This window comes from Acomys russatus, chromosome 9, assembly GCF_903995435.1.
Source record: "Acomys russatus chromosome 9, mAcoRus1.1, whole genome shotgun sequence".
Lineage (NCBI taxonomy): Eukaryota > Metazoa > Chordata > Mammalia > Rodentia > Muridae > Acomys > Acomys russatus.
This window is the reverse complement of record NC_067145.1, coordinates 13935782-14007870: the sequence shown is the minus strand read 5'-3', so window position 1 is coordinate 14007870 and position 72089 is coordinate 13935782. Positions and strand designations below refer to the sequence as shown.

Here is a 72089-nt window from a genome sequence, read left to right as displayed (position 1 = left end):
AGAAGAGAGAGAGAGAGAGAGAGAGAGAGAGAGAGAGAGAGAGAGAGAGAGAGAGAGAGAGAACAGAAACATATTCTCACATCAAGACTGAAGGTGGCAACACAAGAGGTGGAAGAGACCCACAAGCAGGCAGAGTCAGAGACAGCTCCTGCTTCCACTGTTATGAATCCCACAAGAACACTAAGCTACTCCTTTTGAGAGATTTAAATATCCTTCCACATAAAAAATTCTCAGTGAGATATGGCCTATGTTATTTAGATTGATTAAGTCATCACATAATTTATATGTATTTTATGTTGTACATAATAAGCATATGTTATTTTTGATTTTAAATAAATTACTGTTCAAAGTGGAAAAATATGAACACATATTTGTTGAATGCCAACTCATTATTTGGATTCATCGATAAGGAGGCATTCTTATTTCCTCATCCATAATTTCGTAATATTGCCATGAAAGTGATCAGTTAAGCATTTAACTTTTGTAAAGCATATTGATTCAGAACTGCATAGGAATTTCATACTTCTCTTTGTGGATGTCAGTAAGTGATTGTGTGTGTGTGTTTGTGTGTGTGTGTGTATGTGTGTGTGTGTGTTTGTATGTGTGTAAAAATCATCTGAGATTTCTGTCAAGTTAGATTCCTCTTTCCATTTTCTTGAAGTAATTTCTAACCACAAAATGACATCAGGCCTTTGATTAGTTAAAGAGGACCTCATAGTACTATTCTCCATTTTTTTTTTAATTCTAATTCCCTTTATAAATTGATCATGTTTGGACAGATACTGTTAAATATAAAGAAAGCCATTTCAAGCTTGACGCAGAGCCAGCAGCCATATTAATGTCTAGACCAGGCTCACTTTTTGGGCTTGGCTAAGATCATGCTAAAATCTGAAAGGTGAAGGGTTTAGGAGTTGAGCAGAATTGGAGAGTCTTGTGGATAGGGGAAATACTATATCCAAAAGCTTGCATTTGCAAAGAGCCTGAATGCCAGGTAAGATTTTATTTTGAAGTAAACCAAGAAAAGTGAGATAAACACATCAAATAATGACAAATATGACATTTTTCTCATATGTGAAACCAAGACAAATATAAAAGTAAAAATGGGGCATAACTGAGAATTGAATGGGGAAGTGGCAAGAAGAATGCAAGCGGATGACAGTGGAGGTGTTTCTCATCTTTGCTCTCCTGCTAATGTCATCATGAATTCTATCACACTTGACAAGTACCAATAAAAATAAAAATCAGTCACAAAATATCATGAAATGCTTTCAACTTTAGTAATATATAAACCTGAGTACAATAGGGTGCTACTGTATATAAGCTCATTCTTGCCATAAGCTGGCCTGTTAAGGCTCTCCAGACACTAGTGATACCCAGCTATTCTTAGTGACTTGATGAGTATGCATAAGTGAATATGTTTGTGACTTTATCACTATTTTTCCACTTAAATCAAAATAGTACCAACTACTATAAGTCACTGAGATCGATGTAATAGACTTGTAGAATCAATGAACTTTTGGGGATGGTGTGACCATAATATTACTTTTGGATTTAACTTTTCTTTGGCCAGTATAAAACACTGTGGTCTGTATTTTGGTTTCTTACTCACTTTTGTAAGAATCTCTTTTGAAAACATTTGCTGGGTGTGGGTAGTTCACAGAACTTGCAGGCCATCTGCTGTGACCATCACTGAGAAGATCGCCTTTGATTAAAAAAAAAAAAATCCTGAGAACTTTGATCTGTCCCAAATGTCCAAAAAGCCTGTCAAAATAAGAGCTGCTCTGCTTACTTGTTTGTCTTACCAGAATAGTTCAGGAAGAGGGGCATCATCAAAACGCATTTAATTTGATGATAACAACCACTTGAAAAGCTAATATTTTTTTTGTTTTATTTTCAGAAATCATCATTTAATGTACAGTTTAACATTTCTCTTCAAATCTTCTAAATGCATAATAATGTTGGGATGTGTTATTGGAGAGCCTGAAGCTGTCTAACAGAAATATTTTAGGATTTCTTTGCTGCTTTGAGAAGATCTCTGTCTTTATCAAAACACACCTGATTTGGGTGAAGATCTTGTGTTCTTAGCTTTCAGAACCCTCCTCACCCCACCCCACCCCATCAAAACACAAAACATAACAAAACAAAACAAAAAACCCTTCAACTTGCCTTTGGTTCATTAAGTTTTGGCTATAGGTCATATTGAGAGCTGTTAATCCAGCAATTATATTGTTTGATTTCTCTGTAAAAATTGTATTTTGTTTTTTCGTAACAGAATTTTTCTGTGTAGCCTTGGCTGTCCAGGACTCGCTTTGTAGACAAGGTTGGCCTCATAAAAATTGTTTAGGGCATTGTTAGTATATACTCATTCACTTTAACATATGATGTTAATAATGATGGTATATGTTATTTATGCCATGTAGAATTTTTTTCAAAAATTTATTTACATACTTAAATTGAGAAACAGCAGTGGTCTCAGAATAAGCATTTCCTGTTTAAAATGTCCATACATATCCATATATTATGTTCTAAAATTGGTATTTGTTCCTTGAGATATTATTGCATTACATTTTGACCAATTCACCTCCCCCAACTCCTCATTCTTTCCAGATTCACACCCCTTTCTTACCCACCCAACTTTGTGCCTCTTTAACAAAAAATATCAATCCTGATTTGTGCCACCAGTACATTCCTGGGTGTGTGGTCGTCCACTAGAGTGTGGTCTACCTCTCAATGCCACAGCCTTAAAGAACTGATTCTTCTCTCTTAGCAGCTCTCCATTACCAATCGATCCTTGGATACAAGTGAGGATTGATGCCCATCTCCCTTCTACATGTGTTCTTATGAAGGACTATACACATTGTCACACAGTACCATGAGTGAGCATCTTAGGCTGTCATGTAGTATCCTAAAAGCACTGTTTTCTTTTAGTCATTCACAACTTCTGTCACCTGCTTTGACTCTTGGTTTTCAGTTATCCCACTTTATTTTCTTACTCCACTGCATTCTATTGCATCTCCTTGAAAAATCTTTACTGTGACAACTTTCTAATTTCTTTATCTATATAGATGTTACACATGAAACACATGTTTCTAAATATTCAAGGCTAATATCTACAAATTAAAGAAAGTAATTGAGTTCTTCATTCAGGATGATTTCTGCTCTATTATGTACCTGTAAGCTTTATAATATTTTTTTATTTTTTAAATTAATTTATTCAGATTACATCTCAATTGTTATCCCATCACTTGTATGTTCCCACTCTTCCCTCCCTCGCACTTTCACCCTATTCCCCTCCCCTAGGTCTATGACTGAGGGGAAATCTCCTTCCCCCCTTTATGGTCATAGGCTATCAAATTTCATCTTGGTAGCCTGCTTATTGTTTCTTTGAGTGCCACCAAGAGTCCCCAGCAAGGAAAGGTCATCAAATATGGGGCACCAGAGCTCATGTCAGAGCTACTCCCTGTTCTCCACCCAACTGTGGAGAATGTCCTGTCTATTGGCTAGATTCAAGTAGGAGTTCAATGTTTACTTCCTGTAATGTCCTTGGTTAGTGCTATAATTTGAACAGATACCCCTGAGCCCTGATCCACCCATTGTGATGTTCTTCTTGTAGGTTTCTAAGATCCTCTGGATCTTTCTATTTACCCATCTCCTATATTTCTCTTACCAAGAGTCCTAGTGTGATGTTCTCACATCTGTCCCAATCTCCTGGTAAGTGAAGACTTTGATGGGACATGCCTTTTGGTCTAGTGCCCAATTATAAGTGAATATATATCATGTGATTCTTTCTGCTTCTGGGTTAACTCACTAAGTATGATCATTGCTAGTGCTATCCATTTGTTCACAAATTTAAGAAATTTCCTTGTTTTTTATAGCTGAGTTGTATTCTATAGTATAAATGTACTATAGCTGGGTCTTGAGGAAGCCCTATTCCCAGTTTTCTGAGAAAATGCCAGATAGATTTCCAAAGTGGTTTCACAAGTTTGCATTCTTACCAGCAGTGAAGGAGTGTTGCTCTTTCTCCACATCCTTGACAGCATGTTGTGTCACTTGAATTTTTGATCTTAGCCATTCTGATGGGTGTAAGATGGAATCTCAGAGTTGTTTTGATTTGCATTTAACTAATGACTAAAGACGTTGAACATTTCTTTTTTTTTTTTTTTTTTTTTTTTTCACACTTTTGGCTCCGTGTTATTTATATACCTTTTTTTTTATTAATTTATTCTTGTTACATCTCAATGTTTATCCCATCCCTTGTATCCTCCCATTCCTCCCCCCCCATTTTCCCATTATTCCCCTCCCCTATGACTGTTCCTGAGGGGGATTACATCCCCCTATATATTCTCATAGGGTATCAAGTCTCTTCTTGGCTACTTGCTGTCCTTCCTCTGAGTGCCACCAGGTCTCCCCCTCCAGGGGACATGGTCAAATGTGAGGCACCAGAGTATGTGAGAAAGTCGTATCACACTCTCCACTCAACTGTGGAGAATATTCTGACCATTGGCTAGATCTGGGAAGGGGTTTAAAGTTTACCTCCTGTATTGTCCTTGGCTGGTGCCTTAGTTTGAGCGGGACCCCTGGGCCCAAATCTGCCTATCATATTGTTCTACTTGTAGATTTCTAGGACCCTCTGTATCCTTTTATTTTGCTGTTCTCCCATGCGTCTCTCATTTAGAGTCCCAATAGGTTGATCAGTGGAATCGAATCGAAGACCCAGATATGAATCCACACACATATGGTCACTTGATTTTTGACAAAGAAGCCAAATCCATTCAATGGAAAAAGGATAGCATCTTCAACAAATGGTGCTGGTCTAACTGGAGGTCTATGTGTAAAAAAAATGAAACTGGACCCATATTTGTCACCTTGCACAAAACTCAAATCCAAGTGGATTAAAGACCTCAACATAAAACCAGAGACACTAAGCCACTTAGAAGAAAAAGTGGGAAAGAGCCTGGAACATATTGGCACAGGAGACAACTTCCTGAACAGAACACCAACGGCCCAGGCCTTAATGTCAACCATTAATAAATGGGACCTCATGAGGCTGAGAAGCTTCTGTAAGGCAGGAGACACTGTCAAGAGAACAAAGCAACAGCCTACAGACTGGGAAAAAATCTTCACCAACCCTACATCTGAAAAGGTCTAATATCCAAAATATATAAAGAACTCAAGAAATTAAACACCACCAAACCGAATAACCCAATTGAGAAATGGGGCTTGGAACTAAACAGAATTCTCAACAGAGGAGTATCAAATGGCTGAGAAACACTTAAAGAAATGCTCAACCTCCTTAGTCATCAGGGAAATGCAAATCAAAACAACTCTGAGATTCCATCTTACACCCATCAGAATGGCTAAGATCAAAAACTCAAGTGACACCACATGCTGGTGAGGAAGTGGGGAGAGAGGAACACTCCTTCATTGCTGGTGGGAATGCAAACTAGTACAGCCACTTTGGAAATCTATCTGGTGCTATCTCAGAAAAATGGGAATAGGGCTTCCTCAAGATCCAGCTATTCCACTCCTTGGAATATACCCAGAAGATGCTCCAGCACACAACAAGAAAATTTGCTCAACCATGTTCATAGCAGCCTTATTCATAATAGCCGGAACATTTCTTTAAGTGTTTCTCAGCCATTCGATGTTCCTCTGTTGAGAATTCTGTTTAGTTCTGAGCCCCATTTCTCAATTGTGTTATTTGGTTTGGTGGTGTTTAATTTCTCATGTTCTTTATGTATTTTGGATATTAGACCTTTGTCAGATGTAGAGTTGGTGAAGATCTTTTCCCAGTCTGTAAGCTGTTGCTTCTGTTCTCTTGACACTATCTCCTGCCTTACAGAAGCTTTTCAGTCTCGTGACGTGCCATTTGTTAATTGCTGGCCTGGCCTGTTGGTGTTCTCTTCAGGAAGTTGTCTAATATTATTTTTTCTAACAGTTAAAAATATTCTATTATGTAAATGTACCACATTTTTAACCCATTAAGCAGTTGACGAACATCCATGTTGTCTGTTTTTGTATTGGTTTGCTCTTTCTGTTTTTTATATGTATTTTGAATGTTATCTTTGAATATTACATCTATATTTATTATTTTATTGATAGCTAAAATTAGCATTTTATTTATTTTACTATAGACCTCATTGTAGAGTTTTATGAAAATAAGTTACTATATGTTGAATATATTGTTATATCTTAATATGGTTTTTGTTATACTTTATTTTTTAAACATTTAAAACTCTGTATTGATCCTTCATGAGTTTCACATCATGCATCCAACTCCCATCCCACTCAGCTCCTTATCCGTTCATATCTTTCCTCTGTTGCAACCTCCCCTTCAAATGAAAACAACAAAAGCGATACAAAACAAACAAAATCTTCCCATGGAAGTTGTAGTGTGTCACAGTGTGTCACACAGTAGACCCTTTGGTTCAAATAGTTTTACTAACAAATGTTCATTGCAAGGAGGTATTTGTCTGGCTAGAGGCTCTGGCTTCTGCTCCACCATCAGTACTAGATTCTCATCTGGACTCCTCTCTGATATCCTGTTGGTGCCCTGTGTCATCGACACGCTATAGATTTGTGCCTGTAGCACAGGCTCCTTCACACACTCTTGCAGTTGTTAGTTAGGCTAGGTATAGGGCTGGCCCAACTCAGAGCCCTCTATTTGGGCCTGGTTGGAAACTGAGTTCATCAGTTCTACAGCACTCCTTTAGAACAGGGACGAGCTATCCTGCTTTGCCCAGGTGAGTAGTGTGGTCAGATCTCTTGCTCTGAAGCCCATGGGACCAAAGCCATCAGGTCAGTACCCTAATATGTAATTATGTAATGTGCTTTTTTTTCTTAAAAAGACATTAGTTTATTTCTGTTATACTGCTTGTTAAGGATCATTTGAAATTCTTTTTATTTTCATAATAAGGAAATTTTTTAATATAGCTATTAGTTTCTTAAAAATTTGTGGAAATTTAAAAAATTTTTTTTATTAATTTATTTTTGTTACATGCAATGCTTATCCCATCCCTTCTATCCTCCCATTCTCCCCCACCCCCTTTTTCCCATTATTCCCCTCCCCTATGACTGTTCCTGGAGGGGATTACCTCCCCCTGTATATGCTCATAGGGTATCAAGTCTCTTCTTGGTAACCTGCTGTCCTTCCTCTGAGTGCCACTAGGTCTCCCCCTCCAGGGGACATGGTCAAATGTGAGGCACCAGAGTATGTGAGAAAGTCATATCCCACTCTCCACTCAACTGTGGAGAATGTTCTGATCATTGGCTAGATCTGGGTAGGGGCTTAAAGTTTACCGTCTGTATTGTCCTTGGCTGGTGCCTTAGTTTTAGCGGGAAATTTTAAGCCGTTATTTCAACTGTACATTTTTATTTCTCTGATTAAGATATTACTTATTAACAGTGCTAAATATGAGACATTGTGCCTTGTTCTCACATATTTTATTTTTGTGTTATTCTATTCATTTGACCATTTCTTGTAAATATTTCTTAAAGATCTCTTAACTTGTTTTATCATGATTTATTTGCTCTGATTCTAACTTGGAATAGGTTTTTGTTTCCACAGTTTTATATTCCATTATGAAATCTTAGGGTTTTTAAAATCTCTGCTGGTTCAGTTACTCATGTAAGATTGCTTTTCCCTTCAGTCATCAGGTAATTTTATTTTCACAAAATTGAACATATTTGTAATAGTGTTTAAAGCTTTTTGCTTCTAATTCCATCATTTCAACCATCTTCTGATCAGTTTTTCTTATCACACTAATAAAGTATTTTAGTTGTGTTTGTGAATATATTTACAAATTTTCCCTGTCGTGTGTGTGTGTGTGTGTGTGTGTGTGTGTGTGTGTGCGCGCGCGTGTGTGTGTGCGTTCATGTGTTCATTTTTCCTTTTTTTTTAAATTCAGGCTGGCTTATTTGTAATGCACGATTTATATTGTAGCTACATTTCCTATTATTTTTGCCAAGCCACATTAAAAATGCATTCGGTAATTGCCTACTGTTTTTAAGAGAACATTATTTGCCCAGGCATACCACTAAAAGCTATTATGGAGATTGTCTATTTCTTCAACTCATGTCTTATTATTCCTCCACTCCCATCCCTTCATGTTTCATGTAAAGGACACACTTGGGGATTGACCATGAGCCTGATGCTTCATCCTGTTCCTGTATTAAATTGTTATGTATCTTTTATCCATCTAGTTTATTTGGCTATTTTAAATACTTATTCACCTACATGTCTTCTATTGAAGTGTTTTAAGGGATGTGAGAACATGAAGAGTAAAATTTCAGCCGGGTCCTATATAGTTATTAACTGTTGAATCATAATTAACACGTATCAAATGATTAAATAATGTTTTTTTAATTTTGCTGGATGAATTTTGAATGTAAATTCAATTATTAAATGGGAATGATTAACAGAATTCTGAATGAGGTATATCGAGACAGGGTTTTTCTGTGTAGCCATGGCTGCCGTAGAACTTGCTGTAGGCCAGGCTGGCTCAAACTCACAGAAATCTACCTGCCTTTGCCTCTCAAGTGATAGAATTAAAGGTGTGTGCCACCACTGCCTGACAATTCAAATAATTTTTATGTTACAGTTGTTTAATAGTTCACAGTCATAATTTTTGAATTCATAAGTGATAAAAATGAATTCATGAAGCTGGATAGAGAGTTTAGTGCTGCCGCTGACTGCTTTTATAGATGGCCGGGGTTAAATCCCTAGCCCCCACATGGTGGCTTAGAACTGTCTGTAATTACAGTTCATGAGGTCTGAAACTGTCTTCTGATCTTTTCCAGCATCAAATACACACAATGAACAGAATTACATGCAGAAAAAAAATTATTAACCTTTGTGCATGAAATGAGTGAAACTAATAAATTTACATAACACTCAATTGAAAAAACAAAAATCTACTTACATATGAAATACCTTTAGTTTTTGTACTTTATATCTTTTCACTACAGAGAATAAGAAGAAAGAATTGTTGCTTATGATCAATTCTGCTTGAAACACAGAAATAATAATAAAATATTAGTGAATGATGATCTTTGTTTACAGATGAACATATTACGTTATAAGAAAATAGTCAACAATTATTTTCATTGATCTCCATGTAAATAAAAATAAATTACGTTCTTTAAAGATTTATTTATTTATTATGTATACAGCATTCTGCCTGCAGGCCAGAAGAAATGGTTGTAAGACACCATGTGGTTGCTGGGAATTGAACTCATGACCTTTAGGAACAGCAGTCAGTGCTCTTAACCTCTGAGCCATCTCTCCAGCCCCATACATTACGTTCTTACAATCACATTTCTCCAATTTGAGTTGCTTGACAAATATACACAAAATACAAATACAAAAAAAAGATAAACTGTAGTACATGTATTTCACATTATAGTAAAATGCTATAAGATAGTCAATAAAATTCTTACTACAGTGAGGCAAATTAATAGATCTATCATGACACAGTTGCTTCATTGTGACAAGGGTAGCTAAAGTCTAATTTAACAATATCTATAATACAGTGCAGTTTAATTAACTTCCATCATCTTGTTTTACCTTAGATCTTTTAACTTATTCACCACATATATACACTATACTCTAGCCTATGACCTATATCTGAAATACAGATGATTTGGAGTGGTGATTTACAAGAGCTCTTTTCAGTAGGGATTCAGAGACATTTTGTTCAATTTTAAATCCAGGAAATATAGATTCCAATGAAACCAATAAAGTGACCTTCAATCAACACTATATTTGTTTTCCTGGCTGATGCTGTCAGAAATATTGTGAGCAATAAAGAAAGAATAATCACACAGCTAGATAAGAAAGAGTGAGATCTTAAAATAAATAACCATATGCTCTAGTTTCTGAGAAAGAAAGTCAACATTTCAGATAGAATAAGAAAAATCTTTAAGGAAGTAGGGCATGACAGAAAAAAAGGCAAGAGGAAGTATGGAAAGAGGAAGATTTAAAAACTTTTATTGAAAATAGTGTCAAATTAAATTAAAAGTTATTATTATATAATATCCCAGACTCTATTTTTACCTTTTATTCAATGGAATGAACAGTGCCATTTTGACTTTCTTGGGATGGATTTTAGTTATCAAATAAGGTATATGTTATTTGTCATAACAGATGAGCACAAAGCCTGCTACATTGTTGATTGATTTACACATAACTGCATAATTGAAGAATTAATATTAAGATGGAAGAAGTGTTTATTGATTACCTTGTAAATGTCATCAGCTACAGTTAATATTTCTTGGTTCTTAGATAGAAACTATTTTTTTCGGATACAAAGAGTATGATTTAAAAATTATTAATTTGTGGAAGATATAGAATCAGCTGATGTTCTACCTAAGGATTATTTTCAATCCTGAATTTGATCATGGTAAATCTATAAATTTAGTTTTTTGGCAGTATTCATCAGGGACTGAACTTTATAATTCCTTCATGTTAAAGTACAAGGGTGATGGGCTATCAATGGGAAAGAACAATGCACTGAATGTGTCAGCTGTGAATGAAAGCACCTGAACTGAAATACAGGATATGTAGTCCTCAAGGAATCCTCTTACTGAGGAAATCATTGTCTCAATTTATTTTTACATGTTTATTTTAGGCAGTACATACAGAAATCTGATAAAATATTTTATTCAAGGAATAATTGAAAAGAGACCTCAGAGGAAGGGATCTAGTCTCTTTTTAGGCCATGATATGGGGTTTGTGTACCTGATGAGGGAATATTAGAAGAAACAGCAATGGGAGACCATATAACTAAGAACAATATTGCCTGAACAATACATGGTTCTGTGTGAAACTATGGCTAAGTACAAAAACTGAAAGTGTTTAAATTTTTAGTAGATTTTTATAAAACAACTTTAAGTCTGGGCCTTTGTACTTTTGTGTCTCAGAAGCTGTAATTCTCTCTATTAAATAGTCTCAGGATTAGGCTCTTTAGCATTTTTTCTCATGGTCCCACAGAGCCTGTGGTATGCTTTTTGCATGCCACAGAAATTGGTCCTTAGACATTGGGAGACTTGATCATCTTGCAAGATGATCAATAGTCAACAGAGCTTTCAACACAAGATACAGCATTCTTGCCTTGGCATTCCATAGAAAGACACCACAGATAAAGGGTGAATGCAAAAGTGAAAGAAGTTAATTGACCACACAGGAAGAGAGAGGTTGGGGTAAATATCCAGGAAACAGTACAACTTTTAGAGAATCAGTTGCCATAGCTCCCATCATGAGGAGTTTTAGAGCGGGTTGCTTTTTACCCAAACTTTTCTTTGTGGTTTAATAAAAATGGTTACAAAAATGTAGAGGCTATGGGAGTAACAGCCATGACCTGCCAATTAGTATACTGCATACCATGTACTTTCAAGTACTGTTACAGCTGCTGTGAAAATACAGTTCGGGATGATAAGCCAGAAAAAAACATGTTAGAAAATCAAAATCACAATCATTCTAATGACCCTGTCACTATTTTTGTTTGGTCCTGCATGAGAGGTGTGAAATTGGAGGAAATTGTGTAAGTTCTTTATCTGATTTAATGCCAATATCTAGCCCATCAGTTATGGATAGAAGTGCATGGACTAAAACAAAATCTGACTTATGATGGATTGCAAGATTTTTTTCCCTGCAATACTAGGAAATGGATCAGATATTTTTAGAATAGAAAAGAAAAAACTGAGGGAGTTTTTGTAAGTGTGGTAATGAGAGTAACTTGAAATTTTGTTCAGATTTCTTCTCTTATTTTTATAAAATTGAAAATAGTGTCAAATGGAAAAGAGTACCACAAGAATATATAAGATTTGACAAGAGAGTAGAACTTGCCAAAGAGTGACTTGTAATCAAATGTGAATATGATACAGGGCAGAGGAGAACCATGTGACATTAAATGGAATGAATATGTATATATAATCATCTACATAGGCAGAACTATAATATAAAATTATACACACACACACACACACACACACACACACAAATCCAAATGTTTAGAGTTGCTGCCAATAGCACAATAAAAACTTAAAGTATGTTGATAAATATATCAATGAGAGTTAAAAGGAGCAAATTTGATGGAGAGTGAAATGAAAATAGAATAAGAACAAGTAGCAGAAAAAAATTGGTAGGATTAATGGACATTGTTACTTTAGATTCAAATAACATGTAAAGTCATTATACCCGAGGACACAACATATCTGATAGTAATAAGCATAAATTCTTGAGCTTAAGATGTATATAGTTTTCAGTTGCTAATAATTACAAGATGTCACATATGTTCATGCATGGTAGTTATGTCATAGATGAGATAAAACATCTTTGGATTTGTGAATATCAACACATAACACCAGAATGTTAATTGAACTGCTGTGAAATACACCTTGTTTAGGATAAGAATGTCCAAAAACTAATTGACAAAGTGTCCAAGAAACCCATAAACACAAGGACAGTTCCAACAGTATACAGAGAGTTCCAACAATATTGGCTAGTGATGGAATAATTTGGCAGCATAGCTTCAAGTGAGACAATCACAATACGCTTCATTAATGCTGTTCCAGTAGAATTATTTCTTTAGAGTTGGGCATGTCCAGTACGATTTTGCACCAGAGCAGTTCTAATCTCTTGCATGTGACCTTAATGTGATAAGGCCTATTAACAACCCCTTGTGGATGAAGGGGAGGCTCACAGGGCTCATTTAGACCCTCTCCTCCCTGAGATTGCATGATGTCAACACAACTGACTAGATGGGATTCTTCATAGGATAAGCTGCTCCATGAATATATCTAGATGTATAAATCCCCAAATCCATTGGCTCTATTGGTACCTGGTCCTCCAGTGACATTTTTGTTCCATTATGTATCTGCCTTCAACTGCCTTTCTGTTGCACATGATCCACTATGCTATGTTGAACACTGACTGGTTGACCAAGATACACATGGGCTAACGCCTATCACTGGCCTGTTGGTATCATCACTCTGTGCAAGAAATAGACCTGTTTTTCTATCTTTCCACTAAAATTGCAATCACTTAGTTTGATTGGTTATAATTTATAGCAAGCAAGATTGTATACTGACTGTCCCAAGAAATGAACTGATTAACATCTATACCCAAGAACACTATCTTTCACTAATTCCCAACATTTTTCAGGAAGAGAAACTAGTACAATAGATACAAGTAACAGCAAAGATCAGTTCTACAAATCAAAAATTTAAGCACTGGTTTCATTTAGAAAAAAAGAAATGAAGAGCTCTAAGTAACTGAGTGTTCATGCAAAGTATGCATTAACATCTGCCAAAGATGCTCTACAGAATGTTCCTTTTCCATAGAAATATTTCCCCCTCTCACCTTTCATTTCACTTATGTAACAAAAATAAAAATGGAAATGTATTATCAGATGAAATGTTCTTTCTTTCTCTTTCTCCCTTTCTTTCTTAGATCTCCCACCCATTTCTTTTCTGTTTCCACCTCTCCCCACCCTTCTCTCTCTCACTTCCTTTTAGCTTGTGCTAGGCTAGGCACTTCTAGAAATAAACAGTTATGAATTAATTCAGTGATTTTAGGTGCTATAATACCAGTGTAGAGACAGCATTCAAAAGTTGGACAGATATGCATATTTTCAATGGATGTGGTCACAGGTGCATGAAAGCACAGAGAAAGGCATAAAAGCAGCTTCACGAAGGAGAAAAACGCAAGAATTGGCTGTACCAGGAGCAGGATAAAAAAAGGAAAGCAAATGTTAGGCACTAGAAAAAGCATTCTCACAGATTTGGAGAAACACACCAAAAGCAAACTCTAGGAAAAATGCCACACTAACTTTATTTGTGGGAGATATTTGTTTTGGAGGAAGAAGTGTAGAGGGTGGGTTGGAAGGTCAAAGACAGAGAAAGGTTATAAGAGTTGTATTATAAAGTCCTGTTACTTATGCTTTGTTGTCATGGGCTTTATGTCTTTATTTACTTAAAATGTAAACAAAGGCATATGTTTAGCATAACATGTAGGTTCAACCAGCATTTATCTTAGAATTTCTTACAACTCCTAGACTTTTATCTACACTTCATCCTTCTCAGGAGATAAATTTACTTTCTCTACCTTTAAAATATTTTCCCCTTTCTTTGTTTTCGTTTTCCTAACAGTTTTGTTTAAGCTGTTACTTCTATTTAAAACTCTGTCTCATCCAGGACCTGCTCATGACTCACAGTCTTCGTTCACTTGACTTTCATCTCAGAACATTTAGATGAAAATTTAATTCACCTTCAATCACAAATTTTGGGCCTACTTTGTTATATTTTGAGCTGCTTATGAGTTCTCTCCCTATGTCAGATATCAGTAAAATTAAACTTTCTACCCCCAGCTCTTAGCTCCCTGATAACAGACACATCATATATTCTTCACTCCTGATAGTGGGCAGGATGAGTTTACATGTGAGGGGATAGGTCACTGAATAGAAATATGTATCAACATTATGTTCTATGGACTCCTTTCTGGAACTTGCTGGAATTAATTGGGTTAAATAATAAATCAACTCAGTTCAAAGTGTGTATTTAAAAATCTTTGAATATTGAAAACACAAATAACAGAAAATTCTTATGATATACAATATAAAGACATTTTAATAAACTAGGAAAGAGGCCATAATAAAAGAACATAAAAATATCAATTACATTACAGGAATGCTTATGTGCTATACCATAACTAGTTGAACGCATAATATGAATAAAAATGTAATGATACTGGTGATGGCAGAGTTCATATTCTTGTCTAATTAATAGATGATGACTATGTTTTTTACTGGATCAAAGTAAAAGGGCTACCTTGAGATGGGAACATACTAGTCATACAGAGAAAAAACCGACTTACTGATAGTTATTTCTCCATTATATGTTTGCATGTGCAATTTCAATTATTGAATTAGAATTAGTTTTTAAGTAAGGAAAAGGTATCAATTTTTTTTTGCAAAAGTATACAATGAGTAAAAAATAAGATAGGACATTACCTTAAATAATATTAATAGAATGGCAAAAGATACTTATGGGCATATTTATTAATCTACAATCTATCTAATTCATGTATCTATTTAATGTATATACCTCTGTGTATATTTCTTTCTCCTTATTTATCCTCCTACCTACCTACACATGTCAATTCAAAGTAATAGGACAACCAAGACAGATTTTTTTTTTACATTGAATCTAGGGGAAAATAAAATTTTCTGTCGCTAGTGATCAAAGATATCAAATATGGCAAGAGGTCAAATAAAATAAAAACTGGAAAGAGTTCATTAGATTTCATCACACACAGGTTATTACTGCCTCTTGCTGGAGAGCATTTAGTCAAGTGGTAGGGTCAGCAAAAGAGCTTAGGAGCTGAAGTGACTGAGAGAATGAGAAAAAAAAAGTACAAAGGTAAAACAGAAGTGAGACAGAGCAATATGGCTATGGCAGGAACAGAAAGGAGAGTGCAGCAAGCGTTCAAGCCACTGTGATGGCATTTACTAAAATGGAACTCGAATGCAGTGATATTTCAGAGCAAGAATACTTGTTTTGCATAATGAAACAATAACCCCTAAATAATCCCATTACCTATAGAAAGCAAAGTGCCCATTCTAAAAATAGCCGTACATAGTCTGCCAACATCTGTAGCATTCAGATTATGTTTCAGTGTTGAGTACAGAAGCATTTGTATCCCAATATTTAAAACTGAATGTTAAGGTGATAAAATGTTTTAAAAAGCACTTAAACGTGTTTTGTGACTTTAAATGGACATTTAACTCTAAAGCATGCCTATTACTCTTTCAGGAATAACTGTGCTGGGTGCTGAATAGATATTCACTTCCAAGAGAGACACTTTTCAGTACTTGCATAATATCAGTAGACAAGATTGCGGTCCTGCTGCCTGAGTAGAAGATTAATCTTGGGCAGTCCCTTTCGTTAAGACTGCAGTCTAATTTTTATTTATTTTTTTAAATTTTATTAATTTATTCAGATTACAACTCAATTGCCATCCCATCACTTGTATCCTCCCATTCCTCCCTCCCTTCCTCTTTCACCTTATTCCCCTCCCTTAGGTCTGTGACAGAGAGGGACCTTCTTACCCACTATATGGTCATAGGCTATCAAGTCTCATCTTGGTATCCTGCTTATTCTTTCTTTGAGTGCCACCAGGGCTCTCCACCAAGGGAGGCAGTCAAATATGGAGCACCACAGTTCACATCAAATTCAGTCCCCCCTCTCTATATAACTGTTGAGAATGTCCTGTCCATTGGGTAGATCAGAGTAGGGGTTCAATGTTTACTATTGTATTGTCCTTGGTTAGTGCAATAGTTTGAGCAGACCCCTTTGGGACCCAATTCACCCATCATGATGTTCTTCTTATAGGTTCATAGAACCCTCTGGATCCATCTATTTCCCTTGCAGTCTAAATTTTAAATACCCCTTCTTCACCTTCAACTAGTTACAATGTCATTTTATGTATTAAGTCATAAATATTGCATGTTGGAAACTTGTCAAGAGAAGAAAAAAAAGTAACATGCACATGGTTATTCCCTAGGGTGTATTCTCTAATAGCTAAAGTATTTTACAATATGGAAATTAAGTAAATTATAGTGTATTAACTTGGTACCATATTAACACTGTCTTTGACTTATTGGCAAAAAAATAAAAAAATAAAAAAATAAAAGAAAGAAAGAAAGAAAGAAAAACCAACCAAACCCTGTGATGTTTAAATATAATAATCCCATTAAAAAGGGAATGACAGAATTTCTTGTAATTTATACCATGAAGAATACCTTGATATTGACTATATTTCCAAGACAATATAAAAAGTTAAAGAAATAATGTTTTGTGTTCATAAAATTAAGCAGATTTTTTCATCACTTCATCAGAAGTCATTTTGGATTTCAATATGTAGAATTATGTCAAAAAAAGTTTTACTGTATTCCTAATTTATCCAGTTATGTATTGAACAATTAGAAAAAATAGTCAGAATTTAAAGCTATAACATGTCTAAAATATATATATATATTGCATATTTCTAAATGTCCTTAAGATAACCTTCAAATTATTTTGTTAAAGCAGTATATTCAATGATGTATTAATCAATCTACCTGTGCAGAAGAGACTTAGAGGCCCTTTCTCTAGCACCCAAAAAGTAAAGAGAGTGACTTCTGATTTACCAAAGAATTCTAGAGAAGATTTAGTTTTCCAGCGATTTTTTTTTTTTTTTTTTTTTTTTTTGGCCTAGAGTGATACAATTCTCTAACACCAATTTCTAATTTTACATAGGGTTATTAAACATGAGTTTTCTTGAGACAGAATCATTGTGTTACTTGGGTTTTTCTGTATTGTTGAAATTAAATGCATGTTCACCCAACAATTTTTTTTTTTTTGTGTTTTGTTTTGTTCTGTTTTTTTGTTTTTGTTTTGGTTTGTGTGTGTGTGTGTGTGTGTGTGTGTGTGTGTGTGTGTGTGTGTGTTTGTTTTGTTTTGTTTATTGGGACAGGGTTTCTCTGTGTAGGCCAGGCTGTCCTAGACCTCACTATGGACCAAGCTGGCTTGAACTCACAGAAATCAGCCTGTCTCTCCCTCCAGAGTGCTGGGATTAAAGGCATGAGCCACCAGGGCCTTGCTACCCAACAACGTTTTAGGAGAATAATGCAGAGGAATTTTGATCCAGCACCATGCCTATTCTGCTAAGATATCTAATCTAAAAATCATCTGAGTCTATGTGATCTGGCTGGAATGCAGAGATGGTCTGGATTACAAAATGATCTGGCTGGAATATGAACATGCCCTTAGGACACACCTTTAGTGGCAAACAATGAAGGTCAGGTTAGTTTATAGAAGGAAGCAGCCATGTTTGAAAGTGACTCCCAATTGAGGGGCAGACAAAGTGATGAGTCAGAGAAAAGTTTGACAGAACAAATTGGAGATAGGATTTTCCCAACTCTCAAGAGAACAGGACAGAAAAGAGAGGCTACTTAAGAGCAGATGAGGATACACTAGTGAGCAAGAATTACTCTGTCATTTGATTGTCAAAAGCAAAGTGACTGAGTCTTCAGCCCTGCATATATGGTGGGAAATCTGACAAGGAAGAATGTGTTAATGTCACCCTGCTATCCAGACAGACTACACCCAAAAGCGTAAGATTCTCTCCGTAGTCCAGTGTTGAAGCCATGTCATGTATAAGTGTTGCTGAAGTTAAAGCATTACAACAAAAGGGCATTGCTTAACTTAATATTTTTTAGGTTTTTATCTTGATGTTTTTATTGATGTTCATTTGTTTTTCTTTGGATTTTCGGTTTTCTTTGTGTAGTTTTCTAAGGCTATGCACTGCATATACTGACAGCAATTTTAAAGTCTCTATTCCTTAAATGAATGTATTTTATTAATAAAAGAGCATCAACACACACACACACACACACACACACACACACACACACACACACGAGCAACACAGGGAGAGAGAAGAGTTCAGAATAAGAGTTTCTTACTGGAACAGTTTTGACAAAGGCAGGTTGCAGAGAGAACAAACTACACACTGGTGAAGACAGAAAGACCCAGAGAATGAGAAGGAGCCAGAAGATTCCAACATATTGCCAGAATTAGTTTGTGTCCCTGCAGAGCAATTCAGTCAGAAGCTAAGGGAAGCCAGTTTGAATCAGCCAGCTAGAGAGGACGTTAGGCTAGAGCAGCTCAGTTGAACCATCCAGGGAGAGTTCATAAAGAGATAGAAAGGCTTGGGAAGGGCTTTCATTTCATCCCCACATCTGAGAAAGTAGAAAGGAAAATGTTTACATAAAGCATAATTCCATACTTTGATCTAAATAGAACTAAAAAACTCGGCTTTTTCTAGTTCCTCATTAAAAGAAGTGTGTTCACTTAATGGGCTTTTGTCTGATTAAGGGGCTAACTCTGGTGAATAAATTTGGCTAGATTTAAAAGAAGTATTAGGGACTTTCAGGAGACAAATTGTATGTCACCATGATAATGATATGGCCTTTCTGCACTTGTCATTTAAGCAGAATGTTTCACAGTATGCAAGATTAGAGTGGGCATCATGTAATAAATCAAAAAACAATCATTAGACAGTTCCCAATTGTATTTACCAAAAGTAATGTTTTGCATTTAATTTTGAGCTAATTTTTGGATGAATGAGTGAACATTTTTAGACATATAGCAATAAGATACAAAAGAAAGATTAGAGCCTGAGGGACAGAGTCTGAGCAAATCTAAGAGAAGTTCAGTGGCTTCACAACATGTTTTCTCTGCTCAACCATCCTCACTATAGTTCCCAAAGAATACAATTGAATCACATTTATGATTTTCTTCTAGAATATAAACATGTATGAAGTCACAAGCATATTCTGTTTATAGTTAGAAGGAACTAAGGCATGTCTTGCCTCAATAATTTTTTTACATAGATGTACAGGATGACCTAGAGGAAAAAATGTCTTCACTAGGAAAACAGATTCATAAATATGAAGCAAAAACCTCTGCTTCTCAGTTTAATGATTTTTCTAACTATTCCTTATTCACTCATTAATTTTAAATTGGTTCCTAATATGTTTTTCTAGTAAGTTGCATATATACAGAACATATGTGCTATGTCTCAAAAGGAGAGCTTGCAACAATAGGTGTTTGGTATGTCTAGGCACTCTCTTGTAGTATAGGCTTTTTACTATGGTACATTCTAAATTCCCTTCTTTGTCTGTGATTAGCTTGTGTAGTCATAAAGGAATTGATGGTTTGATTTTATAAGTAGGTATAAAATTTTAAACATATGCAGTGGCTGTAAGGCCATTTTCTTTTGAAAATTGTCCTTCACAGGGATATGCGATCATAAAGGCAAAAATCTCAATTTTTCTAAACAGAGTTCATGTACAAGAGGTCACAGTTAAGGTTTCTTTGGGAGTTCTAATTCTAAATTTCCTGACATTTGTGGCTTTAATTTATAGCTTTAATGCCCCATTAATGCAGGATTTTTTTTTACACTGAAGTGTTTTTTGTCTTTTATTCTGTACTAATGGACAGTGTGTTGATTTCTGTGAATATTACAGAAAGATCAGTGTTCTGGTAAAATCTTCTTAGTTCACATTTCATTTATAAAACCTTTCATTTGAGTTACACTGAAACATTTAAAAGCATTTTCATCAATAGCCATTTTGTAGAATTTTCAAAAAATGTAATATTTTTATTTGATATGAATATATGCCTTCTTAATACTGATGATTTTTATAATTTATTTCATTGTTATGACATTTAATATGTCATTTTTGTCTCTATCACATACATATGGTACTAGGTCAATTTTTAAATTTTAGGATAATTGTTAGCTTTCTTCAGAAAAATGATAATTTTAAGAACATTTTTTGCATTATCAACTATAATTTTCTGTTGTCATACAATGTTATTGAAATAAAATTGACTCTGAGCTTTGAAAACTTATTGTTTTTATCTTTCCCTCTGCCAAAAAATAGACGACTTACATGACTTGGACTTGAGAAGTGCCAAGCCCATAGTTCAGTTGCTTTAGTGTATAGTTTTTTCCATTTTCAGTACCATTGTATAGATTATTACAGGAAAAAGTAAGTTGGTAGTATGAAGACAAACTTCAAGCGTAGTATAAGAATCATAGCATACTACAGAGAAGCATTAGGCAATATGAAAATGATTTTTTTCAGATTACATACTGTTTCCTATTTTAGTATCATGTTGTTATCCCATATTATAAGAGATAATATATTTCTCATAGAAGTTTATTATCCATAATTTTATTGAATAAGACACATACTATTTAGATATATTACATGATATATTTACTTCTTGTGGTAAAACATGAACAAACATCTACTCATAAAATATAGCATTGATATAAACTAAAGAGTTCTACCCAAGTGAAACTTGACAAGCTTCTATTTATCTAATCTATTTAATCTATCTTTCTATCTATATATCATCTATCAATTATCTATCTGTCTATCATCTATATATCTAGTCTACCTATCTATCATAATCATTTATCTATCAATATTTTATCTATCTATCTATCTATTATTTATTTTTAGTTGCAGAATGCTTGGAAAAGGCCAAGAGGCCACAGTATAGTTTAAGGAACATACTGGCCTTGCTAGAGACAGAAGCAGGGAGCTGATACAGATTTAGATTCATGGCAGTGGCTGTAAAATACATTATGATTCTAGGTTAAGGAGCAACCGCAGGGGAGTAAAACAGCTTCAAAGTTGGAAGGCTGAATAGGCCTAAAAACTGAGTGGAGCTTCAGAGGACAGTAGTAAGCTGTGAGACTTAGGGGCAAACAATGTTCAATATCAAATCCAGGAAGACAAGTGGATGGCCAAAATTTTGTCATGTCCAATGTAGGACTGAGAAGATTGAAGAACATGGGGTGGTTCTGAGTTATCTTCTTATCCTTTGCTGCACAGAGGAGGGTGTCAGATACTAGGTCTATGGGAATATCTGTTCTCAGAGTACCCTGTTGTGGGGTGCAAGTGAAGGCATTGCAGTCTAGTATATTTGGAATATTCTAAAAACTAGTCTTTCTTTCTTTTATTTCTTTCATCTTTCTTTCCCTTTAAATATTACCATCCCATAAATATGTTCTTTAAATGAAGAATCACTAATTAGCTTGGTTTGTGAAGGAGGTTAGGCTAGCTGGCCAGATTTTAAGGCTCCCCCATCCCTAGGATTGTGATTACCCACCTCTCTCTCAGGTCTGGCTAATTAAAAATGGCTTCTGGGTAGGTAACTGTTGCTCTAGCCATATACTTTATTTTTATTTGTCCACTTTTATATAAAAGTTCAAATTTCCAACAAGACAGAGGTAGAAGTTACATAATTTTTGCTTCTAAATACCACAATTTCCCCTTATATCTTTTTGTATCTTTCCATACTTGATTTTTCTCAAAGAAGAGTTACATGTAGCAATAAGAGGAAATTATTATAGAATGATATATTAAGCACAAAGAGGAAATATCAAACATTGTTAATCACTTTCAACTTGAATCTTCTTTTTAGGAGCAGATTATGAAAAAGTATTTAAAATTTTAATGCATTTGAACTCTCTATGGCCTCAAAACAGCTTATCTTGCCAATGCCAGATGTTCTCAATGGCAACTTTGATTTACTAGTTGATATTTATTTCATGAAAGACTGGGATCTGATGACTTGCAATTTAACTGGAGAAGGGACTGGGGAGAGAAAAGGCATAACAGAGCTAGGGAGGAGGCAGGAGAGAAGAGAAAAGAGAGAGGCTATGGTTTTCAAAGACACCTTTATAACCTTGTCATCCTGTCACTGTACTCCTAGGTAACATTGAGTTCTCTCACATAAAAGCGTGTATATTCTTCTGTGTTCTGACAAAGCAAAAAGATACAATCTTTTGGATAGTGTTTTTATCTCTGAAAAAAAACAAAACAAAAAACAAAAAACAAAAAAAACGCTGTAATTTTTGTTTCACTCACCAGGTCTCTTGCAACTGGATTTCAAGTCATGGTTGCTTCTCTATAAACACAACTGCTATAATTGAATTAAATTGAGGTACATGCAATTTTGGAGACAGATTTTTCACCTTTTTATTCTAATATAAATGAGATTCCTTTATATGACTTGGATGAATTAAAATACTCATGACTTTTTGGTAATGTGAGGTTATGAGACAAAGATAAGCTTAAAAATTGGATAGAAACCTAACTCGATTAGTTCTTCAAAGTTCTCAGGGAATAAGTGCAGATGTACAAAAATAAAGACAATAGCACTTGGGCGATGACATTTTCTACATTTTTCTGGCTACCGAATGCCAAAAATGAAGATTCATGTTCATAGTCAGCCTCTACATTCACTCTATTCATAATACACAGTGGCTCTGTACAAGAAGAAATGGAGACATAGCGCCTTAATCCAGGATTCCACTTAACACAAATTTCATCTTTTAATTATACTTATTAACATATGTTAATCATCGAAACTTAAGGATATAAACCTTTTTGATATAGTGAGAACAATCACACTGTGCTTGCAACTGTCCCTTTATAATCCTTTTGTAGAAATCACACTAATCCTTCAGTCTGCATGCTTCCCTATAAAGAACAGAAAGCCAGGTTCATTTTTTTTCCCTTTATTATATGTGAGAGAATTGAGATAGGGAAGAATTTACAACCCTGCAACCTGTGTTTCATTCGTGCCTCTAAAACTAAGTATGATTATCAATGTGCCCTGAACCCTAGGACTCTGGAATCTTAATCAGACTTGATTTATTCTTGCATTTTAGGGGCAGAAAATTCTTTTTTTTTTTTAATTTTATTAATTTATTCATATTACATCTCGATTGTTAGCCCTTCCCCTGTTTCCTCCCATTCTTCCCTCCCTCCCACTTCCCCCCTTCTCCCCTCCCCTGTGTCTGTGATTGAGGGAGACCTCCTCCCCCTATGTATGCTCTTAGAATATCAAGTCTCTTCTTGGTAACTTGCTATCCTTCCTCTGAGTGCCGCAGGCCTCCCCATCCAGGGGACATGGTCAGAAAAGGGGAACCAGAGTTCCTGTGAGAGTCAGATCTCACTCTCCACTCAACGGTGGAGAATATCATGTTTGTCGGCTAGGTCATGGTAGGGGTTCGAAGTTTAATGCCTATATTCTCCTTGGCTGGTGCCTTAGTTAGGCCTTTTGCTTTCACAGGTTGAATGCTTGCTAGGTAGAGTCTGTCCATTATCGTTATCTTATCCAAATTCATATCAGCCTTCTCTTAATCCTTTCATCTTTTTCAGTTCAAGCCTTAACAACAGCATTACATTTCCCAGTGTTCTTCCATTTATTTTTTAAGTGTGTATTTTTTATTTTTATTTTATCTGTACCTAATAACCACATGGTAGAGTCAATTTTAGGCTGTCTTAGAATCTCCCCTATTAGGAAATTATTCCCATCCTTTACAATTTATCCCTAGGAAAATTCTTAGGAAACAAACAGAAAGTAGCCAATCTCTTTACTAAAATATCACAAAAAAGTTTTCTAGTTTAGTTGTTAGTACTGTCCCCTCTAAAACCAGTTGAGGTAACCCTGTCTGGTCCTTGGTGCTCTCAGAACTACTGTCTTCCAATTTCTTACCAGCACTTTTTATTGAAGCCTATTTATAGTATTCAACTTATTTTCTAGTCCAAAGACATAAATGTTACACACTACTCCAAAAAAGATATATGGTCAGGCCTGTCAAATTAACAAGAAACTTGCTGGTGCCAATTTCTTTATTAGTCATTATTTTTTTATTACTGTGAAAAAAACATAATGTTATAAAAGAAAACATTTAAATTAATCTACAGTTTCAGAGAATTAGAGTTCATGATAGCAGAACAAAGGGAAAGCTGAAATCCCACATCTGGATTCGCAGCCATGTGATGGAGAAGTAACACTGGAAATACATGTCTTTTCAGACCTTATGATCCTCACCTCCAGGAACATATGTTCTCCAAGTAGGCAACACTTCCTAATCCTCCCCACAGTTTTACCAAGTGGGAAACAATTATTCAAATAGAAACCTATGAGGGTCGTTTTCATTCAAACCACAGCAGAAGATGATATATTTAAGTAGATTGTTTTAAAAATGAAAAATGTATATCCTTTATAGATTATTGTATAATTTCATACAAATGACTCAATGATTTATGAGGACACTAATGTGTTATTTTGTTTAAAAGATAAATGTTAAGAGCATTTATTTCAGTTATTTATAGGTACAAATAATGATTCAATATTTACATTTTGAAGAATACTGAAACTTATTTTATTCAATGCATTCTAGATCTAGATTTAGATTACAATATAAATTCATTTTTCAGGAAAATGTCATTCTTTTTTATCTCCAGATGGCAAAAACCTTTCCAAATTATTCTTTCTGAAACTGACTTCACTCACTGTGGTATAATTCGTTTTCCTCTTAAAAAGAGTTCAAGAATGTTGCTCTTTCATCCATTTGAGTTATTTAGTCTTTTTACTTATCTAATATACCAAAAATAATGCTTTTCATTTTTCATTAGAACACTTCCCAGGTCCCAGTATCTGCTCCTTGAGCTATATCTTCATGAATACTTTGGACAATTTTAATGGTTTTTTTTTTATGATTGATTTTTTAAATTAATTTATTCTTGTTACATCTCAATGGTTATCCCATCCCTTGTATCCTCCCATCCTTCCCTATCTCCCATTTTCCCCTTACTTCCCTCCCCTATGACTATTCCTGAGGGGGATTACCTCCCCCTGTATATGCTCATAGGGTATCAAGTCTCTTCTCCATAACCTGCTGTCCTTCCTGAGTGCCACCAGGTCTCCCCCTCCAAGGGACATGGTCAAATATGGGGCACCATAGTACGTGAGAAAGTCATATTCCACTCTCGACTCAACTGTGGAGAATGTTCTGCCCATTGGCTAGATCTAGGTAGGGGTTTAAAGTTTACCTCCTGTATTATCCTTGGCTGGTGCCTTAGTTTGAGCGGGACCCCTGGGCCCAAATCTGCCTATCATAATGTTCTACTTGTAGGTTTCTAGGACCCTCTGGATCCTTCTACTTTGCTATTTTCCCATGCTTCTCTCATTTAGAGTCCCAATCAGATGTCCTCCCCTCTGTCCCAGTTTCCTGGTAAGTGAAGGCTTTCGTGGAACATGCCCCTTGGGCTAGTATGCAGATATAAGTGAGTATATACCATTTGAGTCTTTCTGCTTCTGGGTTAACTCACTCATTATGATCATTTCTAGCTCAATCCATTTGTCCACAAAACACGAAAAATGAAAAAACTTTATTGGTGCTTTAATGACCTTGTAATGACCTTCTGCACAGTCAACTGCTTTGCAATGCAAATAAAATCCTGGCTTCTCAGTAACAATTTGGCTTTTCCAAAAGTACAGGCCTATTTTCTATTTCTATATATAAAGAGTAGAATAGCTGGGTCTTGAGGTAGCCCTATTCCTAATTTTCGGAGAAAGTGCCAGATTGATGTTCCCAGTGGTTGTAAAAGTTTACACTCAACACCAACGATAAAGGAGTGTTCCCCTTTGTCCACATCCTTGCCAGCATGTGCTTCACTGGAGTTTTTTATCTTAGCCCTTCTGATGGGTGTAAGATGGAAACTCAGAATTGTTTTGATTTGCATTTCTCTGATGACTAAGTGTGTTGAGCATTTCTTTCAGTATTTCTCAGTCATTCGATATTCCTCTGTTGAGAATTCTCTGCTTGGCTCTGCACCCCATTTCTTGATTGGGTTATTTGGTTTGGTGGTGTTTAATTTCTTCAGTTCTTTATATATTTTGGCTAATAGCCCTTTGTCCAATGTAGGCTTGGTGTAAATCTTTTCCCAGTCTGTAGGCTGTCACTTTTTTCTGTTGACAATGTCCTTTGCCGTAGAGAAGCTTCTCAGCCTCATGAGGTCCCATTTATTAGAGCTTGGGCTGTTGGTGTTCTGTTCAGGAAGTTGTCTCCTTGACCAATGAGTTCAAGGCTCTTCCCCAATTTTCCTTCTAACAGATTTAGTGTTTATGTTTTTAAGTTCAGTTCTTTACTCCACTTGGACTTGAGTTTTGTGTTTGGTGATAAATATGGATCTACTTGCATTTTTATACATGTAGATATCCAGTTAGGCCAGCACCATTTGTGGAAGATGCTATCCTTTTCCATTTTATAGGTTTGTCTTCTTTGTCATAAATCAAGTTTCCATCGGTGTGTGGATTTATTTCTCGGTCTCTGATTCGATTACATTGCTATGCCAGTACTGTGCTGTTTTAATTACTGTTGCTCTAGAGTACAGCATGAGATTAGGGATGGAAATTCCTCCAGAGGATTTTTATTGTACATGATTGTTTTAGCCATTTCATAGTATTATTGTTGTTTTTTGGACACATTTTTGAGATATAGCCTAAGGTTCTCATTGAACTCATCACTGTTTTCCTGTGTCACCTTTTCTAGTGACTGGATTACATACACTAAATGTAATACTAATTTGATAAGACAATTTCAGATTACTTTTTTATAAAATTTGTACTTTTGAATTAATGTAAAGATATATATCTTTGGTAAGCAATATAAGTAATTAAATTTATTTAAATTCCTTGTCGGTTGTTTCAGGTTATATTTTTAAATACGATATGTAACTTGTTGAGAATCTATTGAAATAAGAACTATAACTATTTTCACATAAGAAAGTTTTAGTAAAACTATTTTGTTGTATTTGCTAACATGATTCACAGCCATTTGATGCTTCTGTATTATTTAAGGCCATAAAATAAAATATAAATTTAAAATGTTATCCCTTTATTAACACTAGGCTAACCATATTATATCAGTATTTAAAAATAACTTACTATGTTTATGTTTCTACTATATTATTAACAAAATGAAATTTTTCTCTATAAACCTCATAACTATTGTAAGTTTTTAAAATATCCATCATTCTCTTCCTTTCTTGCACATTATAATTGTACATTAATGTACATCTTGTACATTAAAACCTCCTGGAACTATATTTTAGTTCAATATCATTATTTATAATTCAATTTTAAGGTACAGTATGAAAATACATTTGTTTGGTTAGTGAACTTAAATTGATAATTAAATTTATTATTTTAAACAAGGACTCTAAAATCAATATTTTAATAGATACTGAAGGAATGTTATATATCTATTTGGTCAAAATATTCATTTTGACAACTCCTTTCTGCAACACACTGAAAGGAATCTATAACAAAGTACAGAAAGTATAAAATATGTCCTGGTTATTAATTAGTATTTTAAAATAAATATAATGCTGCTTCATCCAGCTGTATTTGTGCTACAACCATGGTTCATTTCTAGAATGTGTCCCCAAGAATTCTTCCTTTGCTTCTCGTTCTTTGTCTGTTACCAACACCTTATATTCACTGTCCTCTTTTTTTCTTCTCCAGCCCTCCAGGCCATCATTCCATTACAGCCGTCAACCTCATTGCCTCTTCCCTAGGCTATCGCATTAAACTTCAATAGACTTCTTGCCTTCTGTTCCAATTCAGATGATGCAATGGTTCCAGATTAATTTTCTTAAAGCCACCAAAACCATGTTAAAATTTGCATAAAATCTCCTAAAGAGCCTTCATTACATACCAAATGAAATTACCTTACTTTTTAAATGTGAAGTCCAAAATCATGTGTCCCCAAGCTGAGTTTTCTAATTTTATCTAATCTTATTTCTTGCTACAATATCTCTCTGTTTTATTTTGCTTCCAACTACAAGCCAATTAAACTGTGCAACATATACTCCTTGAGTTTCTCCACTGGACTTTTTTATGTTTATGGAGTCCCAGGGTCAAAACATTTCCAGATTTACAGTTATGAGAAAATGTTCTAAACTCAAGTTAACTTTTGTCCCTTCCCATTAACCTTATATATAAGCCTATGTTACACAATTACTTACATGTAGGTCTGATGACAATTCTGGAATATGTGTTCTAATCTTATAGTATCTGCCTCAACCATACACAGCTTTATAACCTATTAAACCTACCTATGTTAGAGCTATTGACGTTTATCTAGAAACTAGATCTGTGTTGCTGTTTCAATTTGTTTCTACTGACTTTGTGTCACTGAGTATGACTTTTATATTATTAGAATATGTACAAATGTATTCATTGGCTTTAACAGTTAGATAAATATATGTATAACTTACTTTGCCAGAAACTATTTAGATCATTAGATATATTGTATATATTCCATGGAAATTTTTTATGGGCATTAATACACCTAGGTAGACCAGGAAGTTATAAACAAGCATATTACCACACTGCATTTAATTGGTAGTTTGAGTGAGAATATCCTCAAAGGCTCAGGTATTCAGACACTATGTTGCCAGTTGGTAGTGTGTTTGGAGAGGGACTTAGAGGAGCTGCAGCCTTGCTGGTGAAAGTCCATCACTGGATACAACATATTGTGTTATCTACTAGACTGTGCAATGACTTCCTTTCCTCCCTTCTTCCTTTCCTCCCTTCCTTTCATCTTCCTTCCTGCTAGTCTATTGAAACTTCCAATTAAAACCTTTGTTCATTTTCTATGTAACACATAATGCAGCACCCCACTCTTACCATCCTGTAATAAGTCTTCTTCCCCTAGTGTCCCTTTTCCTAGCTAAACACATCTACCACACCAATTTAAATGTATAATCCATACACTTGAGTAAGTATGCACTGTTTGTCCAATACCCAGTTCCATACAATTCTTATACCATTTCACTTTTCTTTAAAGCTGAATTAAATATATTCCCTATTTATTGAAGTTTTCTTTGGTAGACACCTAGAAGACTTTTTATTACTTGCTATTGGGAGTACTGGAGCAATAAACATCAAAGTGCAACTGTCATTGTGTGTGCCTTAGTATCTTTCAGGTACATATTGAGAATATGGAACAGGTAAAAGTTGAAAAATGAGAAGAAATTTTCATTGCATATTCCAAAACAAATGTCTACAATTCAGGTGCTTGAAACTACATCTAGGTAAAATTTGCATAGGGAAAAGAGATGGGATAAAAGAAAATGATTGGAAGAGTTGGAAAACGAATCTGATTGTAGATATTTCCAATGTATGTATGTGTAAAATCCTCAACAACAAAGAATTTTTTTGAAAAGAAAGTGTGAATTTTATTTAAATAACTTTTTGTCTCTTTATTATTGTTACAAATCTTAAAACTCATATCATGTAATTGCACCCTGCTTAAGTTTTAAATAAGCTATGAGTCAGCTATGTTTAGATTTGATGGTACAAACAAATTGTATGTACTTCTTTAGGTTTTAAATTTAATTAAATTGATTTACACAAATTGAGTTTTTAATGTGTTTCACTGTGTAGCAAAGGCTGGAATCTACCTCCTTTTTTCCTTGTCTTGGACTCCCACGTGTGCTGCAGAAACATACCCCACCATATTTGAGCCTAGTTGTCAGGTTTCAAGATACTGTTCATTTACATATAGATGGCAAACAAATACACAGGACTACTATCTGTTTGAAGGTGAGGAATTCAAATGTAGACCCGTGTTCATTTTTGAATATTCTCACAGAGCCATCACTTGATCTACAATGACCTCATTTTCCTCAGGCAAACTTTTCTTGGTTCCCTAATCACACCATTAGCTATCTTATGAACATTTTACATTGATTTTATTTAAGACTACATAAAGTTGAAGGAGGGAAGTAAGGGCAGAGAAGATAGTATATGGACATGAGGATTAAGCAGATTAATCTTGACCTAAACTTGCACATCAGGCACTTTGGACTCCAACTTTGTAGCTGCCTGAAGTAATAAAAAAAATACACACAGGATAAGTCCAATGTTTTAAATTTATTCATGTTAATACACTTTGGTCTTCACAAATTGCCTTGAGGTTAGAACTATTATTTTTATAATACATATGAAAAAATTGCTGTTTAGAGAGATTGAGTCATTATTAATACCCTAGAGCTATACAAGGGGCAGTAAGGAGAAAAGTGTGGAAAACCAGAAACTACAATTCAGAAAGTAAGGAATCCTTACACAGTATGGCATTCTTGACATTTTTTTGTGTCACCCAAAAACATATATTCAGGTTTCTATCTCTATTTCTCAACAAGCAACTGTATTTGAAAATAAAACCATCACTGGCATAACCACTGAAGTTTAAAATAGAGATCATACTAAATTAGGGTGTACATTCATGGGACATGCTTTTTGGGTTAATACCTAATTATGAGTGAGTATATACCATGCGATTCTTTCTGCTTCTGGGTTTACTCACTCAGTATTGTCTTTTCTAATTCCATCCATTTGTCCACAGTTTTTGTAGTTTCCTTTTTTTTTTTTTTTTTTTTTATCTGAGTAGTATTCCATATGGTAATTTCTTAATCCATTCTTCAACTGAGGGACATTTAGGCTGTTTCCAGGTTCTGGTTATTATGAAAGTCTTCACTTACCAGCAGATTGGGATGTATGTGAGGACATCACACTGGGACTCTTGGCAAGAGAAATATAGGCGATAGGGAAATAGAAGGAACCAGAGGATCTTAGAAATCTACAAGAAGATTATCATATTGGGTGGATCAGGGCCCAGGGGAGTCTGTTCAAACTATTGCACTCACCAAGGACAATACAAGTAGTATCGAACCACAGTTATGTGGAGAGCAGGGACTGACTCTGACATGAACTCTGGTGCCCCATATTTGACCACCTCTCCCAGGTGGGGATCCCTGGTGGCACTCAAAGAAAGAATAAGCAGACCACCAAGATGAGACTTGATAGCCTATGACCATATAGTGGGGAAGGAGTTTCCCCTCAGTCATAGACCTAGGGCAGGGGAATAGTGTGAAAGTGGGAGGGAGGGATGAATGGGAGGATATAAGTGATGGGATAACAATTGAGTTGTAATCTGAATGAAATAATTAAATAAAAAATTTAAAAGTAAGGTGTATCATTCATCTATATTTTTATTTGAATAAGAAAGAGAAATGATGAAAAGTATAATGAGAATGAACAAGGGATACTGTATTAATATGATTGTGAGAAAATAGTCAATACCGATATTAGAGTCTTGCACTCACAAGCCTGTGAGATAAATGAAATGTGGAGGCATGAGAGACTAGGATACCATAGCCTGTCCTGGTGAGTCTTTTGAAAGGAACTAACTCTAACAGCTCCTTCATTTTGGATCTATACTTCCAGACTATGAGAAAATATTTTCATCCTTAATTTTATTTATCTCTTAATTATTGATTTTTTTTAAAAAAATAAAATATCTGGTTACACACATAATGGCAACTTGAAGATATAATAAATAGCATAAGAATTAAAACAGTAGAATATTTGTAGGAAATATGAATATAGTCAACATCTCACCCTGGTGGATTATTCACCTGAATTTAGTCATTCAAGGACTAGCATGAATATGAAAAACAACTACAAATGCATTGAAAATGTTTAGATGTTTTGTTGTTATTCTTTAACCAACACAGTATTTAAAAACTACATAATTTACATCATATTGTTTCATGCGTGACATAGAAACAATTTAAATAATACAGTACTATGTTCCTATGCATCTGCTAAACCTGTGTCATTACATAAGATGAGCCTAAGCAACTACAGATCTTGGTATCCTGGGATTCTAAGACCAAGATCCACAGACTCCCCCAGTTAATAATGGGAGGATCAAGGACTGCATAGTTGTTTTCAGCCTTGTTCACATAAATAATAAGCTTTCTGTTTGCCGTCAGAGAATACAAAAAAAAAAAAAAAAAAAAAAAAAAAAAAAAAAAAAAGAGAATATAAGACAGATTTCTGATTTCTGTAATTCAGGAAGTAACATTACTAGATATCTGCCAAGGCATTGATCTTTGCTGTCTAAGGCTTCAGAAATCTGAGTTACATGTTTCTTTTTTCTGAATCATCTGGCTAAGGTAATGGTATATCAACACTAAGTAGATAGGACAGTAAGCATGAGTAGACACACATAGTATTGAAATGTCATGTAGTTTGTTACTGAAAGACAAGGAGAGAATGTTGACTGTCTTCTTTGGAGATCCCTTAATATTTTTCTAGCCAAAGGCATGATGAGGCAAGACATGTACTTCAGAAACATAAATCTAACTGAAAAGAATTTTCTCATGTGGGATAGAAATAAATGGACTAGGATGAATGATTAGAACATTTTAACTAACCCTCAGAGACTTTAATATAGATGAAAAGTAAAAAAAAAAAAAAAAAAAAAAAAAAAAACTTCACTCAAAATTTGGGCACTATCATTGTATAGCAACCCGGGGAGGCAAATTTTATATGGTACAATTCAAAGTTATATAATAGTGAAACAGAGAAGACACAGATAATTCCACGTTTTAAAGTGGGTGAGTGAGAATAGAAGTATAGGGATTTTTTTTTTTTTTTTTTTTTTTTTTGGTTTTTTGAGACAGGGTTTCTCTGTGTAGCCTTGGCCATCCTGGACTCACTTTGTAGACCAGGCTGGCCTCGAACTCACAGCGATCCACCTGCCTCTGCCTCCCGAGTGCTGGGATTAAAGGCGTACGCCACCACGCCTGGCTTAGAAGTATAGGGAATTTAAGGCAACATATTTTATAGTTAATTTTGGTTTTAGTATGAGTGCATAGCAAGTAATGTAGATTGACAAAGAAGATAAAGACATCATAAAGGTTAACTTGAAGTGAGTAGTAACATTTTCAAACAACAGAAAATACAACAGCACCTTATTGGATATGCTTAGTAGTCTCCCCTAAGCAACAAAAATAACTTCCAGATTTCTCATTGTGACCTTAGAATAATACCTGCATATCCTAACATTTATCTTTTCTATATTTGTGAATATTTAGTTCTTATTTTTTATCAAAGGTATAAACATGTAACAATGAGTCAAAGACACTGAAAGTAGTAAGAAGTAGTAACTCTTCTTGCTTCTTTGCCATGTTTTTAATATCTTGGATATTATACTGTTGCTTCTGTTTCCTGGTTACCTAAAATAACTACATTTTCTAAGTTACATGGCTATAAATCTTCTTACACATTTGCAGACTTAGAGAACATGTTAGTGGTTGAGGTGGCTTGAGTTATTAATTGGCAGAGAAGGGATTATTAACTTTATCTAAGGCAGGATAAGTGAACACATATAAGTAACATATACATTTACAAGGGAGGCAAACAAGGCAGTAGAAACTAATCTATCAGTACTACATTAGAAAGAGTGGAAAGGTGGGAACTGAGCAACTGCATTTGATGAAAGCCTTCAAATATAGGAAGGGTCAATTATTTATAATTTTATTTTACTTTATTGAGAGTCTATTTTAAACCATACTGTCCTTATTCTCATGGTCCTCCTGCATCAGCGTCTAGAATATTAAGATTATAGCTATGCACCACTATAACTAGCTCCTAGAGCAGTTCTTTAGGCAAGGCTCCCAGAAGTTAAAATAGAGACTCAAGAGAGTCAGAATCACATTGTTCTGGGGATGGGAAGTCACATACTGAAGAAAATACTTTCTAGATTAAAATTTTAATTATGTAATATGTAAGAATTCTAAATACGAAATAATTAGAGGTAAGACACAATTGACTAGTCATAAAGACCTAAAGCATTCTATGGCTTAATCCTAAATTTAATGAATTTACAGATAAGGTGCACTTCGTATAAAAATATGTTGGTCTATTCAAGGGTAGTCTATTAAACTGGTTTCAGTGAAAGAAAATGAATTGATAATAACATTGAGCCAGATGGGACATCCTCTTTCATGCATGCTATATTTCCCAGAAGATTCATGTGGCGTGGATTACATTTGCTGTTGCTCCCTTTAACCTGCTTTGACATGCATGTGGTGGCGGTTGCATTTCTATATTTAGTCCAAATCAGAATAAATTTCACTGAAGTGAAAAGTAATTTTAAATATGTTTTATGTGAAAAGCTACTGAATTTTAAAATACTTTGTAATGGTCTGGAATAAAAATTGCTCAACTCATAAATGAGTGCAGACTGAAAGGTCCTGATCACATGTGCTTCTAGAATCCTCTGGTTGTGCTATTATTTGTGTTTAGTATAATAATATATAATGGAATAAATTTTATCAACCATTGTGACTTCAATTTTTAAAAATAAATGCTAATTATTTTAATTTTTAATACATTTTATTTGACTTTCGATATTTCACAATAAGCAATGAGGCTCTCTAATTGCTAATAGTAAACTAAGTTATATTTACAAGTTTTATACTGCCATACAGTGTTCTAACTACATTAGATTTTTTGATAAATTTATGATCATGATCTATTATATCTTATCAATTGGGGAGAATTATAGAGCCATATAGACAGGGCTGTTACCATGGTAGGAGTTCATCTATTCCCTTCTACAGAGACACTCTTTGTTTTATGTGGATTCCAACTGACAAAAACCTCTAATTGTAACTAGGTTGGATGGAGAATGCCTTTATTTCCAGTACTCTGGGAGGCAAAGGCAGGCATATCACTCTGAGTTCGAGGGCAGCCTAGTCTACAAAGCAAGAACAGGACATCCAAAGCTACACAGAGAAATTCTCTCTCAGGAAAAAAAAAAAACCCTCTAATTGTCAGAAAAGTGTCTTGTCTGGATTGACCATGCATATTTCCTTTTGAAATTTTCAGTGATTAATTCAGTCTTAGCTTTCCGAACATCATTCAGATGTCTAACCATTCTTTTTTTTATTAATTTATTCATATTACATCTCGATTGTTAGCCCTTCCCCTGTTTCCTCCCATTCTTCCCTCCCTCCCATTTCTCCCCATCTCCCCTCCCCTATGTCCGTGACCGAGGGAGACCTCCTCCCCCTATATATGCTCTCAGAATATCAAGTCTCTTCTTGGTAACTAGCTATCCTTCCTCTGAGTGCCACCAGGTCTCCCCATCAGGGGGACATGGTCAGAAAAGGGGCACCAGAGTTCGTGTGAGAGTCAGATCTCACTCTCCACTCAACGGTGGAGAGTATCATGTTCGTCGGCTAGGTCTTGGTAGGGGTTCGAAGCTTACTGCCTATATTCTCCTTGGCTGGTCCCTTAGTTTGAGGAGGACCCCAGGATCCAGATCTGCCTGTCATAAAGTTCTTCTTGTAGGTTTCCAGGACCCTGTGGGTCCTACTATTTCCTCTTTCTTCCATGCTACTCTTGCCTAAAGTCTCAATTGGATATCCTCTCCTCTGACCCACTTTCTTGGTAAGTAAAGATTTTCATGGTACGTATCCCTTGGACTAGTGTTTTGATAAAAGTGAGTATATACCGTTTGTCTCTTTTTGCTTCTGGGTGAACTCACTGTCTAACCATTCTTTTATCCTTCTTCAAATGTTTGAAGACTACGATTTTTCCATTGGAAGCAAATATTAGTTTTCCATGAACATAATGATTTTCAAATTGTTTATAACAAAAGTAGTTTTGTCATGCCCATTTTGCATTGCACTTCAAAATCTCATTTATTTTTACATTCACCTACATCCGATTTCATCATTTCACACTTTTAACGCCACATTAGCTAACTCACAGCTTTGTTTATTCTACAAATATTCATGGTAAATTTATCCATGTATAACAACATATTAATTAAGGTAAAACAACAAAGACAGGGCTGGGGCTTGCTGGTAGGCATTCCTTCCGTTTGCAGAATATTGTCACTACATTGTCTGAAAATATTCCTTTATAAGACTTAAATATGCTGAATAGAATTTGTCAAATACAGATTTCATAGGTAGAGTTGAGCTTCTAAGAAAAAATGCAGAAATAACTGTGACCACTTTACAGAGGAGACTAAAATCAAAGCAGATACAGCAAACGTACAACTGCACTGCTTGAGCACGTGTCCCATCCCTGTGGTCGTCAAGGGGTAGGACAACAATCCAACTCATGATCCTAGTTTTGTGGAAGGAGCCACGAAAAGGTTTAAAAAACAATTTTAGTGAAGCGCTGCCTAATGAACACATGAACTACAGAATATATTCTGAGGCAAATGTTGAGGAGGAGCCTTACTGCACAACTTTTTTTTTCCAGGGATCTAAAACACAAAATGCATTACTATAACATGTTTAATGTTCTTTCAGAACACACAGTGAGGTTCTTAGATACAGAACTATGGGTGGAAGTCACAGGGACTAGGGATCTTTAAGTTTCCTTTCTCCTTTTTGGTCCTAGGTTCTCTTTGTGGGAGCAGGATAGAAAGCATCCTGCTTTCATCCTGAGTTCTGCACTCACCACCATGTACTAGGGGTATCCCATCTGGACTCTTATAAATACTCATTGTGGACATTCTTACTTACGTTCAAACTATTTTCAATATTTAAATCAATTATAATTTATTCATATTACATCATGATTGTTTTCAACCTCACTTGTAATTGAGTCAGAATTTTCAACACAATTTAACTTTCCACTTTAGAATCATTTTAATTTTTAATTATTTTGAAGGTAAAAATTAAAATTTAGTATTACTTAACTTTAGGAGTATCAGACACATGAATTTAATTTCTTTGGCTACTGAAATGTGAATTTATTTTTGAGGACACACTGTAGGCTAATTGTATGATTGTATTAATCATAGGAAAAGTTCAGTTCTTTACTAAAATGCACTCTAGAAGACATTTTTCTTGTTCTCAGAGAATCTTGTGTGTTTCTAAATCAGTAGCAGTTTCCCCTTTTCTTGCATTTTAATAAAAAGATAAGTTTCTCTTTGTGTTTCTATTGCATATGATCACAAGCTAAGAAAGTAAATTATAGTTCCATACACATCTATCACATTGTTTACAGACCAACCTGCAATTTCATCCTTTTTCTCCAATACTTTTCATTATCCTTTTATCTGCTCATTTAAAGTAATATGCCATTACATCTAATTACACATTTTTCTGATATATATATGTATATACGCACACACACACACACACACACACACATACACACACACACACACACATATATATATATATATATATATATATATTTGTTTGATTGTTAGAATGTGTTCATTTGTATAGAATTTATTTTAGGATCAGTGAGATGGCTTAGCAAATAAAGATTCTTGTCACCAAAACTATGGTTCTCCAGAATCCACATAGTCAGAAGAAAATTAACTTCCATAAGTTGTCCACTGACTTCCACAGCCATGATCTGGCACATCAGAAAAGAAACACACAGTCACACACAGACACACATACACACATACACTATGATAATAATAGTAATAACAAAATAATAATAACAATAAATTAATGTAAAATAACTCAAAATAAGATGAACTTTACTTCTCCACAATTATGACATTTACCCTATACACAGTTGGTGCTAGCCATTTAAGTTTTTCATTTGTGTAAATTTTTAAAAATATAATTTTGTAGTTATTCATTATCTTTCAGCAATAATGATACTCAAAGGTTAGGAGAGAATTATTCGGTAGTTAAAAATTATTTATGAAAATTTTACAATATATTTACTCATGCCACATCTTAACTTTTGGCCAATTTTAGAAATGTTGTTCTGAGTCTTATCCTTTCTAATATGTAAAGTTTTCACGGTCAGGTTGTTGATTGCCATGCGAAAATGGTGAGATCTTATTCATTCCAAAGAACTTGTAGTTCTGTTTCTAAATTTAAAAAAGTTTCTAAATATACAAAATGTTTATTTAATACAAAAGAAGTCCAGCTATTTACCACTATTTCCTTTTATAAGTCAGAATTTAGATCATAATACAATATAGCAACCCGTCTTCTAACTCCATTATTTTTCACAAGAACTAAATATATATATGTATATATAAACACAGATATATATATATATGCACAATATGGAATTTCTCTGTAACAAATAACTTCTTAATTCTTTGTATAAAGTTTTTGTTCAAAAGAGCATTAGGTTTGGGCCTTTATTATTACTCTGCACAGGAAACTTTTACAAGAATTACTCAGTAGAAAGTATCTGTACTTCATTTCATTATGTGATCTTTGTTTTCTTATTTGTTAAACATCCACTATGTTGAATAAAATAAAAGTTTCCAGAAAATTGTTTCACTAAACCAGCTGGCCAGTTAGTGGAACGTACCAATGGGAGACATCTAGATGCTACACACAGATTATACAAATTTTCATAATAATCTTTAATTAGTCTTATCCATGGGAGGATATTCTCAAAATGGCAGAATGGACCTGGCTGATACAGAATATTTTCTGAAATGAATGTGCCAAACTAAACCATTTTTTCCCTCCATGAAGCCAGATTTGTATCCATCTACACCATCTGTTCTTCCAGAAAATGGAAAATTAGCTCCATGTTGACCTGGCAACAGTTACCTCCATTATCACCAACTGGTTCATTAAAAAAAAAAAGCTAGGATTTCTACTATAAAAACATAACAATAGTGTGGTACCCCTTAAAAAATAAATGCAATAACTAAATCATATCTGCAATGGTCATTTCTCTTTTCCACATATGATGTCGTTGCCATATTCCACATTATTGTCTTATCTAATAGTTTCTTCCAAGACAACCTTGCATACAATCAATATTTCCAACTGACTGGGAGCTATAGTTTTAGTTTTCTTCAAGCTACATTTAACAAGTATCCAATAAAGTTTTTCTTTTAAGATATTTTAAAAGCAAAGTTTAGTTGCAATTTTTTAACTGCATCTTCTTTATTTTGCATACTTTTAATTTCAGAACAAAATAAAACAAACAAGAAAAACGACAATACAAAATACCCAACCATGATGTCCTATGGGAGGGGATTTTCCTGCTTTAAGGCACAAGGACAGGATAGAAGAGATTCTTCTTGACATGAGCAGAGAACCAAGTGAGCCAAGGCTGGTAGGGGAGCCAGAGGGAGACTATACAGAGAGCATGGGCTTCCTTGGGGGATCTTCAACATACTTTGTCCATGGGAAGAACATCCTCATCATCCTCAACAGGAACAGTAGCACTGGACTCTCCTGCTGTCACCTCATCTTCATCAATGCCCAAGCCTAGCTTAATTGTGCTGTAGATGTGGTTGGAGTGGGTTTGGAGATCCTCAAGTGAGAAATGAGAGGAGATCAGAACAGTTTCAAACAGCAGCACCACCAGGTCCTTGTTTGGTGTCATTTTTCTCCATCTGAGCCTTCTTATACAGGGTCTCCACAATGGGGTTGTCAGGATTGATGATATCTAGGTGTTTTTGGGGCATCACATAGCCCATTGTGGAGTTGTCTCTCAGTGCATGGGCCTTCATGATCATCTCCATGTTGGTTGTCCAGCCATAGAAGCTTGTCACATAGGCAAAGACACAAGCCTATTGGAGATTGTCACCATTTCAACCTTCTTATCTAAGATCTCCTTCATGACCTTGCAGAGATTCTCAAACTTTGCCTTGTTTGCTTCTATTTTCTTCTTCTCTTCCTCATTCTCTGGTAGCTTCAGGTCTTCCTTAGTCACCGAGACCAGACTCTTTCTGTCAAACTCCTTGAACTGCTCAGTCCTGTACATCACCTCAAAACTGCATTTCCACACAGGCTCCACAAAGGCGGAGTGGCCACGTGCTCTTTCCTCTCACCAGTGATGTAGTAGATGGACTTCTGTTTCTCTTTCATGCAAGACACATACTCTGACAATGAAGTTATCTCATCTCCAGACTGAGAGGTGTGATGGCGGAGGACAGTTAGTTGAATTTTCATGGATCCTAAGCTTTAAATTCTTGGAGAATGCCTCATAAATTTTCTTGTAGTTCTCTTTGTTTTCAGCCAATTCAGAAGAACTCAAGGCACTTCTTGACAATGTCTTTTGTGGATGATTTTCAGGATCTTGCTCTGCTGGAGCATTTCTTAGGAGATGTTCAGGAGCAGGTCCTCAGAGTCAACCACACCACAAATAAAGTTGAGGTACTCAGCTATCAGCTCACTGCAGCTGTCCATGATGAACACATGATGGACATACAGTTTGATGTTGTTGTTCTTCTTCTTGTTCTAAAAAAGATCAAAGGGAGCTCACAGAGAAATGAAAAGTAATGTCCTGAATTCCAACTGACCTTTTACGGAGAAGTGCTTGACTTCCAAGAGGTCTTCCCCATCATTGGTGAGGCTTTTATAGAATTCACCATATTCCTTGTGAGTGATGCCATCACAGTTTCTGGTAGAAATAGGCTTCTATCTTATTCAAGTCTATATAATCAATTCATTTCTCCTTAATCTTCTTCGTCTTCTTCCCACATCTTCAATCTTAAGCTTATCATCATCATCCTTATCTTCTTCCTCTTTCTCGACTTTCTCTTCCTCTGTCTCATCATCATTGATCTCCTTCTATTCTTTCTCCATATAGAGGAAGATGGTATAGCCTATGAACTGGGAGTATTTCTTCACCACTTCCTTGATTCTTCTCTCTTCTATGTACTCTGTCTGGTCTTTGAGGTGAAGGATCCTACTAGTACCTTGACCAATGGGCTCACCATGATCTGCACAAACTGTAAAGGACCCACCAGCAGAAGACACCCAGGTGTACCACTTATCACCACTGTATTTTGTGATCACAATCACTTTCTCTGCCACTAGATAAGCAGAGTAGAAACCAACACCAAACCGCCTGATCATGAAGATGTCTGCACCAGCCAGAAGAGCCTCCATGAATGCTTTTTTGCCAGACTTAGCAATGGTCCCCAAGTTATTTATGAGGCCTGTGTCCACCAAAGTCAGAGTGCACTCCTGAGGATTAGGGATGATGTCATTTTTAGCTCTTTGCTGCTGTCCAACTTGAAAGGGTCTGTCAGGATCTCATACTGAATCTTGTCAAAGGCATCCGAAGCATTGGAGATCAATTCATAGAGAAAAATTTCCTTGTTTGAATAGAAAGTATTGATGATGAGGGACATAAGCTGAGTAATTTGCCTTAAAGGCAAAGGTCTCCACCTTTTCCTCCCTATAGTACCCTTTCTCAGGCATCTTGATAGATAACCCAAGTAGTAGTACAGTGCAGGGTGGGCCTGGACTACATTCAACTAGTATGGCATGTCTAAGCTGTACAGGAGTGACTCAAGAGAGCTTTAGTTGTAATTTTTATTAAAAAAATAATTTATTTTAAGACTAGAGTAGCAAGCATCTGATTGAAAGTAATATCAGATGAATTGGTAGGTAAGCAGTAAGTAATTGAAAAAATAATCAATTTATATAATTTTAGTGCTCATCAAAATGCCATATGGATATTTAACGAAAAATGATAAGAGAATTAAACTCTTTGTAAAAGTTAATTAAAAATGTTTATTTTGTTGTCTTAATATTTTAAAACTTGAAATTGATCTATGTTTTCCATGTAGCTAACTTAGCAAAAGCCTCCAAAGGAACATAACAGATTGTCGCAAATTATCTAACATTTGTGAATGAATTACATTAATATAATTTTATTTTCCTAGTTTCATCTGATCTCTTCAAGCCCATTTTTTAAATAACTAGTCATACTAGAATGGGGACACTTATAGCTGAGTTATGATGTAAACATACACATGAAAACATAAACAATACAGTGTGTGATTATTTATTAGCATGTCAATACAAGTTCTAATTAATGACATTTCAATAAGAGATATAAAATGGTGGAGAATAAATATATTAGTACTACTTTTTAAATTTGAATAAATATTCTCTGCCAGGGTCCTCTTTGTTACTTAGCTTCTTTAGGTCTCTGCATTGTAGTGTGATTATCCTGTATCATGTGGCCAATATCCACTAATAAGTTAATTTATACCATGCATGTCTTTCTGGTTCTGGGTACCTCAGCCAGGATGATCATTTCTAGTTCTATCCATTTGGATGAATATTTCAAAGTTTCCTTGTTTTTAATAGCGGGATAGTATTCCATTGCGTAAATGTACCACAGTTTCTTTTTCTTTTTTTGGTTGAGAGACATCTAGGTTGTTTCCAAATTCTGGATATTAGGAATAAAACTGCTATGAATTAATATAGTTGAGCAACTGTACTTATTGTGTAATGAAGCATGTCTGGAATATGTCCATGAGTGGTATAGCTGGGTCTTGAGGTACTAGGATTCCTAATAATCTGAGAAAGTGCCAGATTAACTTCCAAAGTTGTACAAGTTTGCACTCTCACCAGCAGTGGAGGAGTGTTCCCCTTTTTCCACATCTTTGCCAGGATGTGCTGTCAATTCAGTTTTTGATCTTAGCCATTCTGAGCAGTGTAAGATGGATTCTCAGAGTTGTTTTGATTTGCATTTCCCTGATGACCAAGGACAATGCCTAGTTCTCATTCAGAAGGGGAAAATAGAATAGGCACAGGAAGCGATTGAAGAGAAGGAACAGGACAGGAGCCTGCCATAGAGGTCCTCTGAAAGACTTTACCCAAACTTTGGACTGGAGTGCTGGGAATCTTATGGAAGAGTTGGGAGAGAAGGACCTGGAGGGGACAGGAGCTCCATAAAAGGATGAATGGAGCCAACAAATCTAGTCCTGGTGGGAGGGGGTGGGGGAAGGGTGCCCTGGAGGTGAAGACCTAGACAGCCTACTCAGATGTAGTCTATAGGCAGAACAGTCTCCCTGTGGGTCCCATAATGTGAGCAGAAGGGGCTGCTTTCAATATGGACTCTAGTGCCCACTAGTTGATTACTTCACCTTGGCAGGCAGCCTTACCAGGCAACAGAGGAAGAGGATGCAGGCAGTCTTGATGGGGCTTGATAGGCTTGGATTAAATGAAAGGGGAGGAGGGCTCCCAGTTTCTGAGGACTAGGAGAGGGGGTAAGGGGCATAATGCAGGGAGGGTAGAACCAGGAGAAGACAAGGGAAGTGGCCATAATCAGAATATAAAGTAAATAAATTACAAAAGAAAATTTAAAGAAAAAAGAAAATATTATTTTAGTAAAATATTAAATATATTAAACATACACAAATTGAATAAATATTTGCTACATATGTTGAAAATTTTCAATAAAGTTACAAAACCGATTAAGATAATAATGAATCTTACATGTTTCATATATTGAAATTGACATATATTTGAAGATGTATATATTATAGCTCACTTAACCACACATGTGCAGAATAGAGCTTCTTAGGAGCTTCACGTGTGATGAGAATCATACTGACAGTAGATGTTTGATCAGTATGAGCGACAATAGGAACCAAAAGGTAGGCAGTCATCATGCATGTCCAAGAAAAATGTCACAAATCTTTGACAATAAAATCCATCTAAAAATGGGTAAAACTTGGTGACAAGAAGAGACAAGCTAGCTCCAAGGATATCAGCCATACAAAACTGTCTCTCTCTGGTGCACAAACAAGAGGGGGAAATTAGACAGGTATGTGTACCAAAGGTTTTTATATTAGCAGTGAGTGCCAAGTAGACTATTGGATATGAGATGTCTTTTCCGAACAACATTTGGACTAAAGGAGTCTGTGTAAAAACAAACATGGAATATAAGGATTCACTCACTACCTAGAGAATGTTGGCAAATATGAAAAGCTCCTATTTTAAGCCATCTCATAGGGCTTATAATGTTTAATTCTTAAATATTTCCATATCTTGGAGGAGGTTATGCTTTCTTTCCTACCAATTTCATCACAATATATATAGCCTGCCTTTAGTAATTTTACTTCTTAGCCACATAATTTGATATATATGCAATATCTTCAAATTAAATATTGAGGCAATTAAGAAAAAATGTGCTTCATTATTTTGATGCAAAGAGTATTTTAAAAATATGACAAGATGTGAGCAGTGGTACATGCCTGTAATCCCACCATTCTGGGAGGCAGAGGCAGCGAGATTTTAGGGAATTTGAAGCTATCTTAGTCTACAAAGGGAATCCAGGATAGTCAAGGCTATGCAGGAGAACCATGCCATGAAAAAAACAAAACAAAACAAGACAAAATCAAAATCTGTGACAATCATCTCTCATTTATTACATTTTTATTATATTTTCTTTATTCTCCACTTAGGCATCACTACAGTAATGCTGAATGATCATATTTGTTGGGTTTGCCATGGATTTATTTTTCTCTTCAGAAAGTCATACTTCTTTTAATTGGGGTTTCTTGTTCCAGGTAGCCTGGTGCTTAACTAAAATGTGATGCATTTCCTATATATCAATATAGTAGGTATGTATTTTACTGAGATCTTATTTTGCATTCAACAAGAGACTTAGTACTAAGGTCAGTCTGCTTAGAGAGGCTTTCAAGACTATTGGGATTGAAAACCAATGTGTAATGTGAAAACTTAACCAGTACAGAGATGGGGAAAATGGTATAATTCTATCTCAATTAAACACTTTTAAAGGACTTAAAGAAGGTCATTTTAGCTTTAGGTAATAAACCTTCTTTGAACTCTTCAATGTGTATTTTCTAATGATTTACTATCTCCTGGCACTGTCACTTATTTCTACCTTTACTTTCCCATGTGGGATTATGTAAAATCATTTCAAATGCATAAACATGTGGTTGTTACTTTTTTCATTGTTTTATTTGTGTTCTTTTTAAATTTCAAGCCAAAGAGTTTCATGTTTTATACTTATTTATTCTCCATTTTTATTCTCCATTTTTATATTTTATATTGTGCATATAAATTTGCACAGTTGGGCTCTTCTAGCAGTTATCTCTATGTGATGGATTCTAACTTGTGGGTTGAACCACTTTGTGGGTTGAATGACCTTTTCACACGGATTGCATATCTAATATCCTACATAAAAGATATTTACATAAAATGCATACCACTAGCAATATTACAGTTGTGAAGTATCAAGGAAAATAATTTCATGGGGTCATCACAACATGAACTGTACTGAAGTATCACAGCAGTAGGAAGGTTAGAAAGCACTGATATAAGATAATATTTCTTCCAATCTGAACCCAGACACAAAGGATTGACCCTGCAAACAGGGGCAGTTAGAAACCAGCGTGGACTGCTCCCACAGCCCAGTGGGACTGCCCATGTTATCGGGAGATGTAGGTCTTGCTTGCGGTGTCTAACTGCTGACATAAGGCGATCTGAGAGCATTCTGGCTTTCACTGGCAGAAAGAGAATATACGGGGGATTCCTGCCAGCGGACTGAATCGCCATTGTTGCCAGCCGCCTGCCCGGGCTGCCGGCACTGACCCAGCACTCCCCAAACAACAGAACCTAGCTGGGTCCATTCTTGCAGGCACAACAGGACCTCCCATGATACAGGGAGCCGGGGGTCATGCTTACAGGGTCTAACTGCTGATCTAAAGCAATCTGGGAGCATCCTGGCTTACAGGGGCATGGAAATTGCTGCCTCCTTGGATACTGCCAGTGACTTAAAATCATATTGTCTCAGGCCCACCAGGCACTGATCCTGTAATCTCCAACAGGCAGTTACTAGCTGGGTCAGCTCCTGCAGACCCAGCAAGAACTCCCAAATTCATGGGAGAGGCTGGACGCTCCTACAGAGTATAGAGGCAGAGCTAAAAGACCGCTGCAGCCCAGAAGGTCTGATCCAACTGGGGTCTTGGCTACAAAGCAGCAGGAAGGACAGGCAGCTGGGATCAACCTACACAACCAGAGAGCTTGGCTGCTGACCTCACTCTAGATCCCAAAACTGCTGATCTGAATTACAGCAGTACTTTGCATGACTCAGCCTGGAGTCTAAGGTGTTGAGAAAAGTCTCCAGGAGTAGAATCTGAATCACCTGCCTGGTCCAGGGAAATACTCCTTGATCCCCACAGGCAAAAGCACCCTACCTATAATCAGGCATCAACTATCCACTCTAAAACAGGGAAGGTCACTACAAACCACCTCCCAACACCAGAGTCATGAAAATGACAAGAGGACGGCAAAAGAATGCTAACAAAAACCAAAACAGGTTGGCATCTTCAGATCCCACCAATCCCAATGAAAACAACCTGAAGAACCCAACAACAATTGATATACAAGAAAATGATCTCAAGTCCTTAGTAATTAAGATGATAAGGGAAGAAACAAATAAAATCAGTAAACAAATGCAAGAGGAGGCAAACAAGAGGGCTGAGGATTTAAAAGAGTCATATAAAGAGGCATTTGAAGAATTTCAGAAAAATACAAATAACCAGATGAAGGAAATCATTAAAACAGTTCAAGACCTGAAGATAAAAATGGAAGCTATCATAAAGGAACACATGGAAGAAAAACGTGATCGAGAAGCATCAGAAAAGAAAGCAAGTATCTCAGAAGTGGCCTTATCTAACAGATTGCAAGAAATGGAAGAACAAATATCGGGACTTGAAGATACAATCTCAGAACTGGAAACATCCATCAAGAGAAAGTCTAAATCTGAAAAGTGCCTGACACAGAGCATTCAAGAAATCAAAGACACCATGAAAAGACAAAACTTGAGAATAATAGGGATAGAGGAAAGAGAGGGCAACCGACTCCACAGTCCAGAAAATATCTTTAAGAGAATAATAGAAGAAAATTTCCCCAATTTGAAGAAGGAGATGCATATGAGCATACAAGAGGCATACAGAACACCAAATAGAATAGACCTGAAAAGAATATCTTCCCGTCACATAATAATAACAACACAAAATATACAGAACAAAGAAAAAATATTAAAAATGTCAAGAGGAAAAAGCCGAGTAACATATGAAGGCAAACCTATCAGAATTACTCCGGACTTCTCAACAGAGACCACGAAAGCCAGAAGGGCCTGGACAGAGGTTCTGCAAACCCTAAGAGAACACAGACACCAGGGAAGATTACTATACCCAGCGAAATTATCAATAACCATTGACGGAGAAAACAAGATATTCCATGACAAAAACAAATTCAAACAGTACCTAGCCATAAATCAGGCTTTACAGAAGTTACTAGAAGGAAAACTCCACCCCAAAGGGACAAACTACAACCAAATCTACAGAGGAAATAGGTAACTATACCATTGCAAGATCACAACCTCACAAAATCTTGACTATTACAAATACCAAAAATGAATGTACTTAGCAATCATTAGTCATTAATATCTCTCAACGTCAATGGTCTCAATTTCCTAATAAAGAGACACAGACTGAGTGGATGCATAAACATGACCCAACATTCTTCTCCATTCAAGAAACACATCTCAACCACAAGGACAGACATTGCCTCAGAGTAAAATGCTGTGGAAAAATATTCCAAGCAAATGGTCACAAGAAACAAGCTGGGGTAGCCATTTTAATATCTAATAAAATAGACTTTCAACCAAAATTAATCAAAATGGTTGAGGATGGACACTTCGTACTCATCAAATGTAAAGTCAAACAAGAAAACATCATGATTTTGAACATCTATGCTAATACAAGGGCTCCCACATTTGTAAAAGAGTTATTAACAAAGCTTGAACCCCTCATCGCTACCCACACATTAATAGTGGGAGACTTCAACACCCTACTTTCACTCAAGGATGGGTCTTTGATTCAAAAACTAAGCCAGGAAATAACTTCATTAAGCAATGTCATGAATCATATGGATCTAACAGATACCTACAGAACTTTCCACCCAAACGCAAAAGATTATACCTTTTTTTCAGCTACCCATGGAACGTTCTCTAAAATTGATCACATAGTTGGTCACGAAGCAAACCTCAACAGACACAAGAAGATTGAAATAATACCTTGTATCTTATCAGATCACCATGGTTTAAGGCTGGACTTCAACAGCAACAGAAATAACAAAAAGCATACTAACATGTGGAAACTAAACAACTTTCTACTTAATGACACATGGGTCATGGAAGAAATGAGGGAAGAAATAAAAGACTTCCTGAAATTCAATGACAATGATGGAACAACATACCCAAATTTGTGGGACACATTGATATCAGTGCTAAGAGGAAAATTCATAGCACTAAGTGCCTTTAAAAAGAAAATGGAAATATCCCACATAAACAACTTAACAACACATCTGGAAGCTTTAGGAAAAAAAGAAGCAGAAACACTCAAGAGGAGTAGATGCCTAGAAATAATCAAACTCAGGGCTGAAATCATAAGTTAGAAACAAAGAGAACAATCCAAAGAATCAACAAAACCAACAGCTGGTTCTTTGAGAAAATTAACAAGATAGACAAACTGTTAGCCAATCTAACTAAAAGACAGAGAAACACTGTCCAAATAAACAAAATTAGAAATGAAAAGGGAGACATAACAACAGACACCGAAGAAATACAAAGAATCATAAGAACCTACTTTAAAGGCATTTATGCCACAAAATTTGAAAATCTAAGGGAAATGGACAATTTCCTCAACTGATTCCATTTTCCAAAATTGAATCAAGACCAGATAAACAAATTAAACAGCCCTATTTCGCCTATAGAAATAGAAGCAACCATTGATAGTCTCTGAACCAAAAAAAGCCCAGGGCCAGATGGTTTCAGCGCAGAATTCTACCAGTCCTTCAAAGAGGAGCTAATACCGATACTATTCAAGCTATTCCGAAAGATAGAAATGGATGGAATATTACCAAATTCCTTCTATGAGGCCACAGTCACATTGATACCTAAACCCCACAAAGACCCAACAAAAAAAGAGAATTTCAGACCAATTTCTCTTATAAACATTGATGCTAAAATACTCAACAAAATACTCGCAAAGCGAATACAACAGCATATCAAAGACATCATTCACCATACCAGGTAGGCTTCATTCCAGGCATGCAGGGATGGTTTAACATACGGAAATCCATCAATGTAATCCACCATATAATATCAAACTGAGAGAAAAACCACATGATCATCTCTTTAGATGCTGAAAAAGCATTTCACAAAATCCAACACCCATTTATGTTTAAAGTCTGGAGAGATCGGGAATACAAGGCACTTATGTAAACATAATAAAGGCTATATACAGCAAACCAATAGCCAACATTAAATTAAATGGAGAGATACTCATGGAAATCCCTCTAAAATCAGGGACCAGACAAGGCTGCCCATTTTCCCCATATCTCTTCAATATAGTTCTTGAAGTTCTAGCCAGAGCAATAAGACATCAAAAGGAGATCAAGGGGATCCAAATGGGAAAGGAAGAAGTCAAATTATCCCTATTTGCAGATGATATGATAGTGTATATAAGTGACCCGCAACATTCCACCAGAGAACTCCTACAGCTGAAAAACACCTTCAGCAAGTTGCAGGATACAAAATAAACTCAAAAAAGTCAGTAGCTTTCCTGTATACAAATGACAAACAGACAGAGGAAGAAATTAGGAAAATTACTCCCTTCATGATAGCCACAAGCAATATAAAATATCTAGGAATAACCCTAACCAAGCAAGTGAAGGACCTATTTTAAAAAACTTTAAATCTCTGAAGAAAGAGATTGAAAATGACATCAGAGATGGTGGGATCTACCTTGTTCGTGGATCGGGAAAGTTAACATAGTAAAAATGGCCATCTTACCAAAAGCAATTTATAGATTCAATGCAATCCCTATCAGAATACCTACAAAATATTTTGAAGATATTGAAAGAACAATTCTCAACTTCATGTGGAGAAACAAAAAGCCCAGAATAGTAAAAACAATCCTATGCAATAAAAGTTCTTCTGGAGGTCTGATCTCAAGCTATACTATAGAACAACAGTAACTAAAACAGCATGGTACTGGCAGAGCAATAGGCTAGTGGTCAATGGAATCTAACTGAAGACCCAGAGATGAATCCACACACATTTGGTCACTTGATTTTTGACAAAGAAGCCAAATCCATTCAAAGGAAAAATGACAGCATCTTCAACAAATGGTGCTGGTCTAACCGGATGTCTACATGTAGAAAAATGCAATTAGACCCCTATTTGTCACCATGCACAAAACTCAAGTTCAACTGGCTTAAAGACCTCAACCTAAAACCAGAGACATTAATCCAGTTAGAGGAAAAACTGGGAAGGAGTCTCGAACATATAGGCACAGGAGACAACTTCCTGAACAGAACACCAACAGCCCAGGCCTTAATGTCAACAATTAATAAATGGGACCTCATGAGGCTGAGAAGCTTCTGTAAGGCAGGTGACACTGTCAAGAGAACAAAGCGACAGCCTACAGACTGGGAAAAAATCTTCACCAACCCTACATCTGACAAAGGTCTAATATCCAAAATATATAAAGAACTCAAGAAATTAAACACCACCAAACCAAATAACCCAATAGACATATGGAGCTCAGAACTAAACAGAGAATTCTCAACAGAGGAATATCAAATGGCTGAGAAACACTTAAAGAAATGCTCGACCTCCTTAGTCATCAGAGTAATGCAAATCAAAATGACACTGATTACACCCATCAGAATGGCTAAGATCAATAACTCACTTGACACCACATGCTGGTGAGGATGTGGAGAAAGAGGAACACTCCTTCATTGCTGGTGGGAATGCAAACTAGTACAACCACTTTGGAAATCTATCTGGCGCTTTTTCAGAAAACTGGGAATAGGGCTTCCTCAAGACCCATCTACTCCACTCCTTGGAATATACCCAGAAGATGCACTACCACACAACAGGGACATATGCTCCACCATGTTCATAGCTGCCTTATTCATAATAGCCAGAACATGGAAACAGCCTAAGTGTCTCTCATTAGAAAAAGCGACTAAGAAACTGTGGTACATTTACACTATGGAATACTACTCAGCTATTAAAAACAAGGAATTCCTGAAATTCGTGGACAAATGGATTGAACTAGAAATTATCATAATGAGTGAGTTCACCCTGAAGCAAAAAGAATTAAATGGTATATACTCACTTATATCGATACACTAGTCCAAGGGGTACGTCCACATGAAAAACTTTACCTACCAGGAGAGTGGGTCAGTGGAGGACATTCTATTGAGACTTTAGGTGTGAGAAGCCTGGGAGAATGAAGAAATAGAAGGATCCAGAGGGTCCTGGAAAACTACAGGCAGGTCTGGGTCCTGGGGTCCTCCTCCAACTATGGCACCAGCCAAAGAAAATATAGGCAGTAAACTTCGAACCCCTACCCAGACTAGCCGATGGAGAGGACATTCTCCACTGTTAAGTGGAGAAGGAGATCTGACTTTCACACAAACTCTGGTGCCCCATATTTGACCATGTCCCTTGGATGGGGATGCCTGGTGGCACTCAGAGGAAGGATAATAGGTCACCAAGTAGAGACTGGATATGCTATGAGCATATACAGGGGGTGGAGGTCCCCATCAGTCACAGACATAGGGGAGGGGAGTAGGGGGGAAGCGGGAGGGAGGGAGCAATGGGAGGATACAAGGGATGGGCTAACAACTGAGATGTAATATGAATAAATTAATAATAAAAAAAGGAAAAAAAAGATAATATTTCTTTTTTTATTAATTAAATATTTTTATTTTTTACATATACATTTATATTATTACACACATATTCAATAAACTATTTATAGCAAGAAGAATCATGACATATCTGGAATTATATAAATGTTATCTTCTTAATGTTTTGGCTGTTTGTATTTGACAGCCTAGAAGAAAACATCTTTCCTATCTTGGTACATCTAAAGTTCTGAATTTAAATCAATCTCCATCACATCTCCTTATTATCAACTTAAAACATCTATCTAGACCTAAAAACATCTTAACCCCTAAACAAGTAAGCTTCATTGTAAAACTAAGCTACCTGGTGTTCAACCCCATCAAATACTTGTGAAGGAATAAATTCAAGTACCTGAGTATGCCAGGAGTACAGGTTAGTAGCTTTCCAAAACAGAAGATTACAGAGACCATTTCCTACCTGAATAGTCACCCAAAACTCTCTATAACATTGGAGCATCTTCTTCAGCCTTCTGGCACAATATATCCGACAGACATATTTGTGAGGCTGGAAATACTGAGGACTTGCATACCCTGTCTTGGCAGAGTTTGGCCATCAGCTCTGTCTGCATCCAAACTTGCCATTTTTTAGGCAGAATTCTGTCAGTGGTAGAAAATAGGCCTTTTTGTCTTTGTTTGCCGCATTTAAGCCATCTTCATAAGGAGGTTCTTTGACACTCATCATCCTTTTTGAGGTAGGCTGTGTGATGCCAGGAGTTAATATGTCTCATTGTCAGGGAATCCTTAAAATAATAAAAACATTGTTTAAATTCCATATTCTGTATCACTCTGTGGTTTTTGAAGACCTTATCTAACTATCCTACCTTATATTTTATAGAATCATATCTATCTGCTTTATATTCTTGTGATAAAAGTAGACTAGTAATTGATATAACCATGATTTGATCAACTAACAATTAACTTGTATAACTTATTTATCCTAAACAGCCTGCCAGAGCACATTAAAGTATTGGAATAAAACCTTGTATTATAATTGAATTATATAAGTACAATACCTCATATTAGAGTAGAAATATAGATATAATGTGTGTGGAGTATAATCTTACATTTGAATTCTGTACCAGTATCTAGAATTAAATTTATTTTGCATCAATATACAAAATTCTATACCAGTATATTAAAAATAGCTTTGTGAGTGAAAATTGAGGCATTAAGTTGAGGAATAGATTCACTAATACACTTTTTGTTCTGTCTTCTCTATATATTTCTATATTCCCCTTCCTTTCTTTTCAAACCCTCTCTCAAAACCAAAGAATGTATAATAAAGAAAAAGAGAGTCATACCCCACTCTCCACTCAACTGTGGAGAATATTCTGTCCATTGGCTAGATCTGGGTAGGGGATTAAAGTTTACTGCCTGTATCATCCTTGGCTGGTGCCATAGTTTGAGCAGGACCCCTGGGCCCAAATCTGCCTATCATAATGTTCTATTTGTAGGTTTCTAGGATCCTATGAATCCTTCTACTTTGCTATTGACCATGTCTTCTGGAGGGGAAGACCTGGTGGCACTCAGAGGAAGGATAGCAGGATACCAAGAAGAGACTTGATACCCTAAGAGCATATACAGGTGGAGGAAATCCCGCTCAGGAACAGTCATAGGGGAGGGGAATAATGGGAAAATGGGAGGGAGCAAAGAATGGGAGGATACAAGAGATGGGATAACCATTGAGATGTAACAAGAATAAATTAATAAAAAATTTTTAAAAAGAGAGAAATTGCTGAATCTAACCCTGTTTTCTCTCTAAATTAAGACCAATAATAACTTCCAAAAGCAATCTACAGATTCAATGAAATTCCAATCAAAATACTCACACAATTTTTTACTGCTCTGGATAGATCAATTCTCAACTCCATATGGAAAATAAAAAACAAAAACAAAAACAAAACTCATGTTGCTAAAACGATCGTGTACAATAAAAGATCTTCTGGAGGAATCTCCATCCCAAATCTCAAGCTGTACTATAGAGCTACAGTACTAAAGACAGCATGGTATGACATGGAAATTGGCTGGTTGAGCAGTGGAATCAAGTTGAAAACCCAGAAATAAACCCACATACCTACGGACACTTGATTTTTCATAAGCTAAATTCATAAAATGGAAAAAAGATTATATCTTCAACAAATGGTGCTGGTTTAACTGGATGGCTACCTGAGGAAAAATAAAAATAGATCCATATCTATCACCCTACACAAAGCTGAAGTCCAAATGGATTAAAGGCCTCAACATAAAACCAGACACACTATATCTGTTAGAAAAAAATTGAGGAAGAGTCTTTAGCTCATTGGCACAGGAGACAACTTCCTGAAGAGAACACCAACAGCTCAGGCCTTAAGATCAAAATTAATAAATTGGTCTTTATGAAATTGAAAAGCTTCTTTAAGGAGAAGATCATATTTCTTAATATCAGATGTCAAAGAAGTCTTGTCTGATAACACTGTACTAAGGTTACAATCTAGGCTACGTCTATGTGGACAGACACACTAACAGGTATGTTTTTTCAGTCACCTTTATCTCTGGAAGAAATATTTGCTTTCTAATGTAAATCTTCGGTTGTTTAAAATATCTCTTTACCCTATATTCTAAATTTTTATAATTCTATTCAAAAAGTTTTGCAAAAATCATAGGGAACCATTAATTTGGGGATTATGATATAATAATTACCTACATATATATGCAATAAACACAATATATGAAAATATATTTATTTCTTCATGTGAGACTTTCTGCAATTTACAGAGTATACAAATAATGAAGAACAACCAATAAAGGAAAGTGTTAAGATGCTATTTTTATGTGTGTGAGACTGTTGGGGAAAACCTGTTTTTTAAGAAGCCCTGTGCAGGGACCTGAAAATAAAGAGCACTCTTTCTGATGCTCATCTTTCATATTTGCTTTTATGTGCCTTGCTGTATTTAAGATATGCATTTAATTCCCTATTGGGATTACTTGCTCTCTCGGGTTCACACATATGCCTTTAACTCCTCTTACTTTCTCCTGCATAGTGATAACAGTGTAATTATCAAACATTATTCTATGACATCTTAATTTTAGTGAAAGATTAAATATAACTTTTACAAAATAATAAATAATATTATTATGTTTATTTTTAGTGTTTGTTTCTTAAACTTTTTCCATAGAGTCACCTAGAATTTATTTTGTCTAATCATAATCATATGAAATATTGTTATGTAGGTAAATATCCATTTGTTTATATAGTATATTTTTAATAATCAAAGACTCTCATATACTTAAAATTAAATCATAACTGAAAACTAAACTTAAATATTTAGTTTCCAGTTATGATTTAATATGATACATATGATATACCACATATATATGTCATATATATTTGTGTGTGTATATGAGTCCACTTTTCTTAGTTGAAAGTGTTATTATTACACACTAAATTATGTTTGAGGACTATAAAAGACATATGATATATATTTGAGAGTATAACATTATTTCTTGCTTATGTATCCTCTCTCCAAGCATTTCAGTGTGATCACCTTACTTTCTTTGAAATTCGTGGCCTCGTTTTCTTTATTACAATTATAAACACATGTATATGTAAGCATATGTGAGTATATGTGTGGGGTGAAAGAGAGAAAGTGATTTATGAAATATCAGTCTAATGAAAAACAAAAAAACAGAAAACTAGATCCAGTGTGTCTCTGTATGTGTGTGTAATAATAGATTCAAGCTAGAAAGACAACTTTTGCTAAACATGTATTAATCAATAAATTTTACAAAACCGTCTTTCAAGAGTTCACTGCTTTGATAATTTCTGCATCTTTATCCTAGCAGAATGATCATGGCTTTAAGAGCATAATGCATAGCTATAAAATGTGAATAAAGTGTTGCATGGATCTATTTTTCTTGAGTAATATTTATTCATGAACTTTTTTTTTTCTGTTTCAGAAAGGCACTTTAACATATGCTGGTTAAATTTTGTCTTCTTGTTACATCCTAATTCTGTTTTCATTCAGTTCGGTAGCTTTATAGCTTCAAGCTAAAAAAAGATATTTAAAATCTTGAGAGAAATGATTCACACTTTCTTTGGCAGCTAAAGTTACAGTCTTTGCCTTTTGCTCACTCCTTGAGTTTGATGAACTAAAAAATTAAGACAGACTTATCACATGTGCAAGCCAAATGCTTTTCGTTTTCATATTGACAACACAATTAATTGCTTGTGTCTTCTCAGAGAAAAGTCACTCATTTCTGTTGCTACATGGTTTTCATAGACTAAAAGTAATGGAGACTGTCTTTAGAACACCGTTCTATTTTTCTTCTTTTAATGTGATGCTTGGCTGTTTTGTTTTTTTGTTTGTTTGTTTGCTTGTTTTTGTTTTTCTGTTGATGAAAATGAAAAGGTCATTTAGCAGTGATGGCTGTGTAGCTTGAAACACAAAAGCTTACACCTGGCTTCTTTGAATATAAACATGCTATGTCCCATAAAGCATAATTAAGTTTGGTACTGTCAAGGGAAATTATTTGGGGTCAATTAGAAACTGTGATATATCTACAGATATAAGACAACCACTCCCAAAAGAAAGTGAAATATTTAATTGTTTGGTTGATGTTGTGGGCAAATTAATTTTATGTGTACATATGTATTAAATGTGCACTTGAATGTGTAGCTGTGAGTCCATACACGTGAATATGAAAAAGGATTTTAGATATCCTGGTCTATTACTTTCAACTTTCTTCTTCTTAGACAGTGTGTTACTGATGCTGTAGGTAGGCTTCTTTCTCTGCCAATGACAGCTCTGAATGTCTAAGCTCCTGTGTGGCATCTCCTTTAAACATATTGCATTAAATTCTACATAACACAGGGGTAAGAAGTCATTATAGCAGATGCATTTTTTCCTCATATAGGTTAAACATATCTCTATGAAAGTACAATGTCTCTGTCATATGTGTTACATATGTGTCTTGTCAAATACCATTTTCAAATATTAAAGTGAATTCTAGTACCACTGTTTAAAATTCCAGTAATATAACCTTCAGACTGAACTTGGGCATAACTCTGAGTCATTTAAGCCCATATGCACAGTTTCATAAAATATTTATGGGGCAGTATATAAAGTAATAAATAAGAAATCATGGTCGCCTGCTATATCCTTCCTCTGAGTGCCACCAGCTCTCCCCATCCAGGGGACGTGGTCGATTTGATAACCTATGAGCATATATAGGGGGAGGAAGTCCCCCTCAGTCACAGTCATAGGGGAGGGGAGTAACGGGAAAATGAGAGGAAGGGAGGAATGGGAAGATACAAGGGACGGGATAACCATTGAGATGCAATATGAATAAATTAATAAAATTAAATTTAAAAAAAGAAATCATGGTCAGAAGTATGAAACCAAGTTCACTTGTGTTTGTTATTATTATATTCCTGACAAGACCTGATATCTGTTGAGGAAGATATCACCACTGTCTTTGTGGACCTAAAAATTTAGACAAATTTTCTAATAATGACATCAAAGAATTATCAACATAATGTTGAAGCTGGATAATCGCATGCCTTCAATGTCAGTATTTGGGAAAATGAAGCTGTCTCAATGGTTTTGAAAACAGCCTGGTCCGGATAGCCAGTTCCAGGAAGTCCAGAGATATATAGTGATAGCTTGTCTCAAACAAATAGTACTACAAAACAACAACAACAACAATAACAACAGCCCCCAAAAGTGAATAGTAAGATAAAGGAGCAAACAACTTTTTAGAATCCAACAAAGAAAAGAAAAAAAAAAGACCACTTCTGGACAAAGATCCCTAAAAGTTTATGAGAAACAATTATCTTTAAGGAGAACATTTCAATATTGAAAAAGAAGTACTCAACAAGTAATGATTATGATGTCAGGGAGAAAACTTCTGGGTGTTAGAACTATCGTGGTATAGAAAGAATATTTATAATAATGCTTGAAATTAATTTGGACTGGAATGTAAAGACGTTTCACTGCCCTTTGAAAAATAATTCCTGAAAGGCAAATGTAGGAATATTCATTGATACAATCTGAGAGAAGGCAATGTGCCCATCTGGACTGCAGCTGATGAGTGGAATTATCATTAGCAGTATAAGCTAGATGAAGCACAATTTGGCATGAAAAATAAATCCTTTGAAAATTGATCATTTTGAGATACATATTTTATATTTTTCATGCTTATTTTTTTTTTGCCAAATCTAGGTTAGTGGCTACCATTAGCATGTTTAAAAACTATCCCATGATCTACCAGGATTACCCTAGACATATGGCACACATTATATGTTTATTAACACAGATTATTTCCTCTATATGCCTATGGACATTTTTCAAAGGCCTTTTGGAAGAGGCAAGTTTGTGAATTTATCATGTTTGTAGGAAATTAGCATCCAAAACAGACTGAGCTAGGGGGCATTTTTTTTTTTAATAATCAGAAGGCAATCATATTTATACATTCAAAGTTCTTTTATGTAGCTCAACTCTCCTTGTGATAAGCTCTACAACATTGCTTTGGTTAATCAGGGACCAGAGACATTTTTGTCATTATTTATAAAGTAGTTATAGGGAAAATGACAATCCCTGGTGTTTTATAACCAAATTACTAAAATATATGGTTAATTTGATATAGTGATAGAAGTAAAATGTTTAAAAATATTTTATACAGATCAAGGCAATACATAGGTTTACTATAAAATAATTTGTGGGAATGTTAAGAATCCATTTTAACTTTAGGAAATATGTATGTCAAGTAGTAGTCTTCATTTCTTACATGAGTAATCAACAATAATTTGCTGGACCTTTCCTTCTAGTGGAATGTATCCTAAACCACTCCTTATAAAGATTTTAAGAAGAAGGGGTTATTTTTGCCAATTTTTGCTTTCTTCCTTGTTCTCTGACATAATATCTTAGAACAAATCTGTCTGGGTTTTGTCAATGGAAGAAAACAAACTGAAACAATTAAAGAAAAAAAAAAAAAACAACCAACCAAAAACAAACAAACAAAAACATCTTGAGAGGTTATAAAGTAGAGATTATATGTTAGGAAGTTGAACTGATATTTTTCTTTTTTTTTTATTTCAGGAAAACTAGAAGTTTTATTTTATTTTATATTTCATTTTTCTTTCTTTTTACTTATCTTTTTTATTATGTTCTTTTAACACATACACATATATATTATTACACACAAATAAAACAAACTACATACAGCAGGAAGAACCACAAGACAATCAAGAATTCTATAAATGTTACATTCATAGTGATTTAGCTATTTGAATTTGACAAACTTGAGGTAAACATCTTTCCTATCTTGTTGGGTCTAAATTTGTAAATGAAGATTAATATCTATCACATCCCATCTCTATTAACTTAAAACATCTATCTTGATCTAAAAACATCTTTACTCCTAACCTACTAAGCATAAATTGAAGACTAAACTATCTGGTCTTCACCCCCATCAGATATTTGAGAAGGAATAAAACTTAAATATCTGAGTGAACCAGAAGTGAAAGTTAGAAGATTCAAAAATGAAAAAAAAAAAATGATTGAGACAGTTTACTGCCTGAACCTACCACTCTCTATGACATTGGAGCATCATCTTCAGCCTTCCGGCCCAATATATCTGACAGAAATATTTGTGAGGAAGGAACTATTGAGGACTTGCTTACCCTGTCTTGGTTGAGTTTGGCCGTCAACTCTGCCTGCATCTAAACTTCCCTAATTTTAGACAGAATTCTGTCTGTGGCAGAAATGATGACATTTTGCCCAGTGGCTGGGCAAATTTGCTACATTTAATGCCAAACTCTCTGAGGCTTTTGAAGACCTTATTTAGCTATTTTGCCTTATATATCTATAGAATCATATCCATCTATTGGACCTAGAATATGTATTCTTGTGATAAATGTAGACTAGGTTTTGACATGACCATAATTTGCATCAGTATACAAAATTCAATACCACTGAACTAAAAAATAACCTCATTTTGAGTAATAATGAATGCCTTGAGATGAGGAGTAATTTATTTATTTAGTCAGCCTGATCCCAGTCCCTTCTCTTATGCCCCCTTAACCTATCCCCTTTCCTCATTCTTCTCAGAGACTCACCCTAGCATCTCTAATTACAGCAGGACTAATTGCATCTTCCTCCATTGAGGTTAGACAAGGCAGTCCAGTTAGGAGAATGGGATCTGCAAGCAGGCAAGAGAGTCAGAGACAGCACCTCTCCCATTGTTAAGGGACCCACATGTTGACCAATCTGCATATCTGCTACAAATGTGTAGGCGTTCTTTGTTATTGCTGTGCATGATCTTTGGTTGTTGGCACAGTCTCTGTGAACCACTATTGACTCTGGCACAAATAAGTGAATATTAGCCATAAAGTACAGGAAAATCATGCTACGAACCAAAGAAGTCAAGGAGGACTCAATGGAAGACACTTGAATCTCACTCAGAAGAAAATTAAAATAGACATTTGAAGTGTAAGGAAGGAGGGAACGGGATAGGACTGAGTGAGGATGATAATGGGGGAAGGTTATCAGGTGTGGGAAGAGCAGGGTGGGAGTGAGGGAGTAGGGAGGGGGACTTGGAGAGAGAACAGAAATCTGTGGGAAATCTTAGACAGGTGAGGGTTCTAGGAGTCTATGAAGATAGCTTTAGCTGAGACTCATAACAGTGGTGGTGTTGGGGTAAACAGACTGAAGTTGCCACTTCCTGTAGCCTTCCAGTAGAGGAAGGGGGACACCAATACACCCATAAAACCATAGATGCAAAATGTGTCTTTCCTACAAGAGGTGCAGGATAAAGGTGGAGCAGAGATTGAGGGAATGACAAACCAACTTGGAACTCACCCCATGGGAAAGGACAACTCCTGCCACTATTAGTAATATTTTGCTAGGCTTGAAGATAGGACCCTAGTTAAGTCTTCTGAGAGGCTACATCTGATGTAGAGATGCAGAGACCCACAGACAAACTATAAGCTGAGATCAGAGAGTAGGAAGAAGAATAGACGGAGCCGGAGGGGTCAAGGACACCACAAGAAGATCTACCGAGATTCTTCATTTGACAAGATTTTGAGGAGAGCTTCTATTCTCTGAGGAACACATTCTGTGTGCTTAGATACCGAAATAATTTTTTAATGATTTGTCTATTTGTGGAAGACAGCCTGAGCTATACAGTACGTACCAAGTCTGCCATGTTTACAAAGTAAGATGTCTCCCAAACCAAAGAAAAAAAAATATCTATTCTTCTACTGTTGGACATTTAGGCTGTTTCCATGTTCTGGCTATTATGAATAAGGCTGCTATGAACATGGTAGAGCAAATTTTCTTGTTGTGTGCTGGAGCATCTTCTGGGTATATTCCAAGGAGTGGAATAGCTGGGTCTTGAGGAAGCCCTATTCCCATTTTTCTGAGATAGCACCAGATAGATTTCCAAAGTGGCTGTACTAGTTTGCATTCCCACCAGCAATGAAGGAGTGTTCCTCCCTCCCCACATCCTCGCCAGCATGTGGTGCCGCTTGAATTTTTTATCTTAGCCATTCTGATGGGTGTAAGATGGAATCTCAGAGTTGTTTTGATTTGCATTTCCCTGATGACTAAGAAGGTTGAGCATTTCTTTAAGTGTTTCTCAGCCATTTGATATTCCTCTATTGAGAATTCTCTTTTTAGTTCCAAGCCCCATTTCTCAATTGGGTTATTTGGTTTGGTGGTGTTTAATTTCTGTGGTACATATACACTATGGAATACTACTCAGCTATTAAAAACAAGGAATTCCCAAAATTAGTGGATGAATGGATAGAGCTAGAAATGATCATAATGAGTGAGTTAACCCAGAAGCAGAAAGATTCAAATGGTATATACTCACTTTTATCTGCATACTAGCCCAAGGGGCATGTCCCACTAAAGCCTTCACTTACCAGGAAACTGGGAAAGAGGGAAGGACATCCTATTGAGACTCTAAATGAGAGAAGCATGGGAGAATAGCAAAGTAGAAGGATCCAGAGGGTCCTAGAAACCTACAAGTAGAACATTATGATAGGCAGATTTGGGCCCAGGGGTCCTGCTCAAACTAAGGCACCAGCCAAGGTCAATACAGGCGGTAAACTTTAAACCCCTACCCAGATCTGGCCAATGGTTAGAACATTCTCCACAGTTGAGTGGAGAGTGGGATATGACTTTCTCACATACTCTGGTGCCCCATATTTGACCATGTCCCCTGGAGGGGGAGACCTGGTGGCACTCAGAGGAAGGACAGCAGGTTACCAAGAAGAGACTTGATACCCTATGAGCATATACAGGGGGAGGTAATCCCCCTCAGGAACAGTCATAGGGGAAGGGAATAATGGGAAAATGGGAGGGAGGGAAGAATGGGAGGATACAAGGATGGGAGAACCATTGAGATGTAACAAGAGTAAATTAATAAAAAAAAAAAAAATAAATGTGCTTTCCCACAGGTTTGTAGACTCTAGTGAATTCTTTTGAAAACCATACTATTCCTATTATGTGGAACTAAAAGTCTAGAATTATCTCTTTTATTACATCTTACCTCTACGGATGCCTTCTTTAAAACGTATTGAGAATTTAATAATGCTCATCTTTGAGTAAAGGGTAATTGTAATTATGCTGTATATATTGCTGTATTGGTATATAACTTAATAACAAGTCTTCGAAACTTATTTCAGGTTATTTTTTAAAACTTCTAAGTAGTTCTAGTAATATTTTCTTTCCCTCAAAGTTTGTTTGGTACTTCAAAACCCAAGTTGAACCATAATACTTTCCCCCTCAGTATCATCATAGTACCAGCTTTATTTTCAATAGTCTTCGCTTTTCATTTCCTCAAAGGTCACATTTAATGTTATTTCCTATACTTCCACCAATGTTTTTTCTGCTTTGTTTTCTTTTTTAAAGTTACCCTGTTTTTTTTTTTTGTTTCTTGAATATTGCTAGATATGATCTACTTGCCATTAATATGACTCATTTTTATCACTTCCTCAAGTTATTTTTCCTGTATCATTCATTTTCTGAAAAAGGTGAATAAGGCTAATCAATTTAATATCTTAGCTTAAACAATTCCGCTCTATCTTTACATTTAAATTTTTATCACAACTTCCTGATAAATAACTGATTGAAAGAGGGTGTTTGTTAAATGTTTGGTATAAACTTTTTAAAAACTAAAATTTTATTTATTTTGGTCATTGTATTACCACTGATTTAATCAATGTAACTAAATGGAGCTTGACATCCTTTAGTGTTAGTAAAATGTATGTTAAATACTTTGATCAGAATATGGATTGGAAGGCAGGCACAGTTTTACTAAATAGCATAGCAAGGATTTTTAGAGTAAGCTGTAAAAAAAAAAAAAAAAGGGAGGTAAGAAATCAGCAGGATGGAAAAAACCAACAACATGTGGAAGTCAGAATAAAAGGAGGTTTTAAAATAATCTAGATGTTTGGGGAGAGCTTAAAGGAGACAGTTGTTAATACTGAGGCCTAATAGCTAAGCATGCCTCTTAGCTGGCTTCTCAGAATGTACTCATAAACCTGCAAGCTCTAAAACAGAAGCTCATCTCCAAGAGAAATGAGAATTGCATCCCATCAGGAATGAAATGGTTAATACAAGAGAAATATTTGTAGATTAAAGGTCAAGAGTAGAAAGAGTCTACTCCACTACATCTCAACATTAATAATAAATGAAAGTTATGTGACAGGAATTATGAAAAAGCAAGTAAGGAAGGAAAATAACTGCACATGTGATAAGTAGCTTTGAAAAAAAGACTCTGGGAATTTTCAAAGATTAAGCCTGTACAGTTAAAACTGAGTAACTCAGCAAGATGTGGGCCTGGAATTGCATCAAGCTGGAGCTTTGCCTACACGAATGTGGCTAAATTCAGGAAATGGTCCACATGACCAAATGATAGGACTCTACTTGCCCAGGACTTATAAAACAAAGAAAAAACATAGCCAGCAAACTTCTCAAATGCGTTCTAATATCTGAAAACATGTAAGACTTGAATTCAGAAATTGGGGTAGTATTCTTTAAAGGAACTAGAATGCCTGAGTTAGGAAGGGTGGTGATGCACTTTAATGGCAATGTTTCAGGGTGCCCCAATAATTGGAGATGGTTATGGAGCCAAGGAGTTAACGCAAAGGAACAGAGGCTACTGTTGGCTTTTACATTTAAAGAGATGGGATACCTGTACCTCCAACTATGTCTTAACAGAGTTCTTTATTTCTCCATATCTTAAGTAGTAATAGATCCATCTGCATTCACTAGTCTTCTTTCTTGAATGCTAATTATTTGGTAAAACAGTATGCTATGTTAAACTAAAGTCTTTAATCATTTTTGAAAGCCTGCCTGTGGTTGATAAAGTGTGTCAAGTTTGCTGGTCCTGTATTTTTTTCTTTTGAGAAATGTCTACTTAGTTTCTAAGACCTTTTGTATATTTGATTTGAGGGTGTATAATTTTTTAAAGCTCCTTTTATTTTTTAGATAGTAATCCGTACCCTGATGTGAATTTGACAGTTATTCCTCAATCTCTGGACTGTGTTTACACTGTAGTGATTGTTCCCATCACTATGCAAAAACATTCCAACATAGTATATTTTGTGTAATAGTTTTGTGTAATATCATTTGACAGTTTTCAGAGTTCTTTGCACAAAATTATTCTTATCCATACATTTTAATGTATTTTACTTACTTTTAGATCTTACACAAACAATTTTGATTCATTTTGAAAGTATTTCTATACAACATAAGGAATACTGATCATGTTTCATTCATTCCACATATCCAGTTTTCTTAGTCCAATTTTTAATGAAACTGTCTTTTGAAAAATGAATGCATTTAACTTTGTTGAAAAATATATGGCTGTATAAGTGTGTTTTCATTTCTTGGTCCTTTATTTTATTCCTTTGGCTTGTATATCCATTATGTCAATACCAAACAGGTTGTTTGGTTTTTATTGTTGTTGTTTTGTTTTGGTTTGGTTTGGTTTTGGTTTTGTGTGTGTATGTGTGTGTGTGTTTCTATGACTCAGCTGTGTAATTTGTTGTAATATAGTGACTCATTCTGCATCATTATTTCCCTTTACAGATACTTTTGGGGTTCCTTGTGTTTCCACAGGAATTTTAGGATTTTTCTTTAGTTTTCTGAAGAATTTCAATAAACTTAACTGATTATTGTACTGAATATGCAGATGACTTTTTCTAGTATAAACATTTTCACAATATTAATTTTGATTTTATGTATTTTTGATGAAAGTGTGTTTCATATCTCAAACACTTTTGTTGAAGTTTCTGTTATATTTTATGTTTAGAACCATGAACAATGGTGTTTGAAAATATCGATGCTTTTATTATCCTTACTAATTGTGTCCACCTTTTCCTCTCTGATGTTACAGCTGTAGTTAAGATTCTAAATACTCCTCTGAATAAAAGGAGCAAGCATGAGATATTTTATCTTGTCTATTGTTTTAGGAGAAATATTTTCTCTGGTGCCTCACATTTGACCATGTCCCTTGGAGGGGGAGACCTGGTGGCACTCAGAGGAAGGACAGCAGGCTACCAAGAAGAGACTTTACACCCTATGAGCATATACAGGGGGAGGTAATCCCCCTCAGGAACAGTCATAGGGGAGGGGAATAAGGGGAAAATGGGAGGGAGAGAAGAATGGGAGGATACAAGGGATGGGATAACCATTGAGATGTAACAAGAATAAATTAATAAAAAATTAAAAAAAAAGAAATATTTTCAGTTTTTTTCCCACTTGGAGTTACATTTACTATAGTTTTATCAGAGATAGCCTTCATTTGTTGAGGTAAGTACCTACTGTTCCTCAATTCTTCAGAATATAATTAATGACATAATGTAAATTTTGAGGAATTTTTATCTGTGTCACTTTGAGATGATCACATATTTATCCTTGAATCCTGTTTTATGTTGTATTGTACACATTTCTTATTATGTTTTCAAACAACTTAGGATCCATGAAAGAAAAACCAAATTAGTCATAGTGGATGATCTTAATAGGTTGGCAAACTCAATTTGCAAGTATTTTATTGACAGTTCTTGTATCTTTGCTCATTGGGGACATAGGTTTATAGTTTTCCTTTTTTGTTATATCCTTATCGAGTTTCAGGATCAAGATAATACTGGCTTCAAAGAATGAGTTTTATACTGTGCTTTTTTAATAGTACATTTTTATATTCTCCTGATTTAATTTTGGTAGGTCCTATGTGTCTAAAAACACGTCTTACTTCCTCATGTTCTAGTTTTACAAAGTTTAAGTTTTCAAAAGCATTCCTCAATGTTATTACAAATTACATTGGAAGCCACTATGACTTCTTCCAAATCTCTAACATTGTTAATTTTGTTTGCTGTTTCCGTCGGTTAAGAGTTTGTCAATCTTATTTATATTTTCAAAGAAAAAGTCCTTGTTTTCATTTGTTTGATTGATTGATAGGGTAGTTTGAATGAGAAGTGTCCCTACAGGCTTATGCATTTCAACACTTGGACCATAGTAGTAGTCCTAATTGGCACTAATTTGGAGAAGTCTAAGAGCTATGGCTTTGCTGACTGCAGGTGGCAAGCAGAGGAAGGACAGCAGGTTACCAAAAAGAGACTTGATACCCTATGAGCATACACAGGGGGAGGAGGTCCCCCTCAATCACAGTCATAGGAGAGGGGAGTAAGGGGAAAATGGGAGGGAGGGAGGAATGGGAGGATACAAAGGATGGGATAACCATTGAGATGTAACAAGTATAAATTAATAAAAACAATTTCAAAGCCCTTTAAAAAAAGTGCATGTAATCAAACATCTATTTTGCTTTCTGTTTTGTGTTTGAGCTTGTGCGTATATGCACTCAGCTTTCTGCTTCTGCAGCCATGTTATGCTTTTTTGTGAAGATGGATGATATAACCCTCTGGAAATGTAAGCTAAGTTAAACTTTTTCTTCCATCAGTTCTGTTTGCTCTTGGTGGTTTTTAAAAAATATTTTATTTTTGTACGTATACATACATATATGTATGTATACCTATGGCAAGAAGAACCATGACACAATCAGGAATCATATAAATGTTACATTCTTAGTGTTTTGGCGTCTACATTTCTGAATGTAAATCAATCTCCATCACATATTGTCATTTTCAATTAAGATCACCTATCAAGACCTAAAAACATCTTAACTACTAAACAATTAAGCTTCACTGTAAAACTAAGCTACCTGGTCTTCAACTCCCTCAGAGACTTGAGAAAGAGTAAAGTTGATTATCTGCGTATGCACGAGTGCAGGTTAGTAGCTTTCCAAATGAAAAGATGGCAGGGACAGTTTTCTACCTGTTTAGTCACCAAAACACTCTCTATAACATTGGAGCATCTTCTTCAGACTTCTTAATCCTAGAAGCTTTTAGCCTCTGTACAATCTAACCTAGTCCTAGAAGGTTTTTGGCCTCTGACACTTATGGCTTAATGAGCTCACACTTATTTGTTCTTTCTGAGCTCTGGGTGGCTGGTGCAATTCAGCTGTTCTGGCTCAAATTCTTCTCCCAGCTGAACTACTTAATCTGACTTCTCTCTCAGGCCTGAGTTACTCTGCTTGGCCTCAAACAAACACAGCAATCTGCTCTACTCTTCTGGATTCTTCTCATTTTCTGGCTCGTTTTGTCTTCACTTGAGTTCTCTCTCTGCAGCACATCTCTCTATTGCTGCCCTGGTGAAAACTTCCTTTCTCTGTAAAACCTCTTAAGGAGATTCCCTTTCCTCTCTTTTCTTGTGAGAGTTGGGAGAATCCTATTCTGTGAAATCCTCTCTGATACATCACCTTTGAGGTACTTCCTTCCACCAACTAACTTCACCTTTGTTTGGGATTAAAGGCATGTATCACCATGCCTGGATCTAAGCTTTTCTTTACCTTGTACTTGCTCTATACCAGGCTGGCCTTGAATTCAAATATGTTCATCTCTGTCTCCTGGACTAAAGGCATGTTTGTATCCTAGCTGAGGATCACACAGTCCTAGGAGATCTTTCAATGTGATCTCTTGCCAGTCAGCTCACATTGACGTAGAAGGTCTTTGGATGTGATCTCTTGCCAGAACAGCCATGTTCTGAATTAACATTCCTCTACATATAGTGATTACTGCTCTATTCATAATACTTAAAAAATGGAAACAACCAAAATGTCTTTCAACTGACAAAAGGATAATGAAAATATGGCAATATACCCTATGGGATTCTAATATCCTTTAAAAGTGAAATCACGAGCTTTTCAGGTCAATGGATTGATCTAGAAAATATAATGTTGAGTAGCCCAGAAATACGTATGTTGAATAGTCTCTCAAATCTAAGGCAGCAAGCACCAAGTCTTCATATCTAACTACTTATCTTAGAGTGACCACAATAACCAGAGAAGAAAAAGTGACATTGTCTGTGTGGGGCTTGAAGGACCAATAGAAAGGATCATAGCAATATATACATTATCTTATGGGAGAATGGAGGTGTCTCTGTCTAATCACAGCCATCAACACTAATACAGAAAAAGGAGGGAGGAGAGTAAATAATAATAAGGATCTCTCAAAAGTAAAAAGGAACCTTACTATTTACCTAAGAATATCTGCAGTGCACATAAGACTTTATAAAGATGTGTATAATTTAAATAAAATTTCCTAATCTGGGATAACAACACCTCCTTCAAGATCCAAATATCATCTAACAAATATCCCAACACTAGATGTGAAAATCTTTCTTTAGAGTTTTTGATCTGGGTTGTCCAAGTACTTGCTATTGCCCCATGGAGGTAGAAGATAAGACCATATTGAAGAAGATACTATGTACTTAAGACATAAGGCACAGAGACCACTGAGCTAGAACTAGTCTGAAAACTCCTTTCTTGAGGACTAGCTTTTATCAAACCAGAGGGCACAATGTGAGCTTTCAAAGGAGAAAAGCAAACATAAGTCCTACCCAACTATGATGCTTATGAACCATAATGACAACCATCTTGAAACAATAACTGCGGTGTCTCAACAAATGCATATATAGCTTGGCAGAAGCCAACATCTCTGTAACTGGATGCAACAAGAGAGAAATCATGTCTGGTACTGGGAACCTAGTCTATTTGCCAGGATAGTGGAGTCATAGATCAAACAGGAGGGTCAATAACTACCACTCTACTAAACAAGAATAATACCTCAATTTATCCTAAATGTTTGTTCTTATAGATGAGTGTAGGCCTCACCCCGAATGAAGGAAACTTCTTTTTTGTAGCAGACAGTGACTCAGTTTTAGTCATTCTTCTCCTAAAGATAGCAGCCGTAGAGCTGTACAGCATACAGAGTAAGAAAATGGCAAAAATAGAATGTAATAAATTTTATGTCTGCTAATATCCATACCAATGCATCCCTATTATTATTTTTCTTTATTTTCTTTAAATTTGGAGCTTTTAACATAATTATAGTATTCACCTCCTCACTTTACTCCCTTCAAGCCCTTCCTCATATACCTGAATGTTCTCTGTTGAATTATTGGCTCCTGTTTTCACTAACTGTTACTGAATATATCTATGTATGTGCAGCATATTATACTTTAAATATAACCTGTTTGGTGTCTATACTATTCCTTGTAGGCATGTTTTTAGGGCTGATTACTTGGTATCGCACAAACATTTTGTTTGCTCTTCCCCATGAAACACAGTTTACTCAGTTCTCAGAACTCATTAGCTCCTTACAGTTATTGTGTAGGATAAATCCACAGGCTACTTTGCCTTGTCTATTGTTGTCACCCTTCTCCAGGTCATGTTGACATGCTTCATTATTTGTATTGTTTTTAAATATGACAGTAGAATTCTAATATACATCTGTCTAGTTACTAATTCACATATAGACATTACTACTTTTGTTTATATTTTCCCTTGTTCTCAGGAAAGTCAGCATTTCTAAATGATTTGCTTTTGTTCCAGATTAATCATATCACATCTCTTCACTCCACACATTTTACCCCTGTTGACTCTCAGTCAGATTGAAAATAATGTGTTATGAGTCCATGTGTACTTACTGTATTTTCTCCTACTGTATTATAGTCTCCTGGATATTCATATGGTTGTTCTTTTTTAATTTTTAAAATTGTTATTATATATTTATTTATATTACTACACATATATAAAATAAACTACATATAGCAATAAAAACCACAAAAATCAGGACTTATATTAATTTTGCATCCACAGCATTTTGGCTATTTGTATTTGGCAGCCTTGAAGAAAATATCTTAACAATCTTAGTGAATCTAAATTCTGAATGTAAACCAATATTTATTATATCTCATCTCTATCAACTTAATACATCTATCTAGACTTAAAAATATCCTGAGCCCTAAACAACTAAGCTTAATTGTAAAACCAAAATATATAGTCTTCAACTCAATCAGAGACTAGGAAAGGAATAAAATTAATTATCTGAGTAAAAAGGAAGTGTAGGTTAGAAGCTTCTAATGTGTAAAAAATGACAGAGACAGTTTGCTGCCTGAACAGTCAAACAAAATTCTTTATAATGTTGGAACATCATCTTCAGCCTCCTGGCCCAATATATCTGAGAGACATATTTGTGAGGCAGGAACTATTGAGGACTTGCTTACCCTGTCGGGGCAGAGTTTAGCTGCCAACTTTGCCTGTATCCAAGCTTATCCATTTTTAGGCAGAATTCTTTCAGTGGACAAAACTAGGACATTTTGCCCATTGGCTGGTTTGCCACATTTGAAGCCATCTTCCTAAGGAGGTTCTTTGATGCTCATCATCTTCTTTGAGGTAGGCTGGGTGTTGCCATGTGTTAGCCTGTCTTATTGTCAAAGAATCTTTAAAATAATAAAAAAACATTCTTATTTGCCATATTATGTAGGTCTCTTGGATTTTTGAAGAACTTATCTAACTAATTTACCTTATCTATCTATAGATATCTATAGAATCATATGTATATGTTAAGACTAGGATGCAGATTCTTGTGATATAAATAGACTAGTAATTGATATGACCATGATTTGATCAACTAACAGTTAACTTATGTAACTTGCTTATCCTAATCAGCTTGCCAAATAGGCTGGAAGAAACAGTAAGACAATGAAGCCTCATTTCTCTTAAGGGGTGTTGGAAAGGTTTTTGGTTGCTTTCTTGGGCTATAGATGTTTATTTTCATTGTGGTTTGGTTATAAGTTACTATTGGTTTTATTCAGAGAGAAAATGAGGTTGAATTTAAGGAAGTCTATTTTCCCTTATCTTTCTTTCTTAGGTTTGGAGATAGAGGTTGAAAAGAAAGAAGGGGTAATATACAAATATACAGGAATGCTAGGACTAAAAGTAGATTATTGAATCTTCTTCTCAGCTAAAGGCCTTAATTGTTACTTATAAGGTTATTTTTAATTCATATGTAGACAATTTGGTATAATGATGCAAAATAAGGTTAATTTTGATACATTGGTATAGGATTCAAATTTAAGATTATTATTCATATCGATTATATATATTTCTACTTTAATATGAGATGTTGTATCCATACAACTCAAGTAGAGTACATGGTTTACTTCCGTATGGTTGTTTTCAATGAGAATGTCAGCAATAAGCTATTCATATAGTGATCATTACACCTACACCTGCTTTTTGGAGTCACAGTATGTTATAAATATTCTTTCACATTTATTGTACTGTCTGAAATAATTTTTCTACCATATTGGTATTTTAGCTTCTCGACCAGGATAAAAAAGCCCCATATAGTATATTGATTATTTGTTCCATTATATCTAGTATCCCTGTATGGAAATATGCATCTGCAAGTAACTACTTAGAAAATGTTGTGTTTACATAACAAGAATAGAGTAAACAGTTAAAAATTAAAGACAGTTCTGTGAACTTCTCATAAATCAACACATTTTAGGTAGTTTTTCTAAGAAAAAAAATAAGTTGGATATTTCCCTGATATGTATTGCAAATGAGACTAAGCGACCCTAGCATAAATATCAGGAATTTCTTTCCAAATATTCATGAAGAATTTGTAATTCATTTGATTCTTTGCAGGATTTCTAGAAAAGTGCAAATATGAGGATTAAAATGATTTTCTTTCTGTTAAAATCAAAGCGGATTAGATTTAGCAATATTCTAAAGAACTTAAGCAAGTCATGGTTTGGGGATGTTTCTACTTGAGAGACTCCTGAGTATTACTTAATATATTTTATTTTAGAATAAGAATTAAGTAAATCTCCTACATATACTTTAGTCATAAGCCTTTTACAATAGACCAAATTGCTCAACTCAGAAATAATACTAATGGGTATA

The 72089-nt window shown here is 35.4% G+C and overlaps 1 pseudogene; it reads right to left on the bottom strand.

Annotated features, from left to right (window-relative positions):
• Positions 1-39414: 39414 nt before the first annotated feature.
• LOC127193584 (heat shock protein HSP 90-beta-like) lies at positions 39415-41459 on the bottom strand (annotated as a pseudogene).
• Positions 41460-72089: the final 30630 nt, after the last annotated feature.